At 43.1% G+C, this 72,089-nt stretch overlaps 1 protein-coding gene across 2 annotated transcripts; it reads left to right on the top strand.

The window, feature by feature from the left end:
* The first annotated feature begins 36,106 nt into the window (after positions 1 to 36,106).
* Positions 36,107 to 70,057, top strand: LOC146008973 (beta-microseminoprotein-like). 2 transcript variants are annotated; one of them, XM_083148854.1, is made up of 5 exons: positions 40,498 to 40,668; positions 40,840 to 40,896; positions 49,110 to 49,209; positions 54,218 to 54,323; positions 69,798 to 70,057. In XM_083148854.1, exons 1-5 carry the CDS (start codon positions 40,501 to 40,503, stop codon positions 69,925 to 69,927), a joined length of 561 nt encoding a protein of 186 aa, XP_083004980.1. In that variant the 5' UTR covers positions 40,498 to 40,500; the 3' UTR covers positions 69,928 to 70,057. The 2 variants fall into 2 exon arrangements, with proteins under 2 accessions (XP_083004981.1, XP_083004980.1); XM_083148855.1 differs by lacking the exons at positions 40,498 to 40,668; positions 40,840 to 40,896 and adding an exon at positions 36,107 to 36,223.
* The last annotated feature ends 2,032 nt before the right edge of the window (positions 70,058 to 72,089 follow it).

The following is a 72,089-nucleotide window of genomic DNA, read 5'->3' as shown; positions in this document are numbered from 1 at the left end:
CTTATTTACATCAACATGAAATCAGACAATCACTGAATCTGTGTCAGTCTGACAGATACTAAATATAAAGCATTAAATAATCTGTCAGTAACTGCTCTGATACTGTGTATGGATTATCAATCTGATAAAATAATTTACATTCGATATAAGAGAAGAGTTGACCCAATATCCCCGTTTACCTCTAAATTATAAAGAAAAGCCGCCAGGATTGTAACAGGTAGTAGTAGATCAAAGACAATTATTCATGGTTAGATCAGAAAGATTTACTTAGACCATGGTACTGTATTTTACCTTTTTTTGTTAAATGGTCAAAACCCGACAGCAGGCACTCCGCTAGAAATGACTTTGCCAAGCCTATAATACAGGAGCTTTACTTACAAACCTTCCAGTTGAAAATGTTAACAGTGAGAGTAAAGCACAGGTGTTATTTTATTTCTTTTCTAATTATATTAAATTATACAGAATGAAACCTACTCAATTCTATCATAATCCACTGCTCATCAAGATACAGAAGTGTCATCTACCAGTGATAGAGTGTCATGTCAAGAACTATGGCCCTTATTCAGATCTGCTTGCAGTACAAATTTGTTTGGAAAATGGGGTTCACTTGCGCTAAAAAAATGTGTAAAAGCTGCTCAATAAATATAATCTTTTACAAACTGTATGATAGCCTACTGTACAAATGCTCCTCTTTATGATATATATCCTTTGCAGCTTTGGTCAATAAAAACAGGTGGTTATGGTGATTAATGACGATGGTCATTTTCGCAGTATCCAATTAGCATCATGGGCAAACATGTACAAATACATGGGATCATCGATAAGTCCCTGATCCCATGTGTTATCGCAAGTCTCGATGGCAGACTCAGTCATGCAATTCATAATACCTATTAACAACAGATATTGGTCATGTATTGTTATTATTACTATTTCTGTATTTTATTTACATATAGGGGTGTATTCAATGCGGTCAGCGAGGGGGTTAAACTGCTGGGATCGCCGAAAACAAGAGATCCTCACTGTTTAACCCCTGCGCTGGCCACTTACCCTTTTCAACATTCCGGGGGAATGAGGACAGAGGACAGCGAGGATTTCCCCAAACAGTGAGGCTCGTGGCTAAGGCAGGGAGCCTGCTGCATTTAGCTGCGAATCTCACTGTTTAAGTAGCCGCACACTCTGTTTCCCCCTCTCTCCAAAAAGCTAGCGAGGGGTACATGGTGTGTGCAGGGGGTCAGTTGAATACTGACCGTGTAAGCTGTCACAGCTCGCTCAAATCATCGAATACTGCCCATAGCAGTAAGTAGGGAAGACAATCAAAGAGTTTAAACAAAAGGAAACGGAACACATGCAGGTTGAATCACCACTGCTGCAGGAGGCGACTGCTTGTGATGGATTACTGATGATGTCCAACTTTATTTGAGGATTCACATCATCATTTTGCAGGACGCTATGGAAAGCTGTCCACCCCTTTGCTCATCTGCTGGTTATACCATTGTTGGGGCCTTTAAACCACTTTGAAGCTGCCAGTAATCAGACTTCCAGATATCTAGTCCCCACACCCTGTTTTCATACTATTTTAAAATGACAGCATATATCATAAATACAAACTTAGCAGGCACATAATATTGAAGTGTCTCTGATCATGAACAGTAGTTAACAGTAATCGTAAACCATAGCAATACTATGGGCCTTATTCTGATCTGAGCTCAGTACAAATTTGTTCTTAAAATGGGCAAAACCATGTGCACTACAGGTGGGGCAGATGTAACATGTATAGAGTGAGTTAGGTTTGTGTGAATTATTTTGTTTCTGTGCATGGTAAATACTGGCTGCATTATTTTTACACTGCAATTTAGATTTCAGTTTCAGCACACCCGCCCAAATTTAATTCTCTTTGCACAGGTTACATCTGCTCCACCTGCAGTGCACATGGTTTTGCCCATTTTAAGAACAAATTTGTACTGAGCTCAGATCAGAATAAGGCCCATGGTCTTCACAGTTTGTCTGTGATCAGGAAATACATAGACTTTTGTCATGAAAGAGTTACCGGTAACGGTAAATCATAGGACTAAATTGTCTCCTTGCCAAGTGTGATGCAGTGGTCAAAATCTACTTTTGAATTTCTAGAGAAACGACCTTGCCTAATATTGACCATCGTGGGCTCCACAGAGCTTAATAACACATTCTAGGGTCATTCTGTTCAGTCCCTGCAGAGAACATTGAATGTACATCGAAATACCTTCCTTGAACCGTTTATCTACTATAAAAAGAGACTTTTAATAAAAATCTTTATTATGGACTTCACTTGCATGGGGTTTACTTGCGCTAAAAAAATGTGTAAAAGCTGCTCAATAAATATAATCTTTTACAAACTGTATGATAGCCTACTGTACAAATGCTCCTCTTTATGATATATATCCTTTGCAGCTTTGGTCAATAAAAACAGGTGGTTATGGTGATTAATGACGATGGTCATTTTCGCAGTATCCAATTAGCATCATGGGCAAACATGTACAAATACATGGGATCATCGATAAGTCCCTGATCCCATGTGTTATCGCAAGTCTCGATGGCAGACTCAGTCATGCAATTCATAATACCTAATAACAACAGATATTGGTCATGTATTGTTATTATTATTATTTCTGTATTTTATTTACATATAGGGGTGTATTCAATGCGGTCAGCGAGGGGGTTAAACTGCTGGGATCACCAAAAACAAGAGATCCTCACCGTTTAACCCCCCGTGCTGGCCACTTACCCTTTTCAACATTCCGGGGGAATGAGGACAGAGGACAGCGAGGATTTCCCCAAACAGTGAGGCTCGCGGCTAAGGCAGGGAGCCTGCTGCATTTACCTGCGAGTCTCACTGTTTTAGTAGCCGCTCTGTTTCCCCCTCTCTCCAAAAAGCTAGCGAGGGGTACACGGTGTGTGCAGGGGGTCAGTTGAATACTGACCATGCAAGCTGTCACAGCTCGCACAAATCATTGAATACTGCCCATAGCAGTAAGTAGGGAAGACAATCAAAGGGTTTAAACAAAAGGAAACGGAACACATGCAGGTTGAATCACCACTGCTGCAGGAGGTGACTGCTTGTGATGGATTACTGATGATGTCCAACTTTATTTGAGGATTCACATCATCATTTTGCAGGACGCTATGGAAAGCTGTCCACCCCTTTGCTCATCTGCTGGTTATACCATTGTTGGCATGTACACACTGGGTGACTTTGGAGCTGAAAGCAGCTCACACGACTTTAACAGAATTTTCCTCAGAAGTACAAAACAAAACAGTACGTACCTATATCCCATCACCTACATCACGTGCACATCAATCAAGGTTCCAGGTGGAGCCTGCAGCTCGCCTCTCAGCGCTGGGATGTACTGTTTTGCTTGTTTTGTCCTCCTAACGAAATTCTGTTTAATGAATTAAAACATTAAGTTACAACTTGTCCTGTGATCTTTGAAAACTGCTCTTTACAGCACTCTCTGGCAGGTATTCAATGCTGTTTGCGAGTGGTGCTTCCTGCTCGCTGTCACCACTCACCCTGACAGCATTCAACACAGCCTCCGCATCCGTCAGTTCCCCCTCGCTCCGTTTTTTGAGCGAGGGGGAATTGGCGGATGCGGCTCCAGAAGCAGCGAGACCCGCAGCTAAAAACTGCAAGTTTTTTGCAGCAGTCACGGGTCTCACTGTTTTGGGGAATTCTCGCCGTCCTGTGACGGCGAGGATTTCCCCAGAACGTTAAATAGAGCGAGCGGCCGGCGCGGGGGTTAAACAGCGAGGATCGCTGGTTTTCAGCAATCCTCGCTGTTTAACCCCCTCGCCGGCTGCTCGCTGCGGCATTGAAAACCCCCCTCTGACTTTCAAATATCTGAATAAACACCCAACACAGGTATGTTCAGTTCAATGTTTCAACCTGTAGATTTTTATCAAGGTCATCCATATATATACAGTATATGAAATGCTTAGAGAAAGTGGCTTGTGAGACCCCAACAACCATGAGGTCACAGACTGAGTGTAGCCTGTGGCCAAGAAGTAGAGGGTATACATTAATTTCCCCACATGCATGCGATTTATAACATGCAAAACTTGGCACATGAAGTGCCTATAATGTGTGAGCCCTCCCGGGGAACTGCCGGGACATTCAGGTCCGACTTGTCCTTAGGACAAGTCTGACTAATGTAGGGGGCCTTTAAACCACTTTGAAGCTGCCAGTTATCAGACTTCCAGATATCTAGTCCCCACACCCTATTTTCATACTATTTTAAAATGACAGCATATATCATAAATACAAACTTAGCAGGCACATAATATTGAAGTGTCTCTGATCGGGAACAGTAGTTAACAGTAATCGTAAACCATAGCACTACATGGTCTTCACTGTTTGTCTGCGATTAGGAAATACATAGACTTTTGTCATGAAAGAGTTACCAGTAACGGTAAATCATAGGACTAAATTGTCTCCTTGCCAAGTGTGATGCAGTGGTCAACATCTACTTTTGAATTTCTAGAGAAACGGCCTTGCCTAATATTGACCATCGTGGGCTCCACAGAGCTTAATAACACATTCTAGGGTCATTCTGTTCAGTCCCTGCAGAGAACATTGAATGTACATCGAAATACCTTCCTTGAACCGTTTATCTACTATTAAAAGAGACTTTTAATAAAAATCTTTATTATGGACTTTGGTTGTGAACATTATTACAGACTTCAAATTGAGGTTCATAGAGTACAAATAGAAAGTTCACAAGTATACAAGGTGCTACCCTGCAAATGTGTGTATATTTGCTGTCTACTTCCCTTGCCAACAGGGAGGTTTATGGGTAAGGCAGCCTCATCCGATATCTGATAGATTTCACTTATGTGAACTAAAGCCCCGTACACACGGGGGAGAGATATTGCTGAGCAATATATTGCTAGCAATATATTGCTCAGCAATATACAGTATTGCTCAGTGTCTCCTTTTCATCTGCGACCAGAGATGGTCGCTGATAAAAGGGAACCTCTGCCAGCGGTGCTGCAGAGGTAATCAGCTGGTCGCAGGAGTTTGCTCCTGCGAGCAACGATTAGAACGTGGCTGAAAACGGGAGCGCACACCCAGCGATTTATCGCCGGGGCACACTCTCATTACTGGCAATATGGTCGACAGCAACCATATTTCCTGCGATTTCAGCCCCTATCGCCCCCGTGTGTACACAGCTTAAGCGTGACTCATAGTACATAGTTACATAGTAGGTAAGGCTGAAAAAAGACTTGCGTCCATCTAGTTCAACCTGGTATAGATATCCATTGCTATTTTGGTAGGTTCTGGTATTTTACAGACAAATTATATTTCTTATTTGTACCCATGGATGTTTTTCTCCAGTAAATGTTTGTCCAACTTTGCCTTGAACGCATTTAATGAGCCAGCCGTTACCACCTCTCTGGGAAGAGAGTTCCAGAGTTTGACTGTTCTGACCGTAAATAAATTCTTTCTACTAGCTGAATGAAATCTTTTTTCTTCTAATCTATACTCATGCCCTCGTGTCCTAGATTCCTTTCTAGTAGAAAATAGGGTGTGTGACAGTTCCTTATATTGGCCCTTGATATACTTGTACATGTTGAGCATGTCCCCCCTTAAACGTCTCTTTTCTAATGTAAATAGTCCCAAATTGCTTAATCTCTCCCCGTAGCTTAAATTCTCCATTCCCCTAATAAGCTTTGTTGCTCACCTTTGGACTTTTTCTAATTCTATGATGTCCTTTTTATAGTGTGGGGCCCAGAACTGTACTCCGTACTCTAGGTGAGGTCTCACCAATGCTTTATATAGTGGCATAATTACCCTTGAGTCCCTAGTTTCCATTCCCCTCTTAATACATGCCAGAATTTTGTTGGCCTTTTTTGTAGCTACATTACAATGGGCACTACATCCTAGATTGCTGTCTAATTGGACTCCTAGATCCTTTTCAAGTATGGAATTACCCAGTTCCTCTCCGCTAAGGTTGTAACTTGCACACTGGTTGTGTCTCCCAAGGTGCATAACCTTACATTTATCTACATTGAACCTCATCTTCCATTTTTTTGCCCACTCATCTAGAATTGCAAGATCATTTTGAAGCATGGTGACATCTTCTGGTGATTTGATGAATTTGCTAAGTTTTGTATCGTCCGCAAAGATGGATACATTGCAGAGTAACCCTATCCCAATATCGTTAATAAAAATGTTAAACAAAATGGGCCCCAAAACCGAACCCTGGGGCACTCCACTTAGTACCGGTATCATATCTGATACGGCACCATTCACACCACTCTTTGTTCTCTATTACATAGCCAATTCCCTACCCATCTGCAGATATTTTCACCCAATCCTAGGATCTCCATTTTATTAATCAATCTCTTGTGTGGGACAGTATCAAATGCTTTAGCGAAATCTAGGAAAATCACATCTACAGCATTTCCATTATCGAGGTGTTTGCTAACCTCTTCATAGAACCCTAGTAGATTAGTTTGGCATGAACGATTTTTCACGAACCCATGTTGGTTAGTACTGAGTAGACGGTGATGATCTAAATATTCCTGGATACCATCCCTTAAAAATCCTTCAAATAGTTTACCCACAATTGATGTTAAACTAACGGGTCTGTAATTAGCGGGATCTTCCTTTTTTCCTTTTTTGAATATTGGCACTACCTCTGCTATTCTCCAATCTTTTGGTACTATACCTGACGATAGTGACTTGCTAAAGATATAATGTAGGGGGGTAGCTAGTTCATGCCTTAATTCCATTAATACCCTCGGATGAATCCCATCTGGCCCTGGTGACTTATTTGTTTTGAGTTTGCTTAGCCTCAGTATTATTTCCTTCGGCGTGAAATCCACAATGAGATCTGGCTTATTTGTCCCGTTTGTGGTAAATGTTCGTTCCACAGTCTGCTCTCCCTTAGTAAATACTGATGAGAAGAACTCATTTAACAGTTTTGCTTTTCCCTTGTCCTCAGTAACACTTTTTCCACTAGTATCAGTTAGTGGGCCTATGTTTTCCTTAATTAAACATTTACTATTTATGTATTTAAAAAACTTCTTTGGGTTGGTTTTGCTTTCAGTGGCTATGCACTCTTCATATAATATTTTAGCTGCTTTGATTACCCCTTTACAAGTTTTGTTTGATTCTTTGTATTTTGCAAACGCCTCCTCATTCAAGTTATTTTTATAGAATTTAAAGGCTCTGGTTTTATTGTTGATAGCTGACCTTACTTCTTTGTCCAACCATGGTGGCTTTTTTTTGTTGAATTTACCTTTAGTTACTTTAGGAATGTATTCAATAGTTAGTGAATCAAGCACCTTTTTTAGAGTATCCCACATTTCCTCTGCATTTTTTCCCTCCATAACCGTTTCCCACCCAATTCCTGTTAGGGCTTCCCTGAATAATTCAAAGTTCGCTTTTCTGAAGTTTAGTATTTTTGCAGATCCTTTTTGATGTAATTTACTGAAGTTGATTTCCAGTGAAACCATATTGTGATCACTATTCCCTAATTGTTCAATTACTTTTGTGTTTGAAACTAAGTCTGTGTTATTTGTTAACCCCTTCCCGACATTTGACGTACATTTACGTCATGGTCGGGAAGTACTTCCCGACACATGGCGTAAATGTACGTCATGGCTTGTAACTGTCACCGCATCTATAGACGCGGTGACAGTTTCAACATGTCTGCTGTCCCTGACAGCAGACATGTCCCTGCATGCCCAGGGGGGGCTGCGATGCCGCCCCCCCGTCGGCGATCGCTGTGATTGGCTGTTCAGTGTGAACAGCCAATTACAGCGTTTTCTGTGTCACCGGCGAATAACGTTCGCCGGTGACACGCGATCGGAGGTGATTGGTGCTGTAAAGTACAGCACCAATCACCGCGGGGTGTAAGGGTGACACTGGTGTCACCCCACCTCACCCCGCCCGCCCCCAAAGGCCGTGATTGGTTCGTCGGACCGACGGACCAATCACAGCCAAGGAGGGAGATTTAAACTAACGGTGACTGCACTGCAGACGCCATTCCGGTCTGGAATTGCATGCAGTGCGGTCACCGTGCCTAGCTGCCGCAGTATACTGACCTGAACCGAGCAAAATACTTACCTGATCACTGCTTCATTACTGCTTGTAGTGTGCTGGATGCTTTCTGGATCCTGTTACTACTTGTGACTTCCTGTGTTGTGAACTTGTGCTGCTGCAGTGTAATAGCGTTAGATAGAGAGATAGATAGAGAGAGATAGAGAGAGATAGTATCAGAGAGTGCTATATTTTGTGCTGCTGCAGTGTGATATAGTTATAGATAGAGAGAGAGAGAGATAGAGAGAGATAGAGAGATAGTGACAGATTGTGCTATATATTTTTTATATAACTGACTGCTGCCCCCCCTTTTGTGCTGATCAGTATAAAGTAACTGATCAGCAACTTTTTGGGGGCGCAGGTTTTTTTTTTATATATATATATACCTGTCAGTGCTGCTGCTGCAGTGTTATAGAGTGATAGATAGTGAGAGATAGAGAGATAGAGAGATAGAGAGAGATAGTGACAGAGAGTGATAGAGACTGCTATATTTTGTGTCTGCTGCCCCCATTTTGTGCACCCCCAGCAACTTTTTGGGGGTGCAGGGGTTATTTTTCATATATATAACTGTCAGTGCTGCTGCTGCAGTGTCATAGAGTGATAGATAGTGAGAGATAGAGAAATAGAGAGAGATAGTGACAGAGAGTGATAGAGAGTGCTAAATTTTGTGTCTGCTGCCCCCGCCTTTTGTGCTGATCACTATATCTGAGGTGATCAGCAACTTTTTGGGGGTGCAGAGGTTTTTTTTTTTATATATACCTGCCAGTTGCTGCCAGTTGCACTGTCAGTTGCACCAAAGGTTGTGCACCTGCTGCCCCTCACTGGTAATCAGTGTCGCATCACTGATCACCTTTTTTTTTTTTGAGGCTGCTGTGGGGTCTTTTTTTAATTTTTTTTTACACACACTGTGATTTTGTGGGTGTCCTGTGGCCACTGTGCGCTGATCAGTGACGTACATCACTGATCAGCTTTTTCGGCACAGGGTTGATCTTTTTTTTTTTTTTTTGATCAAATTCCTGTTGCCTTTGAGCGCTGTTCAGTGACGGACGTTACTGACCAACATCTGTGCTCAATTTTTGGCGCAGGACCTTTTTTTTTTTTTAACCCCTTCAATTTTTTTTTTTTAACCCCTTCAATTTTTTTTTTTTAACCCCTTCAATTTTTTTTTTTGTATAAAGTATTTTTTTTTTCTGCACTACATACACACTACACACTACATACCCCCCGGGTTGAAATAAAGTTTGTACCCCCCCCCCTACACTATACACGTGTTGAAACATTTCACTACCAGTAACACAAAAATAAAAATGGCATCCCAAATGTCATCCCAAATGTCATCCCAAATGTCATCCCAGTCATCCAGAAGAATGTACTCAGCGGAGGAGGCATATGCCATGCTTGCCTCTGACTCTGACACAGCCAGTGATGCAAGCGGGGAATTTGAAGGCTTCGTCTTAAGCTCCTCTTCCTCCTCTAGTGATGAGGGACCCCCTCAAAGACGCCCCCGTAGAGCAGCTGAGACCCCCCCCCCAATAATTGATCTCGTATGGACCCCACCACCAGACAATTTTGAGCCCCAGGTTCCTGAGTTTTTGGCCATGCCAGGAATCCAATTTGATTCCACAGGTCTCAGAGAAATTGACTTTTTCAAATTATTTTTCTCTGATGATTTTATAAATTTAATGGTGGACCAAACTAATTTATATGCCCAGCAGTTTATTGCTCAAAACCCCACGTCATCATTTGCTAGGTGGACCCCTGTAGATGCAGTAGAGATGATGACATTTTGGGGTCTGGTGTTTCATATGGGCATAGTAAAATAGCCAGAAATTAGGCAATATTGGAGTACAGATGTTCTGTACAGCACCCCATTTTACCGTATGGCCATGCCCCGGGCTCGATTTGAGACGATCCTTAAATTTTTGCATTACAACGATAATGCACAGTGCCCACCCAGAGATGATCCCACCTTTGACCGGCTATTCAAAGTCAGGCCGGTCATTGATCATTTCAGTGCCAAATTTGAAGAGATGTACATCCCAGATAAATTCATTTGCATAGACGAGTCCCTTATACATTTTAAAGGAAGGGTTAAATTCCGCCAGTACCTTCCCAGTAAGAGGGCAAGGTATGGCATAAAAATGTATAAGCTGTGTGAAAGCACCTCAGGGTACACCCACAGGTTTAGGGTATATGAAGGGAAGGATTCAAGAATTGAACCGCCAGAATGCCCCCCCTCCCTCGTAGGTGTTAGTGGAAAAATTGTCTGGGATTTAGTGCACCCCTTCCTGGATAAAGGTTATCACCTCTATGTGGATAACTTTTACACCAGCATCCCCCTGTTTAAGGCCCTTGGTTCAAGAGGTACAGCAGCTTGCGGTACTGTGCGCAAGAACCAAAGAGGCCTCCCAAAAACGCACATTGCCCAAGTAATGAGAAGGGGTGAAAGCAGGGGAATATGCACCGAAAATATGTTGTTGGTCAAATATAAGGACAAGAGGGATGTCCTTATACTGACAACAATTCACGGAGACAGTACCACCTCCGTCCCTGTACGAGTTACCAGTACCCACACCTCAAAACCTAATTGTATCCTGGATTACAATAGGTACATGGGCGGAGTGGATCTTTCAGATCAGGTACTGAAGCCGTACAGTCCCCTGCGGAAAACAAAAATCTGGTACAAGAAGCTGGCCGTGTATATCATCCAGATGGCACTGTATAACGCTTACGTGCTATTCTGTTCTACCAGCCAAAAGGGGGACATTTATGCACTTTCAAGAGGAAGTCATAAAGGGCCTAGTATTTGGGAACCAGCAGGCAGAGGGCCCCAGTACTTCTAGTACTGGCCCCCGTATTGTACCAGGGCAGCATTTTCCTGATGAAATCCCCTCCACTGGAAAAAAGGGCAGGACACAAAAAAGGTGCAAAGTTTGCTATAAAAAGGGAATAAGAAAGCAAACTATTTTCCAGTGTGACACTTGCCCCGACAAACCCGGCCTATGTATAAAGGAGTGTTTTAAAATATACCACACATCTATGGATTTTTAGGTTCATCATTTCACCGTGCTTCGGGGGTCTTGCTAATGCCACATAGCACCCACCATTCATTCCACCAGAATCTGAGCCGCAAAATCCAAAAATCACTCCTTCCCTTCTGAGTCCTGCCATGCACCCAACTGGTATTTTTTGGTCACATGTGAGGCATTGCCGTACTCGGGAGAAATTGGGGCACAGATTTTGGGGTGCTTTTTCTCCTTCATACCTTCTGAAAATGAAAAATTTTGAGCCAGAACTGCATTTTTGTGTAAAAAAATGTAATTTTTCATTTTCACTGCCCAGTTGTATCAAAATTGGTGAAACCCCTGGGGGTTTGAAATGTACACTATACCCCTAGATGAATTCCCTGAGGGGTGTAGTTTGCAAAATGGGGTCACTTGTGGGGGGGTTCCACTGTATTGGTGCTTTGGGGGTCTTGCTAATGCGACATAGCACCCACCAACATTCCACCAGAATTTGTGCTGCAAAATCCAAATATCACTCCTTCCCTTCTGAGTCCTGCCACTTTTTGGTCACATGTGAGGCATTGCCGTACTCGGGAGAAATTGGGGCACAGATTTTGGGGTGCTTTTTCTCCTTCATACCTTATGAAAATGAAAAATTTTGAGCCAGAACTGCATTTTTGTGTAAAAAAATGTAATTTTTCATTTTCACTGCCCAGTTGTATCAAAATTGGTGAAACCCCTGGGGGTTTGAAATGTACACTATACCCCTAGATGAATTCCCTGAGGGGTGTAGTTTGCAAAATGGGGTCACTTGTGGGGGGTTCCACTGTATTGGTGCTTTGGGGGTCTTGCTAATGCGACATAGCACCCACCAACATTCCACCAGAATTTGTGCTGCAAAATCCAAATATCACTCCTTCCCTTCTGAGTCCTGCCACTTTTTGGTCACACATGAGGCATTGCCGTACTCGGGAGAAATTGGGGCACAGATTTTGGGGTGCTTTTTCTCCTTCATACCTTCTGAAAATGAAAAATTTTGAGCCAGAACTGCATTTTTGTGTAAAAAAATGTAATTTTTCATTTTCACTGCCCAGTTGTATCAAAATTGGTGAAACCCCTGGGGGTTTGAAATGTACACTATACCCCTAGATGAATTTCCTGAGGGGTGTAGTTTGCAAAATGGGGTCACTTGTGGGGGGGTTCCACTGTATTGGTGCTTTGGGGGTCTTGCTAATGCGACATAGCACCCACCAACATTCCACCACCAAAAATCACTCCTTCCCTTCTGAGTCCTGCCATGCACCCAACTGGTATTTTTTGGTCACATATGAGGCATTGCCATACTCGGGAGAAATTGGGGCACAGATTTTGGGGTGCTTTTTCTCCTTCATACCTTCTGAAAATGAAAAATTTTGAGCCAGAACTGCATTTTTGTGTAAAAAAATGTAATTTTTCATTTTCACTGCCCAGTTGTATCAAAATTGGTGAAACCCCTGGGGGTTTGAAATGTACACTATACCCCTAGATGAATTCCCTGAGGGGTGTAGTTTGCAAAATGGGGTCACTTGTGGGGGGGTTCCACTGTATTGGTGCTTGGGGGGTCTTGCTAATGCAACATAGCACCCACCAACATTCCACCAGAATCTGAGCTGCAAAATCCAAAAATCACTCCTTCCTTTCTGAGTCCTGCCATGCACCCAAATGGTATTTTTTGGTCACATGTGAGGCATTGCCGTACTCGGGAGAAATTGGGGCACAGATTTTGGGGTGCTTTGTCTCCTTCATTCCTTGTGAAAATGAAAAATTTTGAGCCAGAACTGCATTTTTGTGTAAAAAATGTAATTTTGCATTTGCACAGCCCAGTTGTATCAAAATTGGTGAAACCCCTGGGGGTTTGAAATGTACACTATACCCCTAGATGAATTCCCTGAGGGGTGTAGTTTGCAAAATGGGGTCACTTGTGGGGGGGTTCCACTGTATTGGTGCTTGGGGGGTCTTGCTAATGCGACATAGCACCCACCAAAATTCCACCAGAATCTGAGCTGCAAAATCCAAAAATCACTCCTTCCCTTCTGAGTCCTGCCATGCGCCCAAATGGTATTTTTTGGTCACATGTGAGGCATTGCCGTACTCGGGAGAAATTGGGGCACAGATTTTGTGGTGCTTTTTCTCCTTCATACCTTCTGAAAATGAAAAATTTTGAGCCAGAACTGCATTTTTGTGTAAAAAAATTTAATTTTTCATTTTCACTGCCCAGTTGTATCAAAATTGGTGAAACCCCTGGGGGTTTGAAATGTACACTATACCCCTAGATGAATTCCCTGAGGGGTGTAGTTTGCAAAATGGGGTCACTTGTGGGGGGGTTCCACTGTATTGGTGCTTTGGGGGTCTTGCTAATGCGACATAGCACCCACCAACATTCCACCACCAAAAATCACTCCTTCCCTTCTGAGTCCTGCCATGCACCCAACTGGTATTTTTTGGTCACATATGAGGCATTGCCATACTCGGGAGAAATTGGGGCACAGATTTTGGGGTGCTTTTTCTCCTTCATACCTTCTGAAAATGAAAAATTTTGAGCCAGAACTGCATTTTTGTGTAAAAAAATGTAATTTTTCATTTTCATTGCCCAGTTGTATCAAAATTGGTGAAACCCCTGGGGGTTTGAAATGTACACTATACCCCTAAATGAATTCCCTGAGGGGTGTAGTTTGCAAAATGGGGTCACTTGTGGGGGTGTTCCACTGTATTGGTGCTTGGGGGGTCTTGCTAATGCAACATAGCACCCACCAACATTCCACCAGAATCTGAGCTGCAAAATCCAAAAATCACTCCTTCCTTTCTGAGTCCTGCCATGCACCCAAATGGTATTTTTTGGTCACATGTGAGGCATTGCCGTACTCGGGAGAAATTGGGGCACTGATTTTGGGGTGCTTTGTCTCCTTCATTCCTTGTGAAAATGAAAAATTTTGAGCCAGAACTGCATTTTTGTGTAAAAAAATGTAATTTTTCATTTTCACTGCCCAGTTGTATCAAAATTGGTGAAACCCCTGGGGGTTTGAAATGTACACTATACCCCTAGATGGATTCCCTGAGGGGTGTAGTTTGCAAAATGGGGTCACTTGTGGGGGGGTTCCACTGTATTGGTGCTTTGGGGGTCTTGCTAATGCGACATAGCACCCACCAACATTCCACCACCAAAAATCACTCCTTCCCTTCTGAGTCCTGCCATGCACCCAACTGGTATTTTTTGGTCACATATGAGGCATTGCCATACTCGGGAGAAATTGGGGCACAGATTTTGGGGTGCTTTTTCTCCTTCATACCTTATGAAAATGAAAAATTTTGAGCCAGAACTGCATTTTTGTGTAAAAAAATGTAATTTTTCATTTTCACTGCCCAGTTGTATCAAAATTGGTGAAACCCCTGGGGGTTTGAAATGTACACTATACCCCTAGATGAATTCCCTGAGGGGTGTAGTTTGCAAAATGGGGTCACTTGTGGGGGGGGTTCCACTGTATTGGTGCTTGGGGGGTCTTGCTAATGCAACATAGCACCCACCAACATTCCACCAGAATCTGAGCTGCAAAATCCAAAAATCACTCCTTCCTTTCTGAGTCCTGCCATGCACCCAAATGGTATTTTTTGGTCACATGTGAGGCATTGCCGTACTCGGGAGAAATTGGGGCACAGATTTTGGGGTGCTTTTTCTCCTTTATACCTTCTGAAAATGAAAAATTTTGAGCCAGAACTGCATTTTTGTGTAAAAAATTTAATTTTTAATTTTCACTGCCCAGTTGTACCACAATTGGTGAAACCCCTGGGGGTTTGAAATGTACACTATACCCCTAGATGAATTCCCTGAGGGGTGTAGTTTGCAAAATGGGGTCACTTGTGGGGGGGTTCCTAAATTTTAGCATCTTATGGTGCCTAGAAACCTACATGGTGCCTAAAAAATAATCTCATAAAAAGGAGGCTCCAAAATCAAGTAGGTGCTCCTTCTATTATGAAGCCTGTGGTTTGGTCAACGTGCACACTAGGGCCACATATAGGATATTTATGAAAACAAAAGAATTGGGGGAATCAATTTTTAGTCACATTTCTCTAGTAAAATGTACTGTGTTCCTTAGAAAAATGTATTAAAATTGCAAATCTGCAAAAAAAATGAAATTTTGAAATTTCACCTACACTTTGTTTTAATTCCTGTGAAACACCTAAAGGGTTAACAAACTTCCAAAATGCTGTTTTGAATACTGTGAGGGGTGCAGTTTTTGAAATGGTATCATTTATGGGGGTGTCTCACATACAAGTCCCTCAAAGTCACATCAGAACTGAACTGGTCCCTAAAAAAATCAGTGTTTGAAATTTTCTTGAAAATTTGAGAATTTGCTATTCATATTGTAAGCCTCCTAGTGTCCAAAAAAATTAAAAGGAAGTTGAAATAATGATGGAAACATAAAGTAGACATATGGTCTATGTTAGTTATTAACTATTTTGAGTGGTATGATTATTTGTCTCACAAGCAGAAAATTTAACATTTTGCAAATTGCAAAATTTTCCATTTTTTCACGACATTTTGGTATTTTTCACAAAAAAACACAGACTGTATCGACCCAAATTTACCACTAATTTGAAGTACAATGTGTCATGAAAAAACAATCTCAAAATCACTGGGATAAGTAAAAGCAAAAAAAAGTTATCCCCACTTAAGTGATACATGTCAGATTTGAAAAAAAGGGCTCTGTCAGGAACGCAAAAACTGGCTCTGTCAGGAAGGGGTTAATACTAAGTCCAAGAGCGCCTCATCACGAGTTGGAGTTTCTACCGTTTGTGTAATAAACTGGTCTTTAAGTAAGCTTAAGAACCCATTGCTTCTTGCTGATTTACATGTTTCGTTTTCCCAATCAATGTCGGGTAAACTAAAATCCCCCATAATTAATACCTGACCCAGATTTGATGCTTGTTTGATTTGGTTTAAAAGAAGAGACTCTTCCCTTTCATTTATATTTGGTGGTCTATAGCATACCCCTATTATAAATTTGTTTTTTGGTTTCTTATTATTGTCGGTTATCTCTGCCCACACTGTCTCCGAGTTGTCGTCTGACAGGTCTGTGCACATATTTTTCTCACATGATGTTAAGTTATTATTTACATATAGGCACACACCCCCGCCCCTTCTATTTTCCCTGTCTTTCTTGTAGAGTGTATATCCCTCCATGTTTAATGCCCAGTCATGCGACTCATTACACCATGTTTCTGTAATACCAATGATGTCGTAGTCATCCCTACTGATCACCGTTTCAAGCTCCCCGATTTTACTCACTAAGCTTCTTGCATTAGCCAGTAAGCATTTTAATTTATGTTTATTTTTAGATATGGCTCTAATATTGTGATTAGTTTCACCCCAGGACCCATTTGAATTCTTAACTAGCTGGGTTTGTTTTGAAATATATGTATATGTGTGTGTGTGTTAGCAGTAATGAGTGCATAGTGCATCTGCAAATCCCCTTTGTTTTGCATGTAACTATAAAGCCCAGCAAGGTAGCAACTCTCATTACAGGGTGTGCTGTCTAGCCCCCCCCCCCCCCCTTTCTTGTGCTCTAGATAGGCCAAGGCTGTTTTTTTCCCAGGAGGGAGGGACCATTTTTTGTGGGGGGAAGGTGGGGTTCAATAGATTGGGTGTGGGGAAGGGGGGGGGGGTTCAATAGATTGGGGCTAGATTCTGTTATGGCAAGGGGACACCATGCTGTATGTCGGTGGTGCATACATTTTGTTTAAAAATTATCTATGTTACTGCTGCTACTAACAGCATCTAAATTATCGGCTTTGGAGAAGGGCGTTGGAAGTATATTTTCTACTAAGCTTTTAATTTTGAATAATGAAAAACAAATCTGTAGGGTTCTATTCAGTAGTTTAACAGAATCCTGTCTGCCACTGCTGGACCTCCATGTTTCATAGATGTGCTATATCCTTATAATGCTGCTGCCATGTGTTTGCACCGCTGCTCTGTCATTTATTTTAGCCACCCAGCATGCTGCAGTCTTTGGCGATATTGGTTATATTGTTATTGCTGATAATATTATTGTGAGTTCTGCGGTGGTTGTAATTAACTGCAAAGGATTTTTTCTGATAATAATGTAAAATTTACTGTTAATAGTATTATAGAAACAAAAATGATTCAACCTCCATGGATTTAGCTGTTTTTATCAATTCTTTTTTATGAAATCCAGATCCAAACACAAGCCCCCAGGGGAATGAGGACAGAGGACAGCGAGGATTTCCCCAAACAGTGAGGCTCGTGGCTAAGGCAGGGAGCCTGCTGCATTTAGCTGCGAATCTCACTGTTTAAGTAGCCGCACACTCTGTTTCCCCCTCTCTCCAAAAAGCTAGCGAGGGGTACACGGTGTGTGCAGGGGGTCAGTTGAATACTGACCGTGTAAGCTGTCACAGCTCGCTCAAATCATTGAATACTGCCCATAGCAGTAAGTAGGGAAGACAATCAAAGAGTTTAAACAAAAGGAAACGGAACACATGCAGGTTGAATCACCACTGCTGCAGGAGGCGACTGCTTGTGATGGATTACTGATGATGTTCAACTTTATTTGAGGATTCACATCATCATTTTGCAGGACGCTATGGAAAGCCATCCACCCCTTTGCTCATTTGCTGGTTATACCATTGTTGGCATGTACACACTGGGTGGCTTTGGAGCTGAAAGCAGCAAAACTTGGCACATGAAGTGCCTATCACGTGTGAGCCGTAGCAGGGAACTGCTGGGACAATCAGGTCCGACTTGTCCTTAGGACAAGTCTGACTAATGTAGGGGGCCTTTAAACCACTTTGAAGCTGCCAGTAATCAGACTTCCAGATATCTAGTCCCCACATCCTGTTTTCATACTATTTTAAAATGACAGCATATATCATAAATACAAACTTAGCAGGCACATAATATTGAAGTGTCTCTGATCGGGAACAGTAGTTAACAGTAATCGTAAACCATAGCACTACATGGTCTTCACAGTTTGTCTGTGATCAGGAAATACATAGACTTTTGTCATGAAAGAGTTACCAGTAACGGTAAATCATAGGACTAAATTGTCTCCTTGCCAAGTGTGATGCAGTGGTCAACATCTACTTTTGAATTTCTAGAAAAATGGCCTTGCCTAATATTGACCATCGTGGGTTCCACAGAGCTTAATAACACATTCTAGGGTCATTCTGTTCAGTCCCTGCAGAGAACATTGAATGTACATCGAAATACCTTCCTTGAACCGTTTATCTACTATAAAAAGAGACTTTTAATAAAAATCTTTATTATGGACTTTGGTTGTGAACATTATTACAGACTTTAAATTGAGGTTCATAGAGTACAAATAGAAAGTTCACAAGTATACAAGGTGCTACCCTGCAAATGTGTGTATATTTGCTGTTTACTTCCCTTGCCAACAGGGAGGTTTATGGGTAAGGCAGCCTCATCCATTATCTGATAGATTTCACTTATGTGAACTAAAGCCTCGTACACACGGGGGAGAGATATTGCTCAGCAATATATTGCTAGCAATATATTGCTGAGCAATATACTGTATTGCTCAGTTTCTCCTTTTCATCTGCGACCAGAGATGGTCGCTGATAAAAGGGAACCTCTGCCAGCGGTGCTGCAGAGGTAATCAGCTGGTCGCAGGAGTTTGCTCCTGCAACCAACGATTAGAACGTGGATGAAAACGGGAGCGCGCACCCGGCGATTTATCGCCGGGGCACACTCCCATAACTGGCAATATGGTCGCCAGTGACCATATTTCCCGCGATTTCAGCCCCTATCGCCCCCGTGTGTACACAGCTTAAGCATGACTCAAGGGTTTGTTTTGAAATATATGTATATGTGTGTGTGTGTTAGCAGTAATGAGTGCATAGTGCACCTGCAAATCCCCTTTGTTTTGCATGTAACTATAAAGCCCAGCAAGGTAGCAACTCTCATTACAGGGTGTGCTGTCTAGCCCCCCCCACACACACACACACCCCACCCCTTCTTGTGCTCTAGATAGGCCAAGGCTGTTTTTTTTCCAGGAGGGAGGGACCATTTTTTGTGGGGGGAAGGGGGGTTCAATAGATTGGGTGTGGGGGAAGGGGGGGTTCAATAGATTGGGGCTAGACTCTATTATGGCAAGGGGACACCATGCTGTATGTCGGGGGTGCATACATTTTGTTTAAAAATGTATCTATTTTACTGCTGCTACTAACAGCATCTAAATTATCGGCTTTGGCGAAGGGCGTTGGAAGTATATTTTCTAATAAGCTTTTAATTTTGAATAATGAAAAACAAATCTGTAGGGTTCTATTCAATAGTTTAACAGCATCCTGTCTGCCACTGCTGGGCCTCCATGTTTCATAGATGTACTATATCCTTATAATGCTGCTGCCATGTGTTTGCACCGCTGCTCTGTCATTTATTTTAGCCACCCAGCATTATTATTGTTATTGCTGATAATATTATTGTGAGTTCTGCGGTGGTTGTAATTAACTGCAAAGGATTTTTTCTGATAATAATGTAAAATTTACTGTTAATAGTATTATAGAAACAAAAATGATTCAACCTCCATGGATTTAGCTGTTTTTATCAATTCTTTTTTATGAAATCCAGATCCAAACACAAGGGCCCTTATTCTGATCGGTGCGTACTTTCCCGAATTCTTACATAGCGGTCCGCACGCCACGCTGTGCGGACATCATCCGTAGAAACGCCCCCCGAGCCTCCGCATTCGGACGGACTCACTCTTTAAGAAGAGGGCGTGTGTACGGACGACATACAAACCTTGCGTGTGCGGTGGACACGAACAGATTCTGCACGGTCTTACAGCGTAAGCACGGTCTTACCGCGTCAGAACGTATGGGAACCTGGCCGTACGCACCGATGCGGTGTATTTACGCTCAAATCACCACTATTCTCATAACACCCAAATCTGTACCATGACCCGCTTATGCAATTAGGCAAGCTCATTAAAAAGGGATTGTTTTTAATGGTCATCTATTATTTATCTAATTGATAATTAAACACTTGACTACCACTTTAGATTAACCCTTTCATCATGCTAAGTTCACAACATTTTTTCTTGCCCCTTTACGCCCATGTGTTATCTATGCAGATGTATATACCTTTTGCACCTTACATAACTAAACACCATTATTTATAGTTATATACTTATAGTTATACTTATACTGTAAAATAAAACAATAACACACAGACCACTTCGAACTTTCAACACAAATATTTATTATTACATAACAAAATATTATAAATGAAAAAAATTTAGAGCAGCAGGTCACATACAGTCTCCACCTCTGCGGCCATGACCAGAAGGTGCTGCCGCAGCCTGAGTAGGGCCCCTCTTACATACAAACAATTACATAGGCAATACTGTTTGTAATGGTAAAAATAAAAATGGGCCCACACACACACACACACACACACACTGGCTTACACTACTGAATATGTGACTGATAAAAATCTCCTGCCTTAACACTCACCAATCTACTAGAAAGCTACATCCAATACAACATGCCACATTTTGCCATACATATATACCTGCATGTCACTGCTTAATAGCTAAACTGCATGATAGATAGATACATAGATGGATACATAGATGGATGGATAGATGGATGGATGGATGGATGGATGGATGGATGGATGGATGGATGGATACCACATTTAAAGGCTAGCCTAGTCCCTCTACCCCTTACTTCCTGAATCATTGTCACATTGCCAGATAGGTGAAACTGCTGCACTAATCCGCTTCCTTACACCAAACAATTTCTAAAGTCAATCCATCCTACAAAATCGCTTTGCAAAATACATGGCAACAACACGGGCCAACTGGCTAGAGGGGGGCCCAGGGGAACTGCCCACTTGGGACTCCATTATAAATCACGCCTGACCATACTCCATTGATGTTTTATTTGTGCTTGTATAGAAAGGCCCTCCATAAATAAACACTCCTCACCTACGTGAGCCTCCAGATTCCACGTTTTATGCTTGGGCCTATAACCCCTTAGTGTGTCTGTTGTAACCCACTTTTGTTTATTAATTAATAATAGAGTAAAACACACTAGATTCACCAGTGGTACCTAACAAATAGTAGTACCACCAATTATTAATGATGCCTTATGTTTACCTACCACTTCCTTCTACCTCCACCACCTCACATGCCTCCTCCTCGTCAAAGTCCTCCGAGGCCACCTCCTCAAGGGCCACTTCCTCAGGTGCCTCCTCCTCCTGGGCCACTTCCACAGGTTCCTCCTCCTCAAGGGCCACTTCCTCAGGTTCCTCCTCCTCCTGGGCCACTTCCTCAGGTGCCTCCTCCTCCTGGGCCACTTCCTCAGCGGCCTCCTCCTCCTGGCCCTGCTCACGGGCCTGTCTTGCACGGTCACGTGCTGTAAGAAAAATCAAAATGCAGAGTGTTAAATAAGGCACATGATTTGTTCATTCATCATGCAGCAAAAACAATGACATATTAGACCCACATTAGAGCATGTCAAACATGAAGTACCACACAGATAGTGTATGCCATGTTTAACTCATGATCAACCAGGTTACCTTATTGCCAAGAAAAAGGTCATGGAGGGGGCGTGGCCTGGCAGCCATCGCAACTAGACGTACTTCACCCGAGCTCCTGCTTTCTACCTCGCAGAGGACCCCCCCTTACCCCCTCGAACGCCGACCAGTAGATCCACCTCGCTGTGGGAACCCTCCAGGAGACCGCCGAGTCAGCTGCGGAGCCGGAGAGAGGACTGGTTCCCTTCTCGCGGGTTGCGGCACTCGACGCATCCTGTAGCCGCGCCCGCCATCTTGCGGCCTTCATCCGAACGGAGAGGAGAGGCTCTCCACTCGGCGCTCCCCAGCTTCTTCTCGCCCGAGCAGCAAGCCACCCGGAGCCGCAGCACGCCAATCACCACCTGCCGGGTCCGGGTTCCGACGAGCAGAGAATACCGCCGTCGCATAACCCGCACCTCTCCGACGGGCAGACGCAGAACAACACTGCCTCCAAGCCAGGTACCCGGGGATAATCGGGGGCCCTGATCACTGACCCAGACCTCTATTTTTTCCTGCGGGAAGAGCATCACCTGGCATCACTGGGATCTGGGGCTGAGCTGACTGCACCTCTCCTGCCCGTCATAGAATCAGTGCAGCGAGCCCAGAGCAAAAGTCTCTCCCCCTGCACCTCTAAACTCCGGAGATCTTTCTTCACCTTTGGGTTGTTAGATGGTCAGGGTACTCTCCCCACTGTCATCCTAGGCGCACATCTCTCACTCACCATCTGTGCCTAGAAGGGACTGGGTTGCCCTGAGATCCCTGATAGAGATATCAAAGCCCCACCTTGGATTAAGCAGACTGCGCCATATAATCACCTCATTCTGCAAGAGAACTGCAACTTTATACGAGACCCCCAACCCCACACATACAGGCGTGACTCTCACCAACCTATGCTCTCTTGAATCACCCGTGTACTGCCTCTGCCCTGTAGGAACAAAATCGGCCCAATCGGGGTCTTTTACCTGAATTCTTGGGAGTACGCTCACTGAATAGCCTAAGCCTGCTATCATCAACATAATAATGCAGCAAATGTGAATCGGAGGAGATTGGGAGGGTGCAATCATACAAAGAGATGCGCACTGACATGCAGTGAATACCCACCGAGAGCTACCACTACCGACCCCTGCTACCCAAGGGACACCTGACCCCTGCTCCCTTCCTTCCAATTTATCATCCTTACTAAGATATCACAGAGACCTGAACACCCTGAGGCATTAATATGTCACAGAAAAGCCGTAAAGGCTCAAACAGCGCAAAACCAAACATCTTAAAAGCCTGGGAAAAATCTGGTGCTCTTTCAAAGCAGTCGCCCAGACCTGAATCAACATCCGATACAGAAGAGACCCCGCCATCCGAGATGGCCCTCACTGCAAAAGACATCGTGGAGATTGTTACCAAGACAATCCAAGCAGAAATGAGAACAGTCCTCGCTGAATTCAGAACGGACATTGCAGATCTGGGTACCCGCACCGACACTCTTGAGCAAAAACTTGACGAGGTTTGCACCTACCAAACTGTTGTGGAACAGGAGATCTCCGAGATCAGATCTGAATTTGAATCCTTTAGAGACCACCTGGAGGATCTCGAGAACAGGAATAGGAGAAATAATATACGGATCCGTAACGTTCCAGAAACAATCTCCAATGAGGATTTACACCCCTATCTGGAAGCTCTCTTCCTTCACCTGGTTCCGGGTATCCCCAAGCCTGAGCTCTTACTAGATCGCGCTCACCGAGCCTTAAGAGCAAAACCCCAACCTCCACAACCGCCCAGAGACATAATCTTGAGATTCCACTACTACACCACTAAAGAGAGAATAATGACGGCGGTGCGTGGAACACCCTCGATCACATATGCAGAATCCCAACTGCTAATTTTTCAAGATTTGTCCCCTGTCACCCTGAAGAAAAGAAGAGATCTGATTAACGTCACAAAGGCCCTCAGGAACCACTCAATCAGATACAGATGGGGATTCCCATTTCAACTGATAGTTACGAAAGACGGAAATACCTATTCAATCAAGACTCCCCAGCAAGGCTTTGAACTGCTGCACAAGTTTGGTATCATTGAAAACATGCCGAACTCCACTCATCCACCAGTTCCACCAGACCGTCTCACCGCTCAAGCCCCCTCCCCAGAGTGGACGAAGAAATGACTACCTTCATTATATCATACCCAGCTTCTCCTACGATCCCTGCCTTAAGCCAATCCCACTATACGATAAGTATCACAGGCTATCTTTAACACAAGCTGTACTGTATATGCTTTTTGAATCTAAAATAATTCTGTAATGTACTGTTTTAGCACCGATATGCTAGGTTTATAGTTGGTTTAATAATCTTGGATATATGCTTTCATACAATGCCGCTACAACTATCTCGTTCAGGAGAAGCTGCTTCAATGATGGACACTAATCACAGACTTTCCAATAGTCTTAATTTTACTGTTAGTTATAACGTTTTAATGATGCTTATATAAGTTCTAAACAGTCTTATGGAATGGTGTCCACTCTCTCACTTTCCCTTCAATGACCCATTCGCACCCCATTTATCCTTCCACCCCTCGGGTGTCCCACCCATCCCAACTGCTCTCCCCTCTTTGCTCCGCGTGAAATACATCTCTCTCATTCTTCATTTCACAACCGAGAACAGCACCCCTTCATCCCGTCTCCTGACTGTTCACCCCGATGCTGCTCATACATTTCCAACTCCTATCCGCCCGACGCCATGCCCCCCCTCACGGACACAGCCTAGACGGCATTGTCCCTCTAAACCCAGAGTCTCCCCCAATCCTTGAGGGAGCTCGATCTCCCCGCTTTCCCATTTCCTTTCTCCGTCACTCCCACCTCCCCTCCATTTTCCTTTCACTGGGGTGGGGGGGGGGGGGGGGGGAGACCGGCACCCTCACTATTAACTATAGTAGCTCCACTCAATTCGATCCACCATGAATTTAAAAATCATTTCCCTTAATGTCAACGGCCTCAACTCACCCACGAAGAGGGCCATGGCCATACAATTTCTAAATAGACGTAACCCAGATATGGTAATGCTTCAAGAAACCCATTTAAAACCGCCACATCCATCAATTTCTTCCAGAAAATATCCCCATACCTTCTACTCTTCAATGTCCGCTAAACTTGGAGGTACTGCTATCCTCATCCACCGAGATCTCCCAATTGACATCGAAAAGGTCATATCAGACGATAAAGGTAGATTCATAATCTTATCGGGTAAACTCAACCAATCACCTATTCTTCTTGCCTCTGTCTATGCCCCTAACACGCAACAGAGCTCCCTCTATTCCATCTTTTTCTCTAAGCTAGCGCAATTTTCTCCATGTCTCACAATTATTGGAGGAGATTTTAATGCCACCTTACAGCCCTCCATAGATAGATCCCATTCTAACTTAACACTTCCCAATCATGCCAAACTTTCTAAACGCCTCCTCACTCACTTAATAAGACACAACCTCTACGACACCTGGAGAGTACTTTATCCTTAATCGCCAGGCTTCACCCATTTTTCCCCCCCACATAATCTGCATTCAAGAATTGATTACATATTTGCAGACACTACGTCCGCTCAAAATTTGATAGACGCGCAAACGATCCCAATTACCTGGTCAGACCACCTGGCCATAGAGCTAAACATCCGCGCCTCTCTACAACCCCCTGCAAGACATTGGCGTATTAATGACTCCCTTCTTCTAAAGCCGGATATCCTGCTAGACCTAACCTCTTTCATTTCAGAATTTTACTCCCTAAATAACACCCCTGACATCTCCCCGTCCATTCTATGGGAGGCCCACAAAGCCACAATTAGAGGCAAATTAATCAGTTTAACTAGTGCACAAAATGTAGCCAAGCGTAAAAAAATTCAAGATCTTGAGGCTTCTCTCACTTCTCTCACACAAGAACATCAGCAGCACCCGAATCAACAAACGTACTTGAGAATCATAACACTTAAAGGCCAATTAAACCAACTCCTCTCGTCTAGGGCCGCCCAAGCTTTATTATTGGCAAAGCAGAAATTTTATGAAAAATCTAACAAAGCAGACTCTTTATTAGCTAACCAACAAACGAACTAAAAACAGAATTATGTCCTTAAAGTGTATGGATGGATCCATTACCTATAACTCCGACACAATGGCGGCCCAATTCCGCTCTTTCTACGAGAAGCTATATAACCTGGACTCCCCTGACTCCTCTACGTCCTCCAGCCTGGAGGATTTGGACGAGTACCTGACCTCATGCCGGCTCCCCAAACTCACCACGTCTCAGGTAGAGACATTGAACACCCCCATCACCACTGACGAGATCCTTGAAGCTATCAAATCTCTACGACGCTCGGCAGCTCCCGGCCCTGACGGTTTCACCAACCTTTATTACAAAAAACTGGCCCATCCTCTCGCCCCTATGCTTACCGCCTTATTTAACTCCCTACTGCAGGGGCTCCCGATCAACGCAGCCACCACCAGGGCTAACATAATAGTTATCCCCAAACCCGATAAAGACCCGACAGACATGGGCAACTATCGCCCTATATCCTTACTAAATGCAGATCTAAAGCTATATGCCAAAGTTTTAGCTAACCGCTTAGCCCCATTGCTACCTGCACTGGTCCATCCAGACCAGGTAGGTTTCATCCCCAACCGCCAAGCCTCAGATAACACCAGACGTCTAATTGATCTTATTCACGTCGCTAAAGAAAAAACAACGGAGGCCCTGGTGGTGGCTCTCGATGCGGAAAAGGCCTTCGATAGGGTGGCTTGGCCTTTCATCCGAGGCACCCTGTCTCATATGGGTTTCAGAGGTCCATTCCTAGAAGGCATATTAGCCCTCTACAATAACCCCTCGGCCTCTGTTCTGGTGAATGGACTTAAATTAGCCCAATTTAACATCAAAAATGGCACACGCCAAGGGTGTCCACTCTCACCTCTCCTATTTGCGCTAATCATGGAACCTCTCGCCTCCCGGATCCGTAACAACCCAAACATCCACGGTATCAATATAGGTCATGCACATCACAAGATAGCTCTCTATGCCGACGATGTCATACTAACTCTGACCAACCCTCTGACCTCGCTGCCCTCCATTTTTCATGAAACCAAAACATATAACACATTCTCCAATTACAAATTAAATACTTCTAAATCAGAAGCACAAGCTATTAACATCGCTCCAGCCGACCTTTCCACCATCCAAGCAAAATTCCCTCTCCACTGGCAGCCTGATAAAATCAAATATCTTGGGATTTATCTGTCCAGTTCATACAAGGACCTCTACTCGATTAACTTCCCAAGATTATTTACTTCTATTAGATCAGATCTGTCTGCCTGGAAATCGCAATTTATCTCATGGACTGGTCAGATGGCGGCGATTAAAATGATGATTTTACCCCGTTTACTTTATCTCTGGCAAACCCTCCCCGTGCATATCCCAGTCAAGACACTTAAACACCTCCAAAGAGATATCAGCACTTTCGTTTGGGCGGGGAAAAAACCCAGAGTTAAACTGCGCCTCCTACAAAAACCATGCGAGACGGGTGGCCTCGGCCTCCCAGATATCCTCAAAGACTATAGGGGCGGTTCACATTGCCTCCTCAATTCTATGGCACGCTCCTCCCTCTCATAGAGTTTGGACACATATTGAAACCTCCTTTATCGCTCATTACTCACTATCCTCCCTCCTATGGATACCTCCCACCTCCCGCCCCACCCCTACCACCCTTATGCCTTCTACTCGCCACACACTTAGGGTCTGGGATCTCTCCACCAAACTCTACAAATTACGCTCTCATCACCCATCGTTAACCCCACTATGGAATAACCCGGCCTTCCCCCCAGGGACGTCTAATAGTGCGTTCAAATATTGGACGAAACATAACATCCTTTTCCCCGCGGATATTGCCCCTACACTGCTCTTTCCTGATTTTGAATCCCTCCGGTCTAAATTCTCGTTCCCACACTCTACTAATATTTACAGCTACGCCACTTCTATATTTCTCTCCCTCGGGCACAATCATCCTTGAAAAAAACGCCCCTTGAAACCCTGTGCAGACAAACTCAAAACATAAAAAAACTCATTTCAACTATCTATCAAATACTCGTTTCTGTCAACCAACCCCAAAAGGAAAAACACGAGTCTGACTGGGAAGCCGACCTGGGAGAAGAGCTTAACTTAAACACGTGGTCCAATATCAGAATGGCGATTGCAAAAAGTTCTATTTCAACACGAATTAAAGAAAATGCATATAAGATCTACTATCGTTGGTATATGGTGCCAACCAAATTACATTCTATATATCCTGCCTCCTCTTCCCAATGCTGGAGATCATGTGGCCAAGAAGGCTCTTTCCTTCACATATGGTGGAGTTGCCCAATCATTCAATCCTTCTGGGTGGAGGCCCATGAGTTAATTAGTTTGATTCTGAATATACAAATGCCCTCCTCTCCCTCATTCTCCCTTTTACTAAGACCAATCCCACGTTCCCAACTTGCGACTCAAAAATTGATTAATCACATTCTCAATACAACCAAGTGTTTGATTGCTAAAAATTGGAAAAGTCCTACACCCCCGTCCAAAACCGTCCTAATTAATGCCATTTGGTCCACTTACAAGGTGGAGAAGATTTCCGCATTCCTACATGACTCTATGCCTTCTTTTATCAAAACCTGGTCTCCATGGACAACCCACTTCCAAACTGAGGCTCCGTTGACATTTGTGTAATATTCTGATTTATCTTCCCTAGATGCTCTGTTTGTGGGTGCCGGCTTCTCCCCCCTCCCCTCCCCCTCCCTTGTTCCTCTCCCCTGAGGTTTGATCGCTTTCTTTCTCTTCTCGCTCACAGCCCCTCTCATTACTTCTGTATCTATTCCCCCTGTTCCCTCCTCCTGCTTCCTCTCCCATCTCATTTTCCATCTTGGCTTATTCCCTTTCCCTTCCTCCCCTGTACATCCTTTTGGTTCTCAGACACGATGAGGTCTATTTCGCTTATTATAGATTTGTATTCCCTCAGACCTCTGTCAAATAACAAACCGCACTCAGAGTCATTTAATCAACATCTCTGCTTTAATGGTTTGTACTGTTTTTGTTTTTTTGAAAATGTACCTTGAAAAACTTAATAAAATTTTTTCTAAAAAAAAAAAAAAAAAAGAAAAAGGTCATGGAAGCATTAATGTACAATTGGCCATTTAATGTGTAAACACTTACATCGTGCAATGCTGGCCCTTATTTGCTGGAGCTTTTCGGGCTGCCGGCGCCTCAGATCAGACCATCGCCGCTCCAGCTGGGCGATGGTCCTGCGCACCTGGGTGCGCGCGAATATGCGCCTGCGGGCAGCGGAATACGCTTGGCGCTTCTGGCGGTTAGTTATGAACGGCCCCGCACGCCCCAGCCTGGTCTCCATAACGGAGACCAGTGTCCTCAGCTCCGCGGGTGAGAAGGGTGCTGCTCTCCCATAGGCCGCCATCTTAGCAATGGCACAATTCAAGCAATCATGTCCTGTCATTGGTTGATCAGAGTGATATTTGGTATTAACTTTATTGTTCATTTTGTCATTAACAGCGTGTATGCGCCACAACAGACGGCTAACCCATTGCATCGCCAAACCACACTTGCTGTACCTTTGCATAGTTGAGCAGACCATGCCATTACTTAGTATCTCCAAAACAGACAGGGTGAAAGAAGTTTGCAACCCATTATATATAATCTATTACATTCACCAAACATGGGTGAAAACAACAGGTGAAATAGTCTGCATCACTAGCCAGTTACAGCTAACTCTACAAGGTACTAAACTAGACAGCTTTATTATAGTGAAAGCTATACAGCAGAAACATAGCAAATAGTGCAAGACCTTTTCCCAATATTAGGCCATGGTGCCATGTGTACACTTACCTTCTACCGGCCCACACTAGAGATGTGGAATGAAATGTACCTAGCATCAAGCCAGTATTTGGACACCTTTCACATGTGATTTGGATGCAAGCACTGATTACTATTGCCTGAGTGGTGGACTGGATTTACATATGGAATGGGTTAGTGTCATTTGTAGTACATACCAAACAAGTGCACAGTACAAATGTACATTCACATATACATTTCATGTCTGACCACAGTTTTAGTTGTTCATTGGTGTACAAATCTGCAATTAGCTACTAAATCAGACTAACTAAGTTTGCCAGGTTTTTTTTTTTTCGCTGGTTGGGGCGTGGCCTATGCGCCACACGGTCTACGCTGCCGTACGGAACGCTGCCGCACGGAACGCAGGGTGTCGCTGATGTACGCCAATTACAGAAATAGGATATTAAGGTGTGCTAGAAAACTGCAATGTTGTTGCAAACATGGCTGGCTCACAATCTGAAGGAGACCAGGAGTGCCAGGATCTTTTCGAACGCATGGACTCCATCACCTCCTATGTGCCCCTCAGCACAGACCAGCCAGGGGCAGATGAGCAGGCTGCTGGGCCATCCACATCAGCCCAAGCAGCAGCTGGCCCATCTTCTGCCTCAGCAGAATCATTGGGAACACAACAGGTGGCTTACCAACAGAGTAGCCTGGCCAGCACTTCAAGTACAGCGACAGGTGGCCGTGGGCGTGGCCGAAATAGGCCAACGGAGGAACCAAGCAGCAGAAACATGGCATTCGAAGCGCAGGAGCTTGCCATCCTGGTACCCCGCGCACGGGATTGGATCGAGTGTCCACAGGACAGGTTGACACACACAAGGATATGGAAGATTTGGGAGGACATAACTGCAGAGATTAATGCGGTGGCTCCACAAGTTCGTGAGGCGGAGCACGTTAAGAAGAGGCAAGTTCATGTGTGTTACATTTGACCAGTACAAGACCAGTAATGTTTAAAATAGATGTTAGATGGAGATGGGAAATGGCCAGTCACGTTGCTTGGAGCCACAGACATGTTTGCCATGTCATTTAATCGATAGTTATTGTAGGGTGAGTGTGAATGTATCTTCTAAGGGTTGTTTTTATATTTTTATTGAATGTAAGTTGTGTGTAATGAAGCACATGTTGTCATCTGTTGCAGATTGCAATGTTTGCTACAGCAAACATGAGGAGGGACATGTAGTAATATGTCAACTTTGATAGCAGGTGGCACGACTTCAAAACCAACCTCAAGAAGAAATTGACCAAGCGGTGGGAACACAGCCACACCTCTGGGGCTGGCCCCATGCCAGGCCGGCTGAAGCTCACCCCCCTGGAGGAGATGGCAGAGTGCTGCATTGCAGTAGAGGAGGTCCGGGGGGTGAGCAACATGGATAGCGAGGCCCCAGCGGAAGTCTTTGCTGCTTTTGTTGAAGGTAATTATTTGCCATGGCATAAGTAGTTGGTACTAATTTGCTTGGAATGTGTTGTAATTGTAATTTTCTCTTTCACCAGCATCCCCACCGCTTGGTGTAGAATCTCTTGAGGAGGTGACGGAGTCTGTGCCACCTGCCACCAGTGCCAGGCCCGTGCAGCAGCAGCAGCCACCAGCCGACCCCGAATACAACAGGTGGGTGCAGGTGCTTGGCCAGATTCACCAGCAGGGAGACTTGGCATCAGAGCGGATGCGTAGGACCGAGGAGGTCATGCAGGGTTTGGTCAGCACCCAGCAGATTATAGCTGGGAGCCTGCAGGCTATGGCTGAGGCCCAGCAGGGCATGGCTGGCAGCCAGCAGTCAATTGCTGCAAGCCTGCAGGTGCTGGCAGATCAAGTCCTGCGCCAAAATGACCTCCTCCTCCACCATAATGAGCTTATGGTGGAGCTAGTTGCCAGCAATAGGGTCCTATTGTCATCCGTTTCTGGTGCATTACCACCAGCAGCACTCCCTGATGGCAGAGGGGGAACACCATCCCCCCCCTCAGCAGCATCTGCTCCACCTGGGCCACCATCAGAACGTGGCCGTGGCCGAAGAGCTGCTGCACGTGGCAAGGAGCCTACCAGGGCCAAACGTGCCCGCAAATGAACTTGTGTCCGCATTAATCTCCACCCTTATGTCTTCCCAAATCTTTCATTGAGCTGTGTGTGTCAGCTTCCTGTGTCCAATCCCGTGCAGAGGGTACCCACATTTGCCCTCATTTCGAATGTCTTGTTTGGTTCCCCTGTTGGCCTCTTTCGGCTAGCATTACTGTCTGCTGTACTTGAAGTGTTGGTGCTATACTTTTGTTGTGAAGCCACCTGATGTTTTCCTAATGATTCTGCTGTGGTTCTGTATGTCACAAATTCATTTATTTATTATATATTATTTTTGTACATTCCTGGCATGGTACCTTTTATTTTGTTACGGTTTCCCTTTTTCTTTTTTTATTTATTATAATAAATGTATATTTTTATCCCGAAATGTGTGGTTTAATTGTTACATGTACAAGTGACATGTCTATTTGTATTAGTGATAGTAAGTTCTGTCCATTGGTTGCAGTGTAAAAGTGTGTGAAAACTGCAGCATATATGTGTGTGTTTAGTAATGGTCCATTTAAGCTGCAATGGTTCCAATTGAAGCACTGACAAGCGTGTAATTAATGAGTAATGAGTAAAGGAGTGGATTGTATTGTGTTCAGCTGACATTGGTTGAGGTGCGGCCGTCCTGATTAGGCGTTCCGATTGCCTAGCGCATGAACGAGTGGTGTCCGCAAAGCAATACTTGCTTATGGACACCGCATATTTCTAGCCTTTTTGTTCGCGTGCATTCGGTGTGCTGTCCGAATGCACGCCTACCAGAATAAGTGCACTCCCTCATGCACGCCCATGTTTACGCCCAGTTTAGCCCATTTTGAAACTACGCCCCTGTGTAGTTCCGAATGACGCCCATAATACGCCCATATTTCCCGAGTGATTGCGGTGCACATTTCTGTACGGTATTAGTGAGAACAAGTACGGAGACCATGCGTGGCACATGCGCAAAGCGTTCCCCACGCATGCGCAGACGGCTAAAAAACGCCATCCGAAAGTATTCGGAAATTTACGCATCGACCAGAATAAGGCCCTAGATGAGGATTTAAGCTGTGTACACACGGTGCAATTTGGTCGCTGATCGATTTTGGCTTAAAATCACTCAGCAATATATTGCTCAGTGTACTTGCAATATCTCTCAGCAATATATTGCTCAGTGTGCTGTTTTCATCAGTAACCAGCAATTTTGGCTGAAAATTGCAAGCTATTCTGTCTCATTAGCCCCGTACACACGGGGGAGATATATTGCTCAGCCATATATGGCTGAGCAATATATGGCTGAGCAATATATTGGTCAGTTTCTCCTTTTCATCAGCGACCAGAGATGGTCGCTGATGAAAAAGAAACTGCCGGGGGAGCCCGGCAGTGGTAATCAGCTGGTCGCAGGAGCATGTTCCTGCGACCAGCGATCACTACAGCAGGGGTAAAAACGGGAGCGCGCACCCGGCGATATATCGCCGGTGCACACTCCCATCGTGGGCAATATGGTCGCTTAGCGACCATATTTCCAGCGATATTATACAAAATCGCCCCCGTGTGTACGCACCTATTCTGTCTCATTTTGACTACAAATCGCTGGTGCACAGTGCATTGTGCACCAGTGACCAGCAATTTTTAGCCATAATCGGAGGACCTTGCTCCTGCGACCAGCGACCATGAAGGGCTGGTAGCAGGAACACGCTCCTGGCGATTTATCTCCAACAGCAAATAAAATCACTGGCAATATGGCCATATTGTCAGCCATATGTGCTGAAATCACCCCCTTGTGTACACAGCTTTAGAACTAAATCCAGACCATTACAAGGCACATGCCTCTATTTTTAATTGACACCTGAGGTGAAATTTAATAGGATGAGAGATTCCGAAAGTGAGAGATTTGGTAAGAAATCCCCATTTTTTGAAGGCAACAATCATTAACTCTGCAAAACCAGTTTTATTTTGAAGTGTAAATGATTAATCTCTCACTTTCTGATTCTCTCATCCTATTAAATTTCACCCCTATAGTGAACAAAAGTGTTTAAATGAAGTGTAAATGGTGGAACTGTGCAGGTATGCCTAGTTTGGCAAGTCCCATTCCCAATAATAAACCTAATTTATCCCATGAAAGAAAAAGCAAGATTTGAGTCAGTGAGATGAGGCACCCCCAACAGGTAAAGCAGTTTCCGACTTCAAAGTCAGGATCATTTATGCCTGGTACACACCAGGACGACTAGGGCCCGATCCCCTCAATCTAGATCCAATTCCGACCAATTGGATGTAGATTGTGTGGTGATTGGGCCCTTTTCTGTCCTTGTGTGGACCGATCCGATGCGCGGTCCCGCGGGTCGGTCGTTATTCAGATCCTACCTGCAGCAGGTAGGATCTGAAGAACGACCATACAGCCGGGTGCGGGTCGCCATCGGATCGGACCCGCTCACGGTGCACATCGTGAGCGGGTCGTGCCCCCCGCATCATCGTGAGCGGGTCTAAAGAAACACTGACGACCCGCTCACAATGTGCATCGTGAGCGGGTCATCGTGGTGTGTACCCCACATTAGCTACAAATTAGCCTCACTCTTAAGCCACTTTGAAGCTGCTGTTTTTTCGACCTGACATGTGCCGACAGGTGGTAATTCATGCCCTACCATTCACTAGGGCGTGGTGGGAGAATAAAAGAATGTGCCCGAAGCATTGCGAGCAAAGTGAGCAATGCGAGGGGATCCAGTGCACTTCAAATTGTGTCCATGTCGACTGTGTTGATATTCGGGTAAAAAAAGTGAAAAAACCCATGTCAACCTTTTGACTAGCCCATGTCGACCTAATTCTTGTGTTGACTTAACGTCATGTCGACCTAGATCCATGTTGACCTAGACCCCTGTCGACCTTGGCCCATGTCGACATTGACCCATGTCGACCTTAACCCATGTCGACCTTGTGGTGTCGACCCAATGCTTGTCGACCTAGTTATGGTCGACCCAACAATCCCAACCCGCATGGTCCTGTCTTAAAAAATGTGTAAAAGTTCAAATAAAAAAAAAAATGGCGTGAGGTCCCCCCTCCTGAGCATAACCAGCCACAGGCTCATTGAGCCGGACCTGGTTACAAAAATATGGGGGACAAAAAAGCGTTGGGGTCCCCCATATGACTGAAACCAGCCCGGACTATTTGGACCGGTCCTGGTTCCAAAAATACAGGGGACAAAAAATCTGGGGATCCCCCATATTTTGAAACCAGCTCCGGGCTCCAACAGCCTTTGGTGTCAGCGCCACAGCCAGGGGACACTTTTACATAAGGTCCCCCGGGCCGAACCATGAGCACTATGGCTGGTCAGCCTGGGGGAGTAAATAAATAAAGGGGTCCCCCCCCCCCAGGCTTTACCCGTCCAGGGCTGAAGCCCGGGGCTATCACCGGCTTCCCTGGCCATTGGACGCCGGCCTGATAGTGTTAAATCATTCATAAATAACATTGCTTTATACAGGTGAACTACAAGTGCCAGAAAGCCTCCCCTGCATGCTGGGACATGGCGAACCACAAGTCCCAGCATGCGGGGCATTAATGGGGCTGCTGGGACTTGTAGTCCACCTGTAAAAAGAATGTTAAAATGACATTTTTAAATAAAACACACACAGAAAATAAGAACTTTATTACACACACACACACACACACCTCAATTTTGCACCAATACACTTACCGAACCAGGGTCCTGCACTGCCCTCCCTCCTCCAGAGCCAGCACACCCAGCACTGACAGCGGAGTGAGACGGCTTTCTCCGGCGCTGCTAACAGCTTCTATAGCGCTGTCCCAGCACTATAGAGGCTGATAGCGTCTTTGTCTATAGAGGCTACTAGCGTCTTTGGCTCTATGCATCTCCATGGAGACACATCAAGCCAACCACACTAATATGTAAAAAAGTGTCGCCCGGCTGTGGCATGACACCACGAGCTGTTGGAGCCCGGTGCTAGTTTCAAAATACGGGGGACCCCCAGATTTTTTTGTCCCCCGTATTTTTGGAAGCAGGACCGGTCCAAGAGTCCGGGGCTGGTTTCAGAAATACAGGGGACCCCAACACTTTTTGTGACCCGTATTTTTTGAACCAGGTCCGGATCAATGAGCCCGGGGCTGGTTATGCTCAGGAGGGGGGACCTCACGCCATTTTTTTTTTTTTTTAAACACGATATCACACATTTCCTCAAATTCGCACATTTTCATGACTAAAAATAGCATTTTCATGACTAAAAATCGCACATTATCACACCTTTTTTGCCCAGATTTTGCTTTTCATTAAATATGCATATTCCAGCAAAAAAAAAAAAAAAAAAATCGATTTTGAAAAGTGCGATATGGTGCGATTTTGGAACGTGACTAAAATTCGCATCCTATTAAATGTCACCCACAGTGTCTGTTGTCATGAAGGAGTTAACAACAATAGTAAACCATAGCACTAAATGGTCTCCTTGCCAAATCTGATGCAGTGGTCAACATTTGCTTTTAAATTTCTAGAGAAATGGCAATCAATAGAGATTGAGAATGATCAATATTGACCAATCGTGGGCTCCACCGAGCTTAAATAGCACATTACAGGGCCATTATGTTTAGTCGCTGCAGAGAACATTTCACGATGGTAAGTTTATTCTGCTTGGTAATAGTAATACTATCTTAGACTGAACAGACACATTTCAGTTGACTTTAATGGATGTTTTCAGGGAGTTTATGGCTACAGTATTATAGTATTTAAAAAAAAAAAAATCAACAGTCAATATCACACAAAAGAATTTCATTATTATACATTTTAATGAGTGATGTGATAATATCCTATGTGATAAATCATACAAAAATTGTCGTTTCTAACTATGAAGTACAATAAGCAGGAAAATATAATTACTGTATCATTATTAATATATCTCTATATAGGGTACTTGTTTCCTAGCACGGCCACAACGATCATAATCGCGGTCATCGGGGGTAAAATCGGGGCCATCACGGGCATCGCATGCGCAAAAAAATCGGGTGCGATGGGCCAGACGCGATGCCCGCGATTTCCCCATAGAGAACAATGTTAAATGCCTCAATTTACCCGCGATGACCACGATTTCCCATAGGAAACAATGGGAAATGGCTCAATTTACCCAAATTATCATAGGAACAATGGTAAATGGGCAAAAAACACCCCTGAACATTGAAATGTCCCCCCAAAAGTAGTTTACGCCACCACGTGATCAACGTGAACCCGAAGCGTGGCGAGCGCAGCGAGCCCGCGAGGGGCGGCGGTACGCGTCCTCCGACCTTTTCATACCCCTACTATCCACTAGGGCGTGGAGTGAGAATAGAATAGTGTGGCGAGCGCAGCGAGCCACCGAGCCCGAAGCGTGGAGAGCGCAGCGAGCCCCGCGAGGGGACGCGGATACCTGTGAAGCCCGCGAAGGGACGCGTTTACCTGTGAAGGTATCCTCGCTGCGCTCACCACGCTTCGGGCTCGGTGGCTCGCTGCGCTCGCCACACTATTCTATTCTCATTCCACGCCCTAGTGGATAGTGGGGGTATAAAAAGGTCGGAGGACGCGTACCGCCGCCCCTCGCGGACTCGCTGCGCTCGCCACGCTTCGGGTTCACGTTCATCGCGGGGTGGCGTGAACTACTTTTGGGGGGACATTTCACTGGTCAGGGGTTTTTTGGGGGCTTTCTGGCCCATTTACCATTCTTCCCTATAATGATTTGGGTAAATTGACCCATTTAACATTGTTTCCTATGGAAAATCGGGGTCATCGCGGGTAAATTGAGGCATTTAACATTGTTCCCTATGGTGAAATCGCGGCCATCGCGGGTGGACCATTTAAGCATTTTTAGGCGCACACGACGCGACCGACCCGATTTTTCACTGTTTTCAATGCATTTCAATGGAAAAATCGGGGGCATCGCGTCGGTCGCGTCGCAGGCAACTAAAATTACCCCCGATGGCCAAGATTTGTGGCCGTGCTAGGAAACAAGTACCCTATATAGTTTATTTATTATTTATTTACAGTTTCTTATATAGAGCAGCAGTTACCATTGCGCTTTACAATTGTATACACAGATAAAACAAACTGGGTAATAACAGACAGACTTGGAGGTAGGAGGGCCCTGCTGCAAGCTTACAATCTATAGGGATATAGGAGGGAAACACAAGGACAGGCACCAGTAATAGCATAGCAGTCCCACCAAGTTACAGAAGGGAAGCTATATAATACATAAGTGCCTCAGAGGGTTATGCATATGGGACTTAAATATGGTAGGCTTACCTGAAGAGGTGAGTTTTCAGGGAATGCTTGAAAGTTTGGAGGCTAGTGGAGAGTCTTATTGTGCGTGGAAGTTTATGTACTGTACTATTGTTATTATTACTACTACTAATGTTATGTAAAGTTATTTATGTAAGTAGTAAGTAGGGAAATCAATCATCAAGGTTTTAACACAAGGAAACAGAAAACACAGGTGGGATGCAGATAGATGGAGCTGGATGTTGGCATTACGTTACAGTATATTCATTGGCATCAATTCTTGTCCCTACAAATGGTCCACATATTACATTTAAAAACCTACACAGATTTAGACTTACATAAACAAAATTAAAATAATAGTGAATATCTAACACCTGTGCTGCCCGGTTACCAGATCAGGCAAATTAATTCATCAAAGTCCGGATGAAGAGGGCACAGCTACTTATTTACATCAACATGATATCAGACAATCACTGATTGTCACCGCCGCAGAAACCTAGGTTATTCCCTTGTGAACCCGCGTCAGTGGCAGCCCAGCAGCTTACCTTGGTGTTGGGCTTGCCCCCAGCGTGACAATCGGTGGCCCTAGCGGGGGGGATCGCCGGTCCCGGTGCTTGTAGAGGATGTCATCTCCAAGCGCCGCCTCCGTTTACACTGCAAGTAGGCACCGCAGTGTAAACGGTGCAAATCCCGGATCCGACCTGGCTTGGATCTGTGTTTCAAATGCCGGGTCGGATCTGGGATTTGGGTATAAAAGGGGTATTAATCTGTCAGTCTGACAGATACTAAATATAAGGCATTAAATAATTTGTCAGTAACTGCTCTGATACTGTGTATGGATTACATTCAGACAGGGGCATAGGGAGAGTGGAGCCGACGGAGCGCAAGCTCCGGGCGCCAAAGAGTAGCAGGGTGCCCAGGAACCACACTTGTTGCCCGCTGATCTGCCCTCTTGATGCCGACCGCCCGTCCGCTTCGGCCCTTTCCCCTGCCAGATGCTGACCGCCCATCTGCTGCGGAAGTGCAGTGTCTCTGACAGTATTACAGAGACCCTGCACCCCGTCCGCTGCCACAGAGAAGACAAGCTAGAGGTACTCCCTTAGTTCTAGCATCTGTCATACTGACAGACGCTAGAGGTGCAGGAGGACCTCTAGCGGCTGTCTCCTTTGTGGGGGCGGCCATCTTTGGAGGGGCACAGGGTCTCTAATGCTGTCAGAGACTCTGTGCCTCCGCAGCAGATGGGCGATCAGCATCTGGCAGGGGGTAAGGCGGGCAATAAACAAATTTATTTCCTCCGGGGCAACTCACATTTAGCTCCCTTTGGGCAACGAGCATGTAATCTCCCCTGGCTACGAGCATGGAACCCCTGGCCACAAGCATGGAACCCCTATGGCAAAGAAAATGGATACCCTTGGCAACAAGCATGTAATCCCTTATGGCAACTACCATATAATCCCCCTTGACAACAAGTATGGAATCACAGGCAACAAGCATGTTACCCCTGGCAACCAGCAGGTGTAGGTAAGCCAAAGATGGCGAATAGGAGCACTGGTTCTATGTAATTAAAATATCTAAATCGCTGTGCACTATTGCTGCCCCTTGTCAGAGGTTGTGTACCTTAAAACAAGACAAGGAAAGGAAAAAGGACATCCAATTTACACTGACATGTACTTTCAAGGGGCGCAGTCGTGCTCAGCACAATAATTAGCAATGTGTTTAAATGATAAATATAAGTATCACATATATAAACAATGAGAAGTGCACTTCATAAACAATTACATTATTATTATCACATACAACACAACAAGACGTACAACACATAACATAAAGAGGCATATCAATTAGTCTCGCAACATCTGGTATGAGGCTAGAATGGTTTTAAATTAAGGCATCAATTGGTTTTAACTGATCTGTTTTATATTTACCAGTCCCGCACAGAATTGATGAAAAGTCTCTTTGGTGGTGGTTATATCCAGCTCAAGCAATGTCCAATTTCATATGAACAATTTACCTTCTGATTGAATGGAGGTGCTCTCCTGATGTTTGTGGAGAGAGCTATTCGCCAAACAAATACAGATAATGTCCGCTCCTATAGATGTATCAGCGGCAATGAGATTGCGGTCACTGGGACAGGCTGTTTATGATCAGCGGATCCCGACGTCGGGTAAATGACTGTCGGGATCCCGACTGTCGGGAACCCTTCCGGCACCCCCTTTCTCCGCCTGTGTATAACTTCAGTGGCTTCCTCACAACTGAGTGGTGCAAAAAGATACTGTGTGTGTGTGTGTATATATAATATATATTGGGTGTCATTTTGCATGGCTTTTTAATACACATATATATATATATATATATATATATATCCAGGCAATGGACCGGCACTTTCCATGAAAATCACAACCAGCGCTGCGTGCCTTTGTAGTATAAATATACAGCAAGGTTCCCAGACATCCAAACAGGTCCCCAGGAACAACACGTCACTGCAGCATCTCCAACATGAAAAATCTTTAATGCATAGCCTCAACGGCTTGTTTCGGGGAATTTACCCCTTTATCAAATTCCCTGAAACGAGCCGTTGAGGCTATGCATTAAAGATTCTTCATGTTGGAGATGCTGCAGTGACGTGTTGTTCCTGGGGACCTGTTTGGATGTCTGGGAACCTTGCTGTGTATATATACGACGAAACGCGTCAGGGTGTGGCCTACAACGCTCCTACCCATCTCACAGCTGACGTCTGGTTCCTGGTGACCCCTGCACGCCTCCCTGCAAGCCAGCAAAGCGGTGTCGTTGGTGGTTCCTTGTTCCAGCGCCTAAGTGTGAGCAGCTTAGCCTTTGGCTACATTTTAAACATTGTGGTACCCAGTCCACAGTGCTTTTACTTATGGTACGAGTCTGTATTTGCCTGTACCAGGATTTTACTATTGTCCATTAAAATTGTTTATAAGTGATATTGCACCATGAAGCGCCTTCTCTCTGCCTTCTCCTAGATCTCTTCCTCTCTGTGGATTCCAGAGACTTCACCCTATAGAGAGAAGCAGCTGCAGGTTGAAAAAACTAACTTTGGTGCTGGTATTTCCTCGGTTGATTTACTGGGGAATTTGTTCAACTGGGGACTTGTTTGATATACACTTGGCGCAGGGGTTCACGCCTGTTCCATTCAAAATATATATATATATATATATATATACATATACACATATATACACACACACACACACACACACATATATATATATATATATATAATTATTATTATTTATTCTGCCTGCGCTCCCGCTGGGGTGATGGAGCTGCTTGCGAGCAGGTGAGCTGTGGCAGTGTTCGGAAGGTGGTGGAGGGGGTGGAACAGCAGCAGACGTACAGGCAGGAGGGGGCTGCGGACGTACAGGCAGAAGGAAAGGAGGGAGAGTGGACGGACTGATGGGAGGCTGGGCGGGTGTTCAAGTGCGGCGTGAGTAAGGAGCAGGGGGAGGGAGAAGGGGAGGGAGAAGGGGAGGCTTGGGGCGGTCCATGGACTAAAAAGTGTATAATCTTTCAGACCGCGTTGCGTACACACAGCGATAATGGATGAAAAACCATCCATCATCGCTGGCATGCTGGTAAAACCAGCAGATGGTGGACTTTGCTAGCGATGATGCGGGAGCACGCATCATCGCTAGTCTGCCAACGGTGGCTCATACACACTAGGTGATTTTCAGCTGAAAATAGCTCAAAACGGCCAAAATGATCGATTTTCAGCTCAAAATCATCAAGTGTGTATGGGCCTTTTGTGTCACTAAAGTGCCATGGGAGGGGTTGCAAAATTTATAATTACACCATTGCGTGTAAAGAGTTAACCTGGAGCATTATGGTGTGTGGCATAAAAATTAATTGGTGTGTGGTATGTGCAATGGGCATTATGGTGTGTGGCATAAAGTTACTTAAGCATAACGGTTTGTGGCATAAAGTCTAAAGGCATTATGGTGTGGGTCATAATGTGTAACGAGCATTACAGATTGTGTGGCATATTCTGTAATGGCCATTACAATTTGTGTGGCATAGTGTCACCACCTGGAAAAAGATTACTGTATATCCGAATGAGAAGCCATGGATGAATAGGGAGGTTCGGCTTCTTCTAAGGGCCCGTAACACTGCCTTTAGGGAAGTAGCCTATGGTACAGCTAGGGCGAATCTGAAGAAAGGTATTATCGGGGCTAAACACTGCTATAAGCTAAGGATAGAGGAGCATTTGGCAAGATCTGATCCCCGCCGTTTATGGCAGGGTATCCGGTTTATCAGCAACTATAAGGTAGATAAAACTAGCTCAGCACTTGCTATGGATGTCTCCTCTCTAAATGAGTTGAACCATTTCTATGCACGGTTCGATAGAGACAACAGTGAAAGGGTGACTAGACTGCCTTCCTCTGGCCAATCTCTTGTATTAACATCTGCAGAGGTCCTAGCTGGTCTAAGCCAAATCAATGCAATTAAGTCGGCTGGACCAGATGGTAAACCGGGATGGGTGCTGAGGGCATGTGCTGAGCAGTTGACGGGGGTATTTACGGACATTTTTTCAATCTGTCCCTATCTGCGTCGATTGTGCCTGCTTGCTGTAAAAGCACTACTATAATATCGGTGCCAAAAAATTCTGGGTTGATAAATTTGAATGATTATCGTCCTGTTGCTCTCACACCGATAGTCATGAAGTATTTTGAACAGTTGGTGTTAATACATCTGAAGGCTGGTCTATCACCATCTTTGGATCCATTTCAGTTTGCTTATCGCAGCATTGATGATGCAGTCTCTTTGCTGATGCAATCTGTATTATCACATCTGGATAAAAATAACACGTATGTCCGACTGTTGTTTGTCGATTTCAGTTTGGCGTTCAATACGGTGATACCAGCTAGACTAGTCTCTGGACTTGGGGATTGACAATTCCATGTGTAATTGGATAGGGGACTTTTTAAGTGATAGGCCACAGGTGGTTAGAGCAGGGACAGACAGTTCAGGCTCAGTTACGCTGTATAATTTGGTACCAAAAGGTTGTGTATTAAGCCTGTTCCTTTATTCTATTTTTACGTCCGACTGCAAGCCGGTTTACAATTCCAATATCATTATTAAATTTGCCGATGATACAACATTAATAGGCCTTATTGACAACAACAACTAAACGGCAAATAGAGATGATATTCAGCATTTGGCTGAGTGGTGTTGTGCCAATAATCTCTTTCTTAACGCCAGTAAAACTAAAGAGATTGCGGTGGATTTTCGCTGGAAAAAATCTAACCCGGTTATGCCGGTACAGATTAGTGGGAGTAATGTTGACCGTGTCTCTAGTTTTACATTTTTGGGTACTCATATCTCTGAGGACCTAACATGGTCAACTAATATTAAGTGTCTGGTAAAAAAAGGCCCATCAACGCCTTTTTTTCCTTAGGATGCTGAAAAAACAACAATTGCCACTACGCATATTGGTAAATTTCTATCGCTGTGCAGTGGTAAGTATTCTGACCAGTTGTTTCTCCATCTGGTATGGAAATTGTACTGCTGTAGAATGGAAGCTAATACAGAGGTCAATTAAACTGGCCAACGGATAATGGGTACTACTCTCCCTGCTGATGATGATATTCAGAGAAAGCACTGTCTGTGTAGGGCGCTCAATATCTTAAAAGATAGAACCCACCCGGCTAATGGGTTGTTTGTGTTTTTACCTTCAGGCAGATACTAGTTGTATGAGGAGTAGGACCAGTAGGATGAGGAATAGTTTCTTTCCTAGGGCTATTTTAGAACTAAATGCTAATTTGGGTCATGGGGGGAGGGTTAATGGGACTTAAGTTTTATTGTTATTTGTACGTGGATCTTTCAGATTTTATTGTACAGTATGTACGTATGTGGATGGATGGTAAACTGAGTTTTGCCGCCCTAATTTAGGGTGATGACAATAAAGCTGTATCTAATCTAATCTAATAATGTGTAAGGAACATTACTATAAGAAGGAAAGATGACTGGGTGGGTTGGGGGTGCCAAAACATACCATTGCTCCGGGCACCATGTCACCTAGCTACTCCTCTGCATTCAGATAATCAAAATATTTAACATTAGAGATGATGGGAAAATTTACTAAAGGAAATTTGTAAAAAATAGGTGTATTTGTATCCAGAAATACACTTATTTTTGACATTTACTATCCCGAAAATACGGCTATTCGTATTGATGTGCTATGAATTGCCGTATTTTCGGGATAGTAAATGTCAAAAATAAGTGTATTTCTGGATACAAATACACATATTTTTTGTACAAATTTCCTTTAGTAAATTCCCCCCGATATGTTTGTTAATTAATTTTACAAAAACTGAACCATTGATCTAATATTCACATTTACCCGTTATAAAGAAAAGCTGTCATGATTGTAATATGTAGTAGTAGGTCAAAGACAATTATTCATGGTTGGATCAGAAAGGTTTACTGTATGTAGACCACTACAAAGTAACATTATGCTCTAGAAATTAAACACCCCGGTCATCCCCAATCTTTGCTGGTTGTATGTCTTTTTCTTGTTTAATGATCAAACGACTACAGCAAACACTCAGCTAATAATTACCTTGCCGAGCCAATAGTACAGGAGCTTTTTTTACAAAGAGTTGAAAATATATTTGGTCAGTGTAAAGCACACTGTCAGAAAAAAAGCTACCGGTTTTATTATTTGTCTTTTTTTTACATAAAATTATACTTTATCACAAATTACTAAATTACAGCTATAAAGAATCTTAAGATAACTGTTAACTATGCATTACAGTGCAATGGATAAACACAATGGCCAGGAATCGGGATGTAGTAGGAGCCATTTTTGGTCCAATTTTGTGAAATATACAATTATTCTGCAGTCACCAATTGTAAATAGTGTCCAGCTGCATTCCAAATGACTGTACGTTACACTGCTTGGCTAGGATACACTTTAGCAGAACATTTTTTATGCAGATACAGTCACAATTACATAGATGCTGCTTGTACATCCATATTGCACAGCGATGCGCATAAGATGCATTTGTACAGTACATGACCTATTTTGACAGGTCGAAGTATATTTTGCAATTGAAAGTTACAAATAATTTGAAAAATGTTTGTTTGTTACAAATGTACCTAATTGTGTACTTGTAAGTGAACGTAAACATTGTTGAATAGAATTTATGACCCCCTCAAAAAAAAAAAAAAAATCCATCTCTATATTTGTCTGACTTTCTAACTCGGCCGCCATTACATCCCTGTCTGCAACTGTTACACTACAGGTTGAACAGCGATTACTCGGCATAGTCTGTTCCAGCACTGAGCTGGATTACCAAATTTGACGGATTATCGGTGGTACCTTCAGAAAGCAGAGAGCCCCCCTCAGTGTGACCTCCGTAGTACCAATCCGCAGCTTGTCTTGCGCGTGCAGATAATCCAAACTCCCACAGACTCCCATAGTCCCTTCTACATCTAACAACCTATCAATAATAATTTCCCCCTGGGACCTGATGTGTCCGGATTAAAGGAGATTCCGGACCACCGGTTGCTGGAAAATCAGCGGTGTACCTGTATATGGTGCATTCCGGTTGTCTTAAAAAATTCAGATGCTTCCTACTCTAAAAATACCATCAGAAGTCAGAGCCGATTTGCATTCGGAGTGTTACATTGGCCGAGTTCTGGTAAACAGTTGACATTCTAACGTTGACTTTGAGCAACTTTTACCTGTCGACTAAAATTAGCTTCCATTACATCCCGGCCAATATCATAAAACCCATAACATCACAAGTCAAATAAATAAGATAATGAACAATTAAATAAAGTAAAACAAGATGGGGTCAATAAAACTGTGCAAGGCAGTTGCCTACCAGTTCTGATACAATACATTCATAATCAACAATGAATACAAATAAAATACATAATCCTAAAATCAGTATAATAATATCACCACCCTTAGTAAGCCCAGCAGATACCTTACTTGGCTTCACAGACCCTTCAGGACAGTGCCGATCTGTGTCTCCCAGCTGCTGTTGCTCACAACCTGTGGTACAGCTTTCTCTAGAGATCACAAATGGGGATGGGTGTGTCTGCTTAAATCAGTGTCAATATCCCAACTCTTATGCTGTGTACACACGGGGGAGATAGGTGCTGTAATCGCTGGGAATATGGTCGCAGGCGACCATATTGCCAGTGATTGGGAGTGTGCCCCGGCGATAAATCGCCGGGTGCGCGCTCCCGTTTTCTGCCCCATTGTAATCGCTGGTCGCAGGAGCTTGCTCCTGCGACCAGCTAATTACCTCTGCGGCACCCCCAGCAGAGGTTCGTTTTCAACAGCGACCATCTCTGGTCGCTTGTTGAAAAAGAGAAACTGAGCAATATATTGCTCAGCAATATATTGCAAGCAATATATCTCCCCCCGTGTGTACGCACCTTAAGGTGCTTCTAAATAGGTCTTTAATGCATTTCCCCTCCTGCAGTAAGCGTCAGCGGCTTCTTCAGAGAGAGTGTCTATACATACTCTCTCTAAAGAAGCAGTCAGTCCTCACTCTACCTTCCCAAAGTCTCCCTGCTATGGGAGGGAGGGGTGTAGCGGGACCCAGGCCCACACCGGGACCCAACATGCCCGGGCCTGGGTAAAGAGGACCCATGCCCCCTCTCTGTGCCACTTTAGATATTTTGACCTTTTTCACAGACATACAGTACTGGGTGTACACATACAGTGATGGGCTCATGATATATCGGCCATTTGAGCAAAATGCCAATATATGTATTACTTAGCATGTACCAGACTGATACCACTTTCACTTCGCTAAGCCGGGTCGGACCTGGGATTTTGACAATTAACCTGGGCCACCCATTATACACAGGGCAACCCTGGTTTAACCCTTCTTATAACCCGGGTTGAAATGCTGGGTTCGTTGACCCAGAATATTCAGTTTGGTCCTTTCACACCGCACCGCGGCCCAGGTCGACCCGGGTTATAGGTGCAGTGTGAAAGAGGTAAAGCAATAAGATGTTTATTGCCCTACCACTTTACTTTCACTGTCACACCTCCCAGCACCCATGTACTGCATACAGTACATGGATGAATTACAGCCAATAAATGACACACACACACGCTGCTCAAAGATTGACAGTATACAGCGATATATCAGCAAACTTCATTATGCCGGTATACCGGTTCAAGCACTGCACTTATTTCTTTTTTTATGTAGCTGCGGCTCTGAATCCCAATCACTGTGGCCAGCAGTGATCGTACGACCCACAGCATCCACACTCCCCACCTGGTGGCTGCTTGCTGGACAAAATTTTCCATCATGTGATCTCTGTAGCAGTGCTGCTGGACTGGCAGGTGGCTCTGTGGTATATGTACAATGATACACCATTCTTAAACAGTCATCACTGTATTAAGGGATCAATAGCACCCAGTAAATTTTGGGCATGTACTATATGTTTACCAGTCCCTTGATCTGGCTGTTTCATAACGGTTATGTGTCTGTCTATTTCCAACTAAGTATATCCTGCTGTTTCCACTACACATCTAACCTAAAGGTTACTCAGATGTCTGATGATCAAACAGTCGATTGGTTGAAGCAGCAGCTCAAAGAAGCCTGCAATGGGTATTTTTTTGTTACTCACGGGAGTCCTGTGGCATTTGCATATTTTCGCACTGCCGCTACTTACAAAGATGAAGAGTTGGATTGGAGTGCTCAATAGATCTAAGATCTGCTTTGTAATGATAGCAGGGCCACCAAGAGCGGGAAGCAGCGACAGCCTAGCACACCCTGCTGTATGCTGGTCTGGTGGGGAGGGTAGCAAGTGAACACCCCTGGTTCAGCGTTTACGTGCCCCCAATTCTAAACACAGCACTGCAAATACTTTTTTGTATTTTTTTCTACGGGAGTTTGGTGAAATAGTCACTAGAATGCTCCCTTGTTTCAATGGATTAGGGGGTGATTCAACACCGCTCGGTAAGCAGCGGTCATTCGCTGCTTACCGAGCGGCTTAATGCCGCCTCGCCAAACACCCACCACTGAATCTCCTCAGTACCATGCGAGAGGATGTGTTGCCAAACATGCGTCCGCTAGCAGGAGAAATCATTCGATGGTCGCCGACCATCAAATGCTTTCTCCTGCCTTCAGAGGAATAAAAGTCAGTAGAAATGGACGTTTATTTCCTCTGCAAATCCAGGAAGGCGGGCTCGGAGCTGACGTCCAATGGGAATGCATTTTCATGGGGATGCCCGTAAATGCTGGGTGTTCCCGAGGTCCAGCGCCATCACCGGTCTCTTCCCTCTCCCATTCTGTGTCGCAGGATCTGTTTGCACATGATAATCTGTACTTTGTGGCACAGGGTGCAGCTCCAACCACATCTGAAATCTGAATTAGGCCTGATGCTTTTGAATTTCAGGTTTAAAGAAAATATACCCTAAGGGGGTGATTCATGTTGGCTCGGTAAACAGAGAAAATCGCTGCTTATTGGGTGTTGAGACCATCGCCAAATCCCCTTGGTACCATGCGAGGGGATGTATTCACTAACATATCCCCTCATATGTGGTCGCTAGCAGGAGAAATCATTCAATGGGCGTCCCCATAAGAACGCTGGGCGTTCCCATGGGAATACAGTCGAGCCGATGTCTTCCCCGTCTAATGCGATTTGCGGAGGAAATAAAAGTCAGTTCAGAATGACTTCAATTTCCAAAGGCTGGGGAAATCATTCGATGGCCGCCAAATTCTCCTGCCCCATTTCTGCCTTTGTCCGCCCCCTGCCCTCCCTCCCCGCAACGAAGGACCTGGCGAGTGTGTAAATCGCCACAGCAGTTTGGTGCTGGGGTTGGCACATGCGCAGAAATGCACCATCATAATGGGCTAAATTTGGCCTCTTCCGATCGTTCAGGAATAAGTGTGAAAGCAGGAACAATTGCTTTATCTAGCAGCATGAGAACATCAACTAGAATCATTGGTCCTGAGCAGCGGAGGCTCCTACCTCGCCATAGGAGGGAGTCACTGGGAGTCAAAGTGAAGCCAGTTCAGACTCACATACAGCATCTAGCTTCACTAAGACTGAGCAATGTTGCGGATTATCCTTGGGGGGGGAGCTACAGACCATGGGTAAGAAAAAAGGCACTGGTACTGTGTATTATTACATTTGTATCGGATTCCCTACACAGTGATTGTACAAAACATTTTTTTCTAAAACTCCAGTCTGACAATGTGAAGTCATTAAAATGACTTTTGTTTTTATGAGTATTTTTCTTTCATTTGAATTCCAGAAATATATTGCGGGTCTTGTGTTGAGTGCCGGTGTCCTTTTCACTGTGTGCAATGCCGCTTGCCTGACAGAACCTCCTCAAGAGGAAGAGGATCCAGAGGGTAAGTTTATACTGACAAATGAATGAGAATAATATTAAAGTGTACATAAATTACAGTACAATGCAATTTCCGACAAGTGCATGGTAGGGCAGTGGGCATGGCTGAGCACTGGGCTTTAAAAGCCCATTCAAAAAAGCTATATAAGCGGCACCTATAGAAGTGCCTCAGTGACTGGGACATGCTTTTTGCCTATATGAAAGCATGCCCCTGTCACTGAGGAATTTCCAGTGCCATTTCTACAAACAGATGTCCACTGACTTCTCCAGTGCTCCTGCCGCTGGGCCGCCAGTTCTGCTGCAACCTGCCGGCTCCTCTCCGCCTGCATTCTCATAGGTGATGACTGTTGCTGTTGCCTTCTGCTGTCACAGTATATAATAGGCAGTGGTGCTGGCAGCTGGGGTCAACGGCCTTAACACTCCCACAGTTTACTCCTGCTGGCAGTAGAGCAGATCTCAGTGCAGTATGGGACATGGGAAGCAGCATGTAAACTGCTCTTGCCTCAGCTCTGCCTCCAAGGAGATCTGGAGCACCACCAAACCCCACTCTGAGGCATAGCCCAATGCTCCTCCTGGAGAAAGAGTCCATGTTTGCCTCTTGCATCCAGGGCACGGTGTACACACTGTCCAACCCACCGGACACCCTGAAAGACAGCTGCCCAGGATCAACAACCTGCATGGCTCAATGGAGTGTATGAGTTTCATAGCCAGCAAGGCCCAGGTCCTGGTCATCAATATTGGGGGCACCATCGGATTGCCTGAATGAAGGTGAAGTTGCAATGTGTGCTTGGGTAGGTAAGTTATTGCCTGTCCTGTGCCTCTACCTTGACCCATACACTGTATTCTATGGAGTGGGGCTTTCCTGTGCCCACTGATTTTTTTTTTGTGAGGGGGGAGGGGGGGGGGGGGTCACTGTCACCCAATTCTAATACTATTGTATTAATAACTGTTGATGAAATTATGTAATGTTTTCTCATATGATGCCAGCATATTTAATTTTGGTCTGTAATGGTCATTTATTTATTTATTAACAGTTTCTTATATAGCACACACATATTCCGCAGCGCTGTACAGAGAATAGTCAAACATTCACATCAGTCCCTGCCCCAGTGGAGCTTACAATCTATATTCCCTACCAAATGTACATGCAAACACAGACATTCTATGGTTCATTTGTTGGAAGCCAATTACCCTACCAGTATATTTTTGGATTGTGGGAGGAAACCGGAGTACCCGAAGTAAACCCACACAAACACGGGGAGAATATACAAACTCCGCACAGTAAGGGCTATGGTGGGAATAGAACCCATGACCTCAGCGCTGTGAGGCTGTAATGCTAACCATTACACCGTCTGTAATGCCCATTTAGGGCAACATTTTAAACAAAAAAAAATTCAGTACAGTTAAAATTAACTTGCCACCTCACATTTCTCATATGCAGATACCAGAAAAAGCCAATATGGGCAGAAGGCAATTATATAATGAAAATTCACTACTGTTATTAATAAATGTACTGTTACTTCCACATTTGATTGTTCAGCACATCAAACCTACCATCATTGCAAGTGAAGCTGAGCGATATGTTGGTCTGATCCATCTAACCAGACAGCATAACGCCCAGTGTGTACCTAATTTTAGAATGGGAAACTTTTAACTGTTCACCTCCTGCACAAATGTTTAATTAATGTATTTATGTTTATTTTATTTTTTTTAATAACTGAACATTTGAGATATTTTTACTGAGATGTGAAATACACTTCACAGGTCATGTTGCTATGGCCACCCAATCACATCCTGTCTACCTTCTATCTATCTTCTAGAGGGTGGTAAATAAATAAGAAGTAGTTTCTGATTGGTTGCCCATAGCAACATGACCTGTGAAGTGTATTTCACATCTTAGCAAATTTAACCCATTATATTTGTTGATTGACATGGGTAGACTTTGTTAAGGAATTGTGGGGCAGATGTATTAAGCCTTAACAAGAGATAAATGCAAGGGTGATAAGGAGAGATAAATGCCCAGCCAATCAGCTCCTTACTGCCATGTTACAGGCTGTGTTTGAAAAAAGTCAGTAAGGAGCTGATTGGCTGGACGTTTATCTCTCCTTATCACCCTTGCATTTATCTCTTGGTAAGGCTTAATACATCTGCCCCTGTGTGTCTGTGCCCACTATTGTGGCATTTTGTAAAAGGGGTACTAATGTATGATGTAACATGTATAAGGGGAACTACAATATGGTGCAATATGAATTATAGTGGTGTAATCTGAATAAGCTTCTGCTACTGTGCAGCATACTTTGAATTAGAGGCAATATTGTGTGTCCACACACTTTCCTTGTAAGAGCACATCCCTTTTTGCGGCTGTTACGTGTATTTATGAATTATTGGTGGGTGCCGAACACCCTAGCACCTTGATGTGTACATAGTTACTGAGGACTTCTGCAATGGAAATTTGGTAGCTTAAAAATAATAGGTACCGTATATGTGTACAGACATGACTTAGACCCGTAGTGCAGATCTGGCATTTTACTGTGTCATTCTGTCTGTTTCATAAAACCGTAGGGAGCAACATTTAAAATTTTAGGAGTGCCAGAATGAGAGAATATTTTGCCCTCCAACCTATAAAAATGTTCTGACGTCCATGATAGTAACCAATGTGCTGTCCCTGTTGCAGCTGCTGAGGTGAGTGCCTCCACTCATATATATATCATACCCCTGGTGCAGCGACGGAGCCCGCACAACAGCCTGCAGAGACCACATCATGCCTGTTGAGTACAGTGGCACTGACAGCCCAAGCTGTCAGCCACCACCAGTGTAGCGCTGCTGATTGTGCATGTAATAATGGCCTGTGTACAGGAGAGGATTCCTTTCTTTAACAGATGTTTCAGGCACTGCAGGGAGTCAGGCACAGTCTATTTAGTGTTCACAACCCGGCGCTGGCTCCATCAAGCCAGAGCCTCACCAACCACTACATGTCACTGGCTCTAATAGAGCTTCTGCTTTAGTCCTGTTTGATAAAACTTGCCCTGTCTGTACCTTCTCATAGTAAGCTTCTGTTTGTCTTGTGTATAAACTGCTGTATTATTGTGTCCTTTATGTAACTGCTCTTATTGAGCTTCTATGTGGAATCGGATATACCTGTGCTTATGTGTCAATAAATCTGCTACTCTGCTACTGGCACTCTTCCCCAGTCTGGTCCATGTACCTATATGTTTGTGTCGCTATTAGCGGCTATTCCACTTCCAGAGCCTGTCTGTCTGCCGCAGTGGTCCTGTACCAGTCGCACATGGTAGTGTGCTAAAGTTATTGTGTGTCTGGTCCTTCCAACTGTGTCCCAGTCTAACTCCAGTCCTTTATTTGCCTTGCCCAGCCTCCTGTAGCAGCTTTGTCCAACTTAAGACCTGGCGTTACCCCAACACCTGGTGGTTACGTTATGTTGTACCATGGAGCAGAACAATTAACACAAATCAATAGTTACATTGCTTTAATCACTTTGGGAAATGATAAGTAAGTAATTTTAATTTATATAGCGCACTTTCTCCAACAGGACTCAAGGCACTTTACAGACATTAAAAAACAATGCACATAATACAGAGGATGTTGGTGGTACTGTAACAGACAAATCACAGACAAACGAAAGCCTTGAGCACACAGTAAGCATAATGCAGGATTGGTGCAGCATTTTGGATAATCATTTTCATGGGTTGTGTACTCCACCCTGACAAGGTATCAAGTGCGGCAGCCATTTTAGGCACTCTGCGTAGGATTACCCTGGGTGGAATAGATTACCCATAAAAGAAATTACCCAAAATGGGTGATTTCAATGTATACTCAGGTCCATGTATTTTTCATCTCATCCACAAGTGCACTACATGAGGCAGCCATGGTGGGCACACTACGAAGGTTACACTGTAAGATGGCCAAGCCATACAAGGAAGACAATGGAAAAAGGGGATTGGTGGTATCTGTGTGCACAATTTTAGCTGTAATGTTATTAGCAGCCCTCTGTTGACCGGAAAAAGAGCAAAAACTCCCAATGTTTGGTGTAGCAAATGTAAGAAGAAATGGTCAGCAGAGATGGCGCATATAACAGTGCAGTGGATATGCTATAAATGATCTGGACCCAGTTCAGGGCACTATGATCTCCAGAATAACAATTTTATTTCACATAACAATAAAAACAAGAAAAACGTTTTCATCCAAAAGTGCAAATGCAGTTTTATAATGCAATTGAATGCATACAAACATCTGAACAGGGGCAATCAATGTCTTTATCTCACCGTTCTGAGGTGGTGCGGTGGGCTGTGGTGCTATATGATGGTAAGTCCTGGGATAGCAAAGGGGGCGCACCACCGCACAGGCTTGAATAGAGACAAAGGTAGATGGTCACAAAGTCCTCCCATCAGCGTGATGGCATCCTGATAACATGTTTCGGAAAATATTCCTTCTTCAGATGTGTGAGTTGAGGCCACATGATGTTCCTGAGTTTTGTGGTTTTAATGCAGTCCTTCAGAAGTAATATTGGTTTGTTGTTTACCTTCTGGTTTCCTTTGGTAGAACGCCGGTATAACGCTGCTAATAATTTAAAGCTGACCCTTTATAACTAGACCCTTCTTATACTAGATCCCTAGCGTCCTGAAGGACTGGCGTCCCAAGCTATACTGAATATATCAGCCAAAAGAAACATATGTGCATCCTGATTTAACTGCCCCTCCCAATACACCTCCCCCACCAGCAAAAGGTGCTGATCAGACATAGGAGATGTAAGATCAGTGACACTATCCCACTATTTCTAAGTTCTCGACATAGCACAGATATAAAATCACAATAGCAGCTTTATACAGTTTTAAATCAATAGTCTGCAGTAGATTTCTGACATTTGATTAATTACCCAATATGTCAGCAACAAAGGTAATATAAGACTATATTAACTTTCCCACACATTTTACAATGATCATGATGTTGTATACATGAATGGTTTCTAAAGTTTTGTTAATATATTTTGTTTCCAGGATGTTTCAAGGATGGTGAATACCATGAAGTTGGCAGCTCATGGAGGACAGAGAGTTGTATGGATTGTAGCTGCTCTCTAGGTGGAGAAATAAGATGTTGCTCAGCGTAAGATGAATCTTTCCAAATATATATATATTTTTTTTATATTGATATTGATTCAAATGCCCCAATTACAACCATGGCTTAAAAATGACCGAATGCAGCATCCAAAAAAACCCCAACAAAATAGAAAAATACAAATATAAATACAGGATATAAATCTGGGGTAGAGAAAAGGGGGCATGGCGGGTGGTGAGAGATGATCAACATGTTTGAGTGGAACAGCCTAGGTATTAGGTACTGTAGATCACAAATATAAAAGGAGGTTGGTTTATTGGTCAGTAGGCGAAAGGTCAGTGTTTTTCCTTCTCCCTAACTCCTTCTCCCTAACTTAAACTAAAGACACCAAATTTTCTACCATCCTGATAATTTTTCCAGTGTTATCTGCAGCTTTGAGTAATTTTTTTCCATGTTGCTATTAAAAAAAATAGGAAAACAAGTACAAAGTCAGTAAAGCGCTCCCCAAACACACCATGTGAAGAATACAATAAAAAATACTGTCCCTTTTTAGGAGATTTTCAGCTCTCAAAGCGGCGTATAAATACTGTAAAAAAAGCCTTGGCTTTATGCAGACCATCCAGCAAGCATATTGCCAAGGGGAGATACACCACAATTTAGTGCAGATGGTTATGGCAATTGGAGTATTGTATAGATTTCAGGAACACTCACAAGCTAGCTGTGTATATAATAGCATTCAGAGATATCCCACTGGCAAAACAGCAATTTCCTCAATGCAGGATGTCATCACCAGTAAAAATCAAAAGAGAGTGATGGTGCAGATCAGTTAGACAAAATACCTTTTAATTTCACAATTACACTCACATATAGAAGACAAGATAAAAAGTGTATGTGGTATCCCAAAGGCAAACACTGGAACTGGGTGTCACCGATCCGTCCCTGGAGAGAAAAGATGTTGTTTTCACTGACCCTCCGGAAAGGTCAGACTCCGGAAACAGGGGGAACGTCCAGTCAGTCAGGCTTAGGGTCCACAAAGTCCTGGTTAGCGCCAAACGCGTTTCGGATAAACCTTTCTCAATGGCGTATCCCAGGAAGTCCAGAGGCCGCTATTTATGTGCCTGTTGATTGCTGTCCATAAGCGGCACCTGCCGCTGTTTCATAAGCGGCACCTGCCGCTGTTTCATTGTGTACCTTACGTTTCCAAGATGGCGGTGCGTTCCAAATACCCGGAAGTTCCGGGTTTTTGCGTTCCACCGCTTTGAATGTGCTTTATTGTAACGCACATAACAATCTAGGTAGGAAATACAATGTGTAAGTATCCATTCTCTGTAAATACATACATAATAAGGTGCTAGGTGCAGGTTATGATTCTTTTAGCAGCAATTAAGGATCGATTGGTATAAAATATATATTATCTTAAAATATATATTAAAAATATGTATAAAAAATGGAGTTTTAAAAAAATATTATAAATAGGAATTTATCCGAAATAAGGTTTATCCGAAACGCATTTGGCGCTTACCAGGACTTTGTGGACCCTAAGCCTGACTGACTGGACGTTCCCCCTGTTTCCGGAGTCTGACCTTTCCGGAGGGTCAGTGAAATCAACATCTTTTCTCTCCAGGGACGGATCGGTGACACCCAGTTCCAGTGTTTGCCTTTGGGATACCACATACGCTTTTTATCTTGTCTTCTATATGTGAGTGTAATTGTGAAATTAAAAGGTGTTTTGTCTAACTGATCTGCACCATCACTCTCTCTTAATTTTTACATGTGATGACATCCTGCATTGAGGAAATTGCTGTTTTGCCAGTGGGATATCTCTGAATGCTATTATATACACAGCTAGCTTGTGAGTGTTCCTGAAATCTATATAATACTCCAATTGCCATAACCATCTGCACTAAATTGTGGTGTATCTCCCCTTGGCAATATGCTTGCTGGATGGTCTGCATAAAGCCAAGGCTTTTTTTACAGTATTTACACGCCGCTTTGAGAGCTGAAAATCTCCTTAAAAGGTACAGTATTTTTTATTGTATTCTTCACATGGTGTGTTTGGGGAGCGCTTTACTGACTTTGTACTTGTTTTCCTTGACTCTATGTATTTTTGAAGTGGTTGGATGTCACTTTGGGGGTTATTCTAGTTCACTCTTTCTGACACAATCCTTCTTAGATGGACAAAACCATATGCACTGCAGGGGGGCAGATGTAAAATGTGCAGAGAGAATTAGATTTGGGTGAGTTATTTTGTTTATGTGCAGGGTAAATACTGGCTGCTTTATTTTTACACTGCAATATAGATCTCACTTTGGAGTAAAACCCAGTGGTGCAAGTAGAATTTTTTTCTTGGTGGTACTGATAGCCTCCACCAAAAATGGGCATGGTCATGTGTCATCAGGGGGCGTGGTCACACAAAGCTAGAGGAGTGACTAAATGACAATAGAGGCGTGGACACAGGAGACCGGGAATGAGAAACTGGGAATGACTGGGGGTGGGTTGGCTCTTGCTTGGGGGAGAGCCAGGCAGCTTGTGCTTACAATAGTGGAGCCTGCTCTTCATGCTGTCTGCGCTGCTGATGCCTGTCAGTGTGACAGGCTAAATCAGCAGTAGCCGGTAGCTGCATACAGCACCAATCATAACGCTGGGTGGGCGGGCTGCGGATGCATTATATTTAGACTTAAAATGAAAATAGAAATGACAGTGGATCAGGGGTAAGTGGTACTGCGTACCTGCAACATATTTCTTACAGGTACTCCGTACCACACCGTACCCCCTTACTTGCAACACTGGTAAAACCCCACCCAAATCTAACTCTCTCTGCACATGTTAAATCTGCCCCACCTGCAGTGCACATGGTTTTGTCCATCTAAGAAGGATTTTGTCAGAAAGAGTGAACTAGAATAACCCCCTTTATGTACTGAGTCTAAGGGGGATATTCAATCTCCGTCGAGCATCTCCCTTGGGGGAGATGCTCGACGGGCCCTATTCAATGCTGTCTTCCCCGACAGCATTGAACAGGGTTTCCTGGCAGAACGAGCCCGACATCTCTAGCTGTCGGGCTCGTTCTGCCGAGAACAGCCGGGAAGTGACGAGCTGCCGGCTGCAGCTCGTCACTTCCCGGCCGCAACTCGCGGCCACGCCCCCTTCTCGTCCCGCTGCAGGCAGGACATTGAATCCCGCCTGCATGTTCTCGGTCGAGCTGACCGAGAACAGGACTGGGTCACGGCGGGCGAGCAAGCTCGTCTGCCGTGACCCGAAGATTGAATACCCCCCTTAAGCTGCACTCCAATCACTTGTGCGCACTCAATACTATTCTCTTTAATTCTACCATTAATACAAAAAATAGACAACATTTCAATTTCGCCTGGAAGGTGACAAAAACACATGGAACACCGATTCACATGTTTCTTGCCATTTCATACTAAAAAAAATGAAGAAAAGTGCTGATTTTTCATCTAGGCAATAGTCATTACTAATTGAATCCTATGGAACATGTAAGGAAATAAGGAACCTAACTTTGGGGGTTATTCTGGTTTAGTCCTGTCAAATTCCTTCGTAGATGGACAAAACCATGTGCACTGCAGGTGGGTAGATGCTACTTTTGCAGAGAGTTAGATTTGGGTGGGGTTTTAATTCAAAGTGAGATCTATATTGCAGTGTAAATATAAAGCAGTAAGTATTTTCACAGAAAATGACTCACCCAAATCTAATTCTCTCTGCACATTTTACATCTGCCCCCCTGCAGTGCACATGGTTTTGTCCATCTAAGAAGGAATTTGGCAGAAGGAATAAACCCGAATAACCCCCTTTATCCTGGAAAAAGAAGATTTTTGGTCACGTCTACCAGATGTGTAAAAACTTAATTTCTATAGCATAAGGGGGAATCAGAAGTATACATTTTGGTCTCTGTCATTTTGAGGTACCATTGATAGTAAAAAAAAAAAGAGATGCAAAAGAGAGCAGCGCCTTTTCACTACAATGATTGACACAATTTATATTGAAAGTGAAAAATATATATGTAAAAACAAATAATACAATAATACATACAATATATTAAAAATTGATTGGGAATTGGGTTGCAAATATTGTGACTGGTATGGTAAATGGTAGAAAAATATATCTGATCTCCACAGCGCAAACAACTCTGCCCAGGGTGACACCAAGAAAGCTTCCACCACAAAAAGCTTTAAAGCATATACAGAAATAACAAAGTTTTTGGTGAAACACCCACTGGCGAGATGAAAATTAACTTACACAAAGTAGGTATTGTATAAGTCCAGGCGGATGGATAAATAATCTAAAGACTCAAAAGACAAGAGCAACAAAAAAAGACCATAGTGTGGTAATGTCATACAATTTCTGGATGATTTTGAATTAAGTAGCACACTCACAAAAGTGGGTCATATATGCGCATATCACCAGTCTTTGGGCCACATCTGAATTGTGTTCTCCTCCTCAGGTTTTTTACCTATAGGACTAACGGAAGAACTCGATAGTGCAATACTGTTTGTTATGAAAGAATAACAAAGTTTAATGGTGCACTCACATAAGATAAAACAAATAAAAACATATCACCCAATCCTGGGTAGAACGGTGTCCGGCCGGTCCAGCCACAAATGTACAAATGGTTCCCCACAGAGATGATGCGGCTCCCACAGGTCCGGTCCGTTCGGTGATAACTATAAGCTTGAGCGCGCTTTCGGGCTAATGGAGCCCTTCCTCAGAAGCGTGTTGTCATTATCGACCGGGGCGGCTCTTTTATCCCCGTACATGATTTAGAAATCCCCAACAGGTGTTCTTTCCGGCTACGTCTTCCGGATATGACGTATCGCAATGTCCGTGAAGGCCGGAAGTGGTCTTATTCATTCTGCCGCTTGTGCGTTTCACATCTACTTCCTTATTTGCGTTCCAAAACTCCATGCATACTTTTTCCTGTATCTTGAGCCGCACGGCCATGTTTGGGAGAATGTCCATAATTTCAAATGTTCATAATACCCAAAAAAAGCGATAAGGAATAGAAAAACAGCGTATCAGGTTTATAAATATAGAAAATTCTTTATATAAAAAATTAATTAATTAATTATACAGAAATTCATATAAATTTTAAGTGATTAAAAGGTTAAAAAGCACTATCCATTTAAAATTTAAAGTGACAATGTGCAGTATAAGGAAAAATCAAAGAAACCATTTAAGTTCGAAGTCACAATTCAGGCCTGTTGGGACCAAAGTCTTAAGTTTGTATATCCATTGCATTTCTGCCTTAGCAAGGTGAACTTCAACATCATTGCAACGCCAATTGGGGTTTATCTGTTGGATACCCAAAATGTTCTAATTTGACAAGGGTCCGAATGGTGACTTTTCTTAAAATGGGCTGGTAGTGTATGACTGTCTAAACCTTTTTTTATATTATAGACATGTTCGGCTAATCTGGTCTTTAGACTTCTAGTGGTTTTTCCTACATACACCAGACCACACTTGCATTCGATAGCATACACTACATTTCTCGTATTGCATGTTAGGAAGTCTTTTAAAGGATATTTAAATCCTTTTACTTGGAATTCCTTAATTTTGCTTGTGCCTTTAGTTGACCTGCACATTTGGCATAAGCCACAATGGTGAAAGCCTTGGCTACGAATGCTACTCCTTTTAGGAACATCCAGGGCACTTCTGACCACAGTATCTTTGATGGTTCTTGAACGTCTATATATGAAACGAAGGGCAGGGGGGAGTTGTGAACCTATAATGGGGTCCTTTAACAGAATTTTCCAATTTTTTCTAAAAACATTTTCCACCTCCCTGTATTGACAATGGTATTGGCTAATGAACGACCATTGTGTTCCCTCATCAGTGGTCCTGGATTTTTTGTCCTGATATATCAGGGATTCTCTAGTTGTGTTATCAACCCTTTCTTTTGCTTTTTCAATTAGGTTTTGTGGATAACCCTTTTCCAGGAATCGTGTTCCCATTTCAAGGGATTGTTCCTGATAAACGTTTTGTTCCATACAGTTCCTCCTGACCCTGAGGAACTGTCCATATGGGATTCCATCGAGCCAGTTCCCATGGTGTTGGCTTGTTTTATCAATGAAGCTATTTGAATCAGTAGCTTTTCGAAAAACTTTAGTATTTAGAGTCCCCTCTTTGATGTATAGACATAAATCAAGAAAATGGAGTTCCTCTTTACTTTTTGAAAAAGTTAATTTTATATTCCTGTCATTTAAATTTAGTGAATTACAGAAAGACTACAACTTTTCAGGGCCCTTGTTCCAAATAAACAACACGTCGTCAATGTAACGATGCCAGAGCACCAGGCCCGCCCCCAGCTCCCCCCCATGCCATATGGTTTGTGACTCCCAATATGACATGAAGAGGTTGGCATAGCTGAGTGCGAACCTGGTGCCCATAGCTGTACCGACCTTCTGTACGTAATAGTGGCCGTTAAAAAAGAAATAATTATTCCGAAGAATAAACCTAATTCCCCCTATAATAAATTCCTTTAGGTCCTCTGAATAGTCAGACCAAATATGCGTTCCACCTCTATTTCCGCCTTTGATACTATTGTGCAGGCTTTCAACAGTGTCTTCAGTTAGTGGTCTGCCGGAAGTAAATGGGCGGAAGTGACATGACAGAAAGGGAGAGTATCAAAATCTCCTCCACTGGCGCCGAACAATACGTCCCTAAAAGTCAAGGGGCGATCCTCTTCTCCAAAACTAGTGAAGGCTGTTTCATAAAATACCGTATGCCCCTTATGGGGTGAGGGGGTTCCTCTTCTCCGAATCTAGAAAGCTCAAAAACAGGTCCCAAGGGTAGCTGTCACACTGATGAAAGTAGTTGTAAATCCCTGCGTCCCTTAAAGCCTCAGTAGGTGATCGTGGTGACCCAAAATGAGAAATGATTGGGGGTATAGTGTAAAACCTTTTATTGAACATACAGATATAAACAAATAAAAAGGCAAGTGGAACCACTTGGCATAGTACCGTTTATGGTGGAGAACCGAGATATTATCAAAGTTCTCAAACAGACTTGAAGCTGAGCGGGATTGATCCCGGGAAAAACCAAAAGTCCACGCTCCCAAAAGTATTCCCCCTCAGATTGCGCACGTACGTCCGGTTCCACAGATATTGTGGGAACCCTTTGAGCCGGCGGGGATGACATTTGTGGGGGACAGATCATCAGTTAAAGATTCCCATACTATAAGGGAACAGCGGTGTACAATATAGGTTCCTACTTAGGCTAATGAACATAAGATTATGCAAGGACATGTATATCAGATCTATTAATGGCTGCACTTAATCTAAATATACATTCAATATTATTTCATTTATTATAGAGAACATACAAACAGGTATAGAGGAGAATATAATAATTTTCCTATTCAGTATATGGAATAAGTGTCTATCTAAAATGGCGCCCTCTGATGGTCAAAAATTATTATAATTATCAGTAAGTTGTAATGTGTACTGATCTGTGTCGCTCTGTATTTGTACTGTATTTTTGTTATTTATTCAATGTTATGCCAAGTTTTGTCTCCCTGTATTGTTCCTTTGTACGGCGCTGCGAAACACTTGTAGCGCCTTATAAATAAAATTATAATAATAATAATAATAGCAGAGAAATAAGTATAATACATGTGATACATGTTAACATGATAGATATTGGGACTGAATAAATAAATAAAAATACACACTAGGAAAAAATAATAATCATAATAATTAGGTATTGATATTAAATTAAATGAGTCCTACAGTATGTAGAATTATCATATTCTCCCATATATAACACTAAGGAAGAATTCATAGGATCTTCTCGAGGGACTATTGAGGCTAAACAGGATGTATATGTTTCAAAGTACTATATTAAGTTCCATAGCCTCATTAAGACCTTTGGGGAATAAACAATCAAATTTAAAGGTCCAATATATTTCCTGTTTGCACAGGGTCTGGAATCTATCTCCACCTCGTTTTGTGGGAGGTATTGATTCTAGACCAGTCAGTTGTAAGTGTTTGGGATCGCTATTATGGTTCTCCGCGAAGTGTCTTGAAGCTCTGTGCAGTTGGAAGCCTTTTAGAACATTTCTTCTGTGTTCTAAGAACCGTGTTCTTAGTGGTCTGGTTGTTCTACCCACGTATCTAAGATTGCAACTGCAAGAGAGCATATATATTACATATGTGGTATCACAATTTATGAACCCACGAACCTTGACAGATTCATTCTCCATTTGGATAGTAGTAAGTCTGTTAGAGATATAACTACAGGTAAGACATTTATTTTTACCACATTTGAAACAGCCCTCTGGTTTCTTAGAGAGCCATCCCACTGTGGTTTCAGAGGTAGATCCGACATTGGGACCAGCTTTCAAAAAGCTGGGGGCCAACAAATTCTTTAACTATTTATTTTTGCGGAAGATGAACGGTGGTTCCGTAGGTAATAAGTCTTTGAGTACTTTATCCTGTTGTAAAATACAATAATTTTTTCTAATAATTTTTTGTATATCCCGTTATTGGCTGTTGAATGTGGAAATAAAAGCTAGCTGTGGTGTTTCAATATTGTGTCCTTTATTACTATTAGTATTTCTGTTTTTATTTGTAGTATTAGTGCACAAGAGAGTTTCTCTGTCCAATTCACGTGTGATGTTAAAAGCTTCGTTAATGAGTCCCACTGGGTATCCACAGCTTTGAAAGGCCCCTATCATTTCTTCAGCCTGTGAGTCAAATAAGTCCTGGCTGGAGCAGTGCCGCCTAAGACGGAGAAGTTGACCCTTCGGGATATTTTTGATCCACGTAGGGTGATGGGCACTGTCAAAGTTGAGGTATGAATTGGTATTAACCAATATTCGATAGTTAGAGGTTTGAATCTTACCATCAATAACTTCCACTGTGATATCTAGAAAATTAATAGTGTGCGTGTGAGATGTGGAAGTGAAGGTTAAATGATAAGAATTAGAATTAAGGTGAGAAACAAAAGAGTGTATAGAAGTGATGTCCCCATCCCAAATAATAAACAAATCATCAATGTAACGGCCATAGAGGACCAGATTCACGCCGTATGGGGATCCCCAAATTAATTGGTCTTCTACCTCACCCATATAAAGGTTGGCATAACTCGGCTCGAATCTGGTCCCCATGGCCGTACCCATCACCTGTAAATAAAAAGTGTCCAAAAATAGAAAGTAATTGTGCTTTAAAATGAAAGTGATAGAATCCTTGAGGAATTGACGCATTTCCACAGGATGATCACCATCAGATATTAATCTTTTTTGGATACTCTGGATGCCCAAATCATGCGGAATATTTGAGTATAAGCTTTACACGTCCAGAGTAAGAAATGAATAAGACTCCGTCCATTCAATATTCTTTAGTAAATTGAGGAAGTGCGTAGTGTCTTTAATGTGGGAACTTAAAGTGGAAACACGTGGTTGTAAATAAAAATCAACAAATTGTGAAAGATTAGAAGTGAGGGAGTGGACACCAGAAATAATAGGACGACCCAGCAGGGAAGTGAGATCCTTGTGAATTTTAGAGAGGTGATAATAAATAGGTGCCGTGGGGTGAGGGTTAAACAAAAATGTTAATTCTTCCTTAGTGATGACAAGATTATTAACGGCTTGGTCCAAAAGCAATCTGAGTTCAGCAGTATACTTCTGAATGGGATTAGAAGCTAAAACAGTATAAAACTTGTTATTAGACAGTTGGCGAAGGGCTTAATTTACATAATCAGTTCTGTCCTGAATAACGAGACCCCTGCCATTATCTGCCTCTTTAAAGATGATTGTTTCATCTTTTATAAGTTTTTTCAAAACAATTTGTTCCCACTTATTCAAATTGCTGTTGGACTTTGTCTTGGAAAGTTTGTTAGAAGAACACAGATTTTTGAAATCGTCCAGAGTTGTCTTGTAGAACGACTCTACAGTAGTTCCCTTTGCTTTAATTGGATCAAATCGGATCACAATTTGAGCTTAGTTTTATCAATGTCAAAGATCTTTTTAGGACTACTGTTATTTTCTTCCCATAACTCTGCCAGAATATCTAGGGAAGTCTGGTCCCCTGTATCTAGAAGGATGGGGGTGGCTGATTCGGTGGGATTTAGTAATTTCTGGTTAGCAAAATATTTCTGTCTACACAATGTTCGAATATAACGATTATAAATGTTGGCTTCAGAGGAGGGTGAAAATTTAAGTTCCTTTTTGAGCAATCGGAGTTCAACGTTATTCAATTTTTTGGAGGAAATATTAAAAATATTGGTTGGTGGAATAAGGTTGCGGCCCTGAGTTAATCTCTTGCGTTGAATCTTTTTACCCCCCCTGTTTCCTCGGCGCTTAAATGGCGACCTCTTTTTGGGGTTCCCTCCCTCGGATATCTGTCTAGGTCCCTCGATATGCGAGGTCCTAAAAAAGAATCGGTATTGAGGTCTTTCCTAGATCTTTGTTCCTTGGGTCTTGCCCCTGAATGGTGGTAAGTTGCGTCGCCCTGACTATAAGGTTTGGTATTTGAGGTTCTTGTATACCTATTCGGTATAATCTCATCTGATCTAAGGTCAACTGTTTTTTCCGTCTGTTTTCTATTGTCAAATGTTCTATTTTTATAGCTATGATTCTTATTTCTATTTTTAAGACGATAGGATCGTACACTGTCAGTTTGGTAATCGGTCAAATCCCTATGGAATTTTTTACATTTGTTATCTATGATCACTTGTTCAAATTTCATTAATCTGTCCATGACCTTGCTATCTCTTTCTTTGTACTCTTTCAGTTGGTTATGGGGTTCCAGTTTTAATTTAAGGGTCTCTATTTCTCTCTCTAATTCCTTTGCTCTTTTAATCCTATATTCAATAACTAATTCCATCAGCGTAAAATAACATTTATGAAGGATATTATCCCACTTCTCTTGATAGTCTGCATCGTTTTGGAAGATGGAGGGCTTATGGAGTCAGAGACCGCATGGTAGCATTTTTTTATCGATGTATTTTTGCAAATTTGTACTGTCCAACCACTGTTTGGTCTCTTCCTTCAATAAGTCCTCCAGTTCCTCAAAATTCTCTTTTAATACATCATCATTCTTATCTATTTTTCCTTCAGGGTGCTGGTCCCATCTGGAAATATATGTTTGTCTACTGTTTAACCGTTCATTGTAGTTAGAAAAACAGCTCATCTCGGCCGACCAGTGGACTTAAAGAAACAAAAAAAACACAAGGTCTAGTCCCGTTAGAGACAAAGATCCTATGAATTATTCCTTAGTGTTACATATGGGAGAATATGATAATTAGTTCTACATAGGACTCATTTAATTTAATATCAATACCAAATTATTATGATTATTATTTTTTCCTAGTGTGTATTTTTATTTATTTATTCAGTCCCAATATCTATCATGTTAACATGTATCACATGTATTATACTTATTTCTCTGCCATAATAACTTTACAGAGCGACACAGATCAGTACACATTACAACTTACTGATAATTATAATAATTTTTGACCATCAGAGGGTGCCGTTTTAGATAGACACTTATTCCATATACTGAATAAAAAAATTATTATATTCTCCTCTATACCTGTTTGTATGTTCTCTATAATAAATGAAATAATATTGAATGTATATTTAGATTTAGTGCAGCCATTTATAGATCTGATATACATGTCTTTGCATAATCTTATGTTCATTAGCCCAAGTAGGAACCTATATTGTACACCGCTGTTCCCTTATGGGAATCTTTAACTGATGACCTGTCCCCCACAAATGTCATCCCTGCCGGCTCAAAGGGTTCCCACAATATCTGTGGAACTGGACCTAAGTGCGCAATCTGAGGGGGTATACCTTCCTTTGCACACATAGGTCCGTAACGTCACTTCCGCTAAATCATGTCCAGCGGGAGAACTACTCAAACAGTCGAGTGTCAAAGATAACGCTATCCCCGGTGGTTATGAAGCCGTCACGTCACTTCCGCCCATTTACTTCCGGCGGACCACTAACTGAAGACACTGTTGTAAGCCCGCACAATAGTATCAAAGGCGGAAATAGAGGTGGAACGCATTTGCGTTCCACCGGAGTTGATAGCACACATCGAGTGGAACTTCCCACGCAAGCATCCACAATTACTACTGGTAAAAATACCTTCTTTCTAATATACTTATATATAAATTGGTCAGCCTATTCCTTCTGCCATATATGTTATATATCTTATACAGATGGGGCCGGGCTCTTCTTTGCTGGCGAATCGCCAGAATGTCACCGCTGGCGATCCGCCAGCAGCCTGGCTCACCATCTGACTGAGACGCGCGTGTCTCAGTGTCCATGCGCTGGGGGGGACGGAAACCTGTCCGTCTCCGCTTCAGGGAGACGGACAGGTTTAGGGGGGTGCGGGGAGGCGGTGGGGACCCCGGGTGACCGCCAACATGCCGGCGGTCACCTGGGGGAACCCGTCAGAAGGGGACGTGCGCGCATCTCGTGCGCGCGTGCCCCCTTTCGCAAAAACAGATGGCGCGTGGCGGGGGATTGCGTCGCCATTGCTATCCCCTGCAAAGAAGAGCCCGGATCCATCTGTGCATTAGTATAAAACCTCCGGCCGATCATGTGACTGTGATTGATCATTTTATCCTAACCTGGAAGTAAATAGATTGCTTATACAACTTTTGTACTATATTTTTCTCTTTTTCCTTCCTATAAACTGCAAATTAATTTTATGCTAATTATAGTTATCATATGTTTGTCTCCTAACCGTTTTAATTTTTACAAATACAGTATTGCTTGTTTGGGTACTTGTTTCCTAGCACGGCGCCCGCGATTTTGATTGCATTGATCGCGGCAGAAAAAGTCGCGTCGATCGCATCGCATGCAACCAAATCACATGCGATGCGATCTACGCAATCGACACGATTTTTACATTGGAATCAATGTAAAATGGTCCCTGAGACCCAATTTTACATTGACTCCAATGTAAAAAGCCCCAAAACACCCCCAATTTTAATTGCACCCCCCCCCTCATGGTTGAAATGCCCCCCATTGTTAACGCCACCCCACTCTTGACGCCAACCCGAAGCATGGCAAGTGCAGCGAGCCCGCGAGGGGCGGCGGTACGCGTCCTCTGACCTTTTCATACCCCCACTATCCACGTCGGCATGGAGTTGATTTTATAAAGTGTGGCAAGCGCAGCGAGCCACCGAGCCCGAAGCGTGGCGAGCAGACGCGCATAACTTTACAGGTATACGCGTCCGCTCGCCATGAAACGCGTCAGTTGTTTCTCACTCCTGGACAGGATTACTTGCTTCATTTAGCCTACCCTACCGTTTGGGTACTTTTACCATTGCCTCCAGTGTGGGTATATACTGCGACCTTGTGGTGCTTCCTGATTTACCCCCCACCAATTGGATACCCCCTGATTATTTCCCATCCACACCATTGGGATACCCCCACCTGGATCACCCACCTTCATTGCATGTCCCATTGTGCATCCTCCAGCGGCCTGAGGGGGGCACCGTACCACCCTGGTAATATTTCCATCCATTTACCATACCAGTCACAATATTTGCAACCCAATCCCCAGGAGTGAGCAATTCAATCAGTTTTTAATATATTGTATTTATTATTGTATTATTTGATTTTACATAAATATTTTTCACTTTCAATATAAATTGTGTCAATCATTGTAGTGAAAAGGCGCTGCTCTCTTTTGCATCTCTTTTTTTCCTATGGTAGAACTATTAGGGATGGACTACCCCTAAACAGAGCAGCTGCCTTTCTTTGAAGATCAGCTCATACTCCCAGGCGCCCTTGTCTTTGTCTCTAACGGGACTAGACCTTGTGTTACCATTGATAGTAAACCTTATAAGAATTTTCTTTAATCAATGTGTAGATTTAGCTACAGTAGACCCAACTGCATTTCTGACAACTTTTAGTACTCTTCATCTAGTTGAAGACCCAAGTGCTTCTTTCGCTGACTCTCATGTCTGTTCCCAGATTTGAGAGTGCTACTTAGGAGAATAGAGTGTTTTCATTACTTTATGGATGTTTTCATTCATTTTTGGACTCTGTGTAGTACATGCTATGAACAAGGTAGCCCTTATAAAGAAATAAATAACTATTTAACCCTTTGAATGCCAAGTGAATTTGTCAAAATAGGTGTAAAAAATTGGCAAGCAAACCTTTTTATTCATCATAATGACCTGTAATGTTTACCTTATATTGGAAATATAATCGCTTTTTCACAACATTTTTATTTGAATTTATATAAAAAATGTGAGTGATGCTGGCATTTTTAGCAGATATTCTGAAAATCTCTCACAGACATGTTGGCACTCAAGGGGTTAATAGGCTTTAACCTTTTGTATCTAAAGGTCCAGTATAATGCAATAGCATCAAGCATGAATGAACATTCTAAAGATTAAATACAAATATCATAACTTCCAATATTCATACTGAAAACACATTATACAGTAGATCACACTCCTGCTCTATACATGCCCCAACCATTACTCAATAAAGCACACTGCCAATTCCACTTGTGAACCCACATGTAAATAACCTCTTCCCCTATTCGCAAAGGAAATTTAAAATAAGAACATCCAGTATTAGAGATATGCATGTTGAATACTGAAAAGCTGAGATGGGCATGTTGGTGTAAATGTAATAGGGTCTGGGATTTCATCAGAGAATGTCCATCTTTTTAAAGTGGCAATACCTGTTTGGTTTTTGGTTTTGCCTTGTAATTGATTGCCATTATACGCCCATTCTTAGATGAAATCCTGGACCTCCGGCAATTTAGAGGCGGACATTCCACAATGCAACATATTAGCCTACCTAGGGCCCAGCAGGTCCCAAGGGATAAAGAGATACTGGCCATTCAAAAGGTTCCCAGAAGAGCATTGCGTGACTACCACATGATGTCATGACATCACATGGATCTGTCCACACTCCCAAAGTCCCTTTGATGTAATTTGATAAGATAAAAAAACTTTTGGTCACACAAAATGGTTTCATCCATTGTATGTGGGGAGTCAGTTTACTTTAAATGTGACACAGGTATTAAGCCTACTTCCAAAAGACCTAGAGCCTTATTCAGATTTGTACCCAATGCCGATGTTCTTGTTAGACTGTGCACATGCCAATGGGCTTTATTAATGCTGCCTGCAATCAGAAAAAAAAACTATAGATTTTTTGAGGAAGGTCCCAAACCGGTATCTTGCCTAGGGCCTCATGTCAGACACTATTACATTTACCCCTCTGAATTTAGTAATTGTATTTTTTCCTCTTTTAACAGAGGTTTCTTGGAACATACACGTACTACTTTTGCCCTATATGCCTACATACTGTATGTCCACACTTATTTGGATGTTTATGCTATTGGTGTACTGACAAGCACCTGATCACATAACACATTTAATTGTGGAGGTAAAATGGTACAGTATTTCACCTTTGTGACATTTGCAGTAATGGAACAGAGGAAGAATGTATGTACTGTATACTTAAAGTCCCTACAGGAATAACATTTTATGTTTCTCTAATTTTATTGGTTTATTTATTTTATTTAGTTATCTTACACCAAAAAACTATGACAAGATGAAGTGTAAGTTCGCCTTTAACAAAACGACCTGTCAATATGATCTGATACCCAGTAAGGATCCAAGAAAGAAGTGTGAACATTTTGAAATGGCGGGATAAACATATTGTCTACAAAAGACACCTCCAGACTAATCTAACTTGTGAAGACACCAGATGTGGTTTATCTTGTACCAAATTGTCTACAATATAAACAATATAAATAAAAAACAGTATTTGCAAGCATTAAAAACTGTCATAAAGTCTCATTCTTATAAATAGCTCCATTAACTGTAAGAAGTTACATGTGATTATTTAACCGCTGAACAGTTTCTACTAGGGATGAGGGAATAGACACCCCTAATTGTCCTCTTAATATGGATCTCTGTTCCTATATTGGACTTATATCATGGAACAGACGATTAATTGAAATGGGCTAAGACGGTTTCGTATACCACTCATGATTCATGGGATAAGTCCTGCATCCTTGATATTGCAGAATGATGATATCCTATGGAGTGGTGACAGTTGCTAGTAGTCCTTTGCTGGTAATTGCTGACCCACGGTATATTCTGCACAAGTCCTGGTTCTGGTTCAGGTTTGTAATCCACAATGGGTGGTGAATGAGGATGTGGTGTCTGGTGCCTGATGTGTTTCGCTGAGGGGTCCCCAGAGACCTTTTTCAAAGGTGTCTTTCGCTTAGTCAGATCACTGTATTTATACTTACAGCCAAATATGTCCGCTGATTGCTACAGCTGTTCATTATTAGCATCATATTTGTGTGAATATACATGACTTTCCTTTTAAAAACAAAGCAGTTGATAAAACGTTTTATACTCATAATTGGATTCGTTCCTGGTATTGTTTTTGTCCTATCTACATGCTGACTTGGTGCAATTCACCTTTCGACATTTAAAAAATCCAGATATTGGTGTCAACCGTGTATTGTTGTTTTTGTTTAGAAACTGGTTTAAAAAAAACTTGGAGACAAGATATTTGCTTATCTTTGATTTACAATGTTACATCCAGGAAGTTCATCAGTGTGCAGTGATAGGAAGAAGTAAATTTGAAACTAAACGTATTATTATTAAGTGATGTGACAAATGTGGTGGCAGATAATTCATCCCCATCCCAAAAAAAAAAATCGTCGATGTAACGGCCATAGAGGACCAGGCACACTCCGAGTCCACTTCCCAGCACATGTTGGTCATCCAATTGATGCATGTATTGGTTAGCGTAACTTGGGGCAAACCTGGTCCCCATCCACTGCAAATGAGCTGTTGTTAATAAATGCTTATATTTTTAATTACAAGTTGTGTGAAAATGTATCTTTACTCAAAAACGCAGTTTTTTTCTTTGTACTGTACCTATAAGGGACTGACTATCCCTGTAACCAAAACTGCTGCTGTTTGATGGGAAGCCCTAAGCAACGCCGGAGATCTACACATAAATCATCCACTTTCCAGAGGTGTAGCTAAGTTGCCATATCAGTACTGGGGTGCTGCTAAGTGTGCTGTATCAGCCCAGGGGTGCTGCTAAGTGTACAGAATTAGTCCAGGTGGGTTGCAAAATGTGTAGTATCAGTCCAGTGTTTGTGTCGCACACTTCTGTCACTTAGCTTAGTCATCCAACTACCTTGTAAACAATATTGTGAGGTGTTCAGAATAGACTGGAAGTGAGTTGAAATTAATTATATTGAGATTAATAATACTGTAGGAGCCTCCAAATTATGTGTTTTACAGTAGAAGTTGGCATGTCGCTGTCATCTTATGCTTGTTAACAATTTCAGTGTCAATAAGCGAGCTGTATTCCATTTATAATATATTGGTTCTGAATCTGAGACAGATGTACCCATGGTCATAGCCACCCCCTACTAACTCATGCTAATGTAAGAACCCACTTTTCTGATTACAGCCATAGTCATGGCTGTGCTGGAGATATGGCACTTTTGACAATTGATGGGCTGTTGGGCCAGTTCAGATACCAATCTGTGGTTGGCATATAGATAGATTGGGAGGAAAGGCCAGCTCCCGCTGACACGCCCACACTTCTGTGCATTAGCATGGTCGCTACCCAGTGGCCACCTACAAATGTCCATTTCCCAGAAAGGGTGGCCCAATAAATCCATTTCATACATATGCAAATGACCTACAGTATTCTTCACATGTGCCTTCACTGATTTCTTTTGATGGCTTTGGTGCAGTTTGCTCAAATCCACGAGATGCATCCATAAACCCTCTTGCTTCTGGCTCTGCGTCAGGCACAATACATCAAAGACCAACTTA

Source organism: Crinia signifera, chromosome 6 (genome assembly GCF_055691185.1).
Source record: "Crinia signifera chromosome 6, ASM5569118v1, whole genome shotgun sequence".
NCBI classification, from domain to species: Eukaryota; Metazoa; Chordata; class Amphibia; order Anura; family Myobatrachidae; genus Crinia; species Crinia signifera.
The sequence above is the reverse complement of the archived record's forward strand: the minus strand, read 5'-3'. Positions and strand labels throughout refer to the sequence as shown.

Coding starts and splice junctions, on each gene's coding strand:
- LOC146008973 (XM_083148854.1), top strand. CDS start 40,501: ATGTCTGGGAACCTTGCTGTGTATATATACGACGAAACGCGTCAGGGT. Junction 40,897..49,109: donor ATAGAGAGAAGCAGCTGCAG/GTTGAAAAAACT, acceptor TTTGAATTCCAG/AAATATATTGCGGGTCTTGT. Junction 49,210..54,217: donor AGAGGAAGAGGATCCAGAGG/GTAAGTTTATAC, acceptor TTTTGTTTCCAG/GATGTTTCAAGGATGGTGAA.